This window comes from Delphinus delphis, chromosome 18 (genome assembly GCF_949987515.2).
Source record: "Delphinus delphis chromosome 18, mDelDel1.2, whole genome shotgun sequence".
In the NCBI taxonomy this organism is placed as follows: Eukaryota; Metazoa; Chordata; class Mammalia; order Artiodactyla; family Delphinidae; genus Delphinus; species Delphinus delphis.
The window spans coordinates 20,436,505-20,508,593 of NC_082700.1; the positions used below are offsets into that span (position 1 = coordinate 20,436,505).

At 38.0% G+C, this 72,089-nt stretch overlaps 1 protein-coding gene across 1 annotated transcript; it reads right to left on the reverse strand.

The window, feature by feature from the left end:
• Positions 1-11,617: 11,617 nt before the first annotated feature.
• Positions 11,618-52,869, reverse strand: LRRC63 (leucine rich repeat containing 63). The gene is made up of 9 exons (XM_059996206.1): positions 52,785-52,869; positions 45,673-46,350; positions 45,127-45,195; positions 41,834-41,994; positions 35,221-35,319; positions 30,313-30,449; positions 23,965-24,048; positions 22,180-22,419; positions 11,618-11,861 (listed from the first exon to the last, which is right to left on the reverse strand). The coding sequence occupies exons 1-9, from the start codon at positions 52,867-52,869 to the stop codon at positions 11,618-11,620; spliced, it is 1,797 nt and encodes a 598-aa protein (XP_059852189.1).
• Positions 52,870-72,089: the final 19,220 nt, after the last annotated feature.

A 72,089-nucleotide genomic window follows, 5' to 3' on the forward strand; every position in this document is an offset into this window, starting at 1 on the left:
GGTACCCTGTGTGCTTGAACAAACCTAAAAAAATATTTTAGGAAGAGAGCTTTGGTCCACCCACTGCTCATTCAGCTCTGGAAATAGATCTCTTAAGATGTCTCAAAGTTATGTAAACTGGAGCTTTTGATTTAATTCAGACATATTGTCATAAAAAGGGTTAAGGACTTCTTTTGTGATACGCAGGCCTCTCACTGTTGTGGCCTCTCCCGTTGCGGAGCACAGGCTCCGGACGCGCAGGCTCAGCGGCCATGGCTCACGGGGCCAGCTGCTCCGCAGCATGTGGGATCCTCCCAGACTGGGGCACGAACCCGTGTCCCCTGCATCGGCAGGTGGACCCTCAACCACTGCGCCACCAGGGAAGCCCAGGACTTCTTTGACGTAAGAAAACTACACATATAATTTTTATAGATTGCTTTTAGGGTAAACTTTGTTGTGTTTTTTTTTAAGATTTTTTTGATGTGAACCATTTTTAAAGTCTTTATTGCATTTGTTACAATATTGCTTCTGTTTTATGTTTTGGTTTTTTTCGCCATGAGGCATGTGAGATCTTAGCTTCCCAACAAGGGATCGAACCAACATCCCCTGCATTGGAAGGTGAAGTCCTAACCACTGGACTGCCAGGGAAGTCCCTAAACTTCGTTTTCTGAGGGAACATTCTAGTGAGCACTCAGTGCCTGGAATTGTGCGTTTCATGTGGGCTGATTGAACTTTATAAGCAGCAGGTGTGTAGGATTAGGGTCTGGGTCTATTTGAAGGTTTTCAAAGGTCTTTGATGACGAGCCTTCCTGGCCCCTAAGGAACAGGAATTCAGATTGCTTTGGCTGGTAATGATTGGGCTGTAGTTTGGATGAGCAAATCAAAGTCTGTTGTGAAAGGAAAGAGGAGAATTCGGCTGTTTGGGAAGACAATAAAGGGAGTGTGCAACAGGAACTCACAGAAAACAGAGAAAACGCTGCAAGTAGTGTTTATGGGATGGAGAGCCAGTTACCTGGGACTTTAGAGGGGATGCTCAGAATGCGGGGAGGAAGAGGGGGAATTGGGGAGGGGAGTAGACTGATAGACCTGTCCTGGGTCCTTCTCATGCAGTTGGAGCCGCCTTGAATGGTGTCTCCATCACTGACCCACAAGCGTTCACACATGTAGAGACCTCCGTCCCCTCTGCCGCTGAGCTGCATATAGGGTAAACCTGGGCTCCACCTGCCCTGTGTTTTGTCAGCTGAAAGAGAGACCCTCAGGCTGGGACAGTGCTTAATGGCATCCCCATTACCATTATAAGGTAATATTGTTCTCCTGTTTTTTAAAAACCTGTTTGTCTTTTACACAGGACATGCTATCTGCTTGTGTCCATTGTGAACTGTAAATAGTGGTAATTCCATTTGCTCTGTAAAAAGGAGGTCAAGGAGGTAGATCCGGTAGTCATGATAACAAACACCTTCTGTTATCATAATGGAATGAAGACGGCTGCAATCTAAATTCAGGGACGTTTGGGGGTTCTTTGAGAAATCACCAAAAGGAATACTGTACATCACTTTGGGTCTCTTTCTTGGTGTATTGCCAAGTGGACAGGGAAAATGAAATTGGAAAGTTCCAGTTAAGGCAGTTCTTTCTCTGACACATGATGTTACAAAACAGCGCCCTTTCCTGGACGCTGTTTCAAGGACTGTGTATTATCGTGCTTTCTGGGCCAAGAGCATCGTCCGTTAAGGTCAATTGGAAATCTGGTGGCTGAGCAGATATTTCCCAAATAGATAATGACTTTTTGTAATTGTCTCTGTATCTGTCCCAGGCCTTCTGGAGACTATTGATCTGTGAGCCGAGCCAAGTTTTGCATTACTGTAAATTACTGGGGTGATTCTTACTTTTTAGTGCTTCGCTCCTTAAGTGAAAAGTGTATGACCAAAGCAAGAGTGACTCAGGGGTCAAAAAATGCCATTAGTGTGCATCTCTTTTTAGTACAGAAAACACCTACCGTTTATAAGCTATGTGAAATTGAGCTAAGAAAAAGTAAAGGAAGAAAATCAAGATGACTGTCATTTGTACAGTTTCAAGTAAGCCCATGGTTCTCACTGAACTTTTTAAAATTAATGGTAGGTGGCTTAGCTGAGTTGCCAAGGAATATGCCACTTGTCCCCATAAAGTTTCAACTCTGGCTTCTGCAGAATTTTCTAACATCAAATTCCTGTATTTGAAAGCCAGTGCAAATTTAGTTGGTTCAGGTTTTCCCAGTGATCAAACATACTCAGCAAATTGCTGTGGAAATGCTGTTAAGGCGGGTCAGACAGCATTTCAAAACTGACACTTTGAGGAGGCTGGGCCTTATTCTTCTCATGCGCCAGGCGCCAGGAAACGTCCTTTCCAATTTTCAGAACAGCCGGGGTAGAAATTCTCTCAAAAGGGACAGCTGGTCCCGGGTCCTGCACTCGGGCATTGTCCTTGCGCCACGAGGGCCCGATGGCGAGGGGGCTGCAGCTGCCCTTTTTGAGCGAGTGGGACCCAGTGAGGGCGGAGGCCGTTGTCGGGAAGGGGGCGGCGCCGAGTAACTTGACCCTTTCTCAGCACAGCCGTTTATATCCACGTCCAAGGGCTGGTTCTTTCCCTGCCCCGGCATGGAATTTCTGCTAGATCCCAAAGTCCTCCTGCCCTCTGTGTCCTAAGCAGTATCCTTTCAGTACCAAAGCAACCAGTCCAGTGAGATAATCACACTCGGAACTCTTCAGCAAGTAAGAACATATTGGGTCAGGCCTGGAACCCATGGGGGGGAGGGGCTGTGATCCACTGCATCTGTCACCCCTCACTACCCTCCCCCACCTTGCTCTCTGATTGCTTAGCTACAGTGTCTGACCTTTCAGAGAGGTGCCCCGGGGGGGAGGGGGTTAGGAGACAAGGACACAGTCTCGTGTGCTGTCATGATCTGGCACTGCGCCACGTGGGCTTGGTGGATGCTCGAAGCCCTCTCTTTCTGGTAGTTTTGTGGGTTTCTTGGCGAGTCCGCCACGCCCAGGAATCCCCCATTGCGGCTCCCACCAGTCAGGCAATGCTTCCTTCAGTTGCCGCTTCCGTCTCCCTCAAGCCCTGTACCTCCAGCAGTAGATCCCCCTGCAGAATCGTTTGACTCCACACCCCAGTAGAGCTCCCAGAGAGAACCCTTTCACAACGACTCCAGGCCTGATGTTCCCTCTGGTCGCCTGACTCGAAGGGAAACTCCTGCATCCTTGCCCCTGAGTGTGGTCCTGCCGCTCGTGCCCAAGCTGTCCTGTCTCTTTCTTTATCTTTGCTTGGCCACCTCAGGCCTGTAGCCACAGTCTCTTCCCTTTAGAATTCTCTGTGCGTGTCCTTCCCCAGTGCCTTGTGTTCGTGAAGTTCCAGTGAACATACAACTCATCAAGCAGGCCCTAGAAACCTCTCCCAGGTGCCTTAAGGCAAGGGGGAAGCTACCTCCACGATTTCTTTTGGGTAGCTGGAGGATACCTGTGTGTCTGCTTGTCTGTGACGGTCACAAATCTAGTTTTGTCCACCTTATTTCCAAGCTCTATATAACGTTTTGACTTGAAATGTTATGTGTAACACCTCAATTTGGAAACTTATTTTAAGCATTCAGGCCCCCGCAAAACAAACACCAAGAGTCCCACTTTAGAATCCTGTTACAGTTGCTAACCAGTATCAAACAATAGCTTAGAACCCAAGAAGTGATATCAAATGCATTTATAAGGTGCTAACATGTAAACAAAGAAAAGCTCAGTCTGACAAGTTATACTGACAAGGATTCAGAGGCAGGTCAGGACCTAGCAGGTGTGAGTGTTAGGATTGATCAGTAATGCCTGCAGGGAGCTGGGGAATATGATGATGCGGGGCTAGGTGTCTGCCGGTCCCAGAAGATGTTGGGGGCTCAATAACAAAGCAGATCTTACATGCTGTTCCCAGGCTATCTTGGTTTGCTCTTTAGAAGATTTTTTTTTTCTTTGAAGAGGTGGACAGAGGTACAAAAAGGAAAGTAATTGGACCAGGAGTGGTTGCTTTCTTCCTTGCCAGTAGGCTAGATAGACCAGTGTCTGGTGAGGTGAAAGACACGGGCCCCCTGCCCCACCCCACAAGTGGGATCACAGCAAATCAGTTTGCTTAACCTTGTTCCCAGCCTAACATTATAAACCTAAGTGAAATCAGGTTTAAAAGAGCAGCTTCAAGGGAAGAACAAGTGAGCTCAAGACAGATGACTTCAGCAGGGGGCGTATTACTCTTTGCTGGTATGGTTAATTGGAGTCACACGACAAGCTATATTTGTTAGGGTTAGGTCTGGCTGGAGATAACAGCAAATGCAAAATATCAGTGGCTAAACCAAGCTAGAAATTAATTCCTCTCTCATATACAAGATATGCAGTACCAGGTCTGACTTTGTGGTTTATGGTGTCATCAGGTACCTGGGATCCTTCTTTCTATTCTCGAGGTCACCTCATGGCCCAAAGTGGCTCCAGTTGTCTGGTTTTCATCCCAGGCTGGAGGAAGGAGGAAAGGGCAGAAAGGGTCTTCTCTTGGATCAATCTGATCCCTTTAAACAGACTTCCTGGAGCCCTGTGGAAACTTTCATGTCTCATTGGCCATAATTTCCTCATCAAATCTAGCCTCAAGGGAGCCTGGGAAATTCAGTATCTTATACTGGGAGGCAATGTGCCTAGCTAAAAATCAAGATTCTGGTCCTAACGAGGAAAAGGAGAAAGGAAATGCTGTGGGTTTTCAGTCTTCTGTGCCACATAGGTAATACTAGAAAAGCAATGGCTTTAAAATCCCTCCATTCTTTTGGTATATGAAAGTGCTTTGCAAATTATAAAATATTTAGGCAATGTAATCTGGTTTCTAATGGGTTGTAAGAGTTTGAAGTGATGCAAAGACAGGGCACTATTTGGTGAGAGGTTAAATGAGCAAATTAGGAGTATTCAAATCGTAGTGTCTTTTTCTCTTGATAAATAACTTAAACATTGTGACCATATATCTGAATTTTTTTTTTTTAATGAGAATGTATAGTCTGGCATCTCATCTGAGTCTGGCAATAGATCAGAATATTGTGAAGTCATTTTACAATATGTTATTAGACTCACTTTCTGTTCTGTTGAAAATTTATTCAATTGAATAAAAACATAGAAGGTACCTGCTATGTGTAAGGCATTGTAGTAGAAAATACCTGAAAAACTAGCAAAAGGGAAAATGGCATACCCTATTTTTAGAAAGGAAAAAAAATGGCCAATCCATTAGAATGTGAATTTCATGAGGACAGGAACTTTTGTCACTTTCATTCACTGCTATAACTGAACGGTCTAGGACAGTGTCTGGCGTACAATAGGAACCCAATAAATATTTGTTAATTGAGTGAATGACTGAATGCATCCTAGAAAATATTGACCTGCCTCCTACTCTAAAATAACAAAACATAAATCAACTTGAAAGTATATATATGTGTATGTATTTCTTTATTTTTCTTTAGGCCACGTCATGCGGGACCCTAGTTCCCCAACCAGGGATCGAACCCATGCCCTCTGCATTGGGAGCACGGAGTCTTAACCACTGGACTGCCAGGGAAGTCCTTATATATGTATGGTTTTATAAATATGTTTCTGAGGAGTGGTATATTAAATCATACTTAGAGCTAATAATTTAAAGATGCCATATAAAGATTTTCAAAGAATGCTTTTATTAAGAGAATAATCACCCTTACTTTGTTTGTTTGACAAACCTAGATTTTTTTAATATGTGACACTTGCATAAAGTGGCCTCAACTCCACTTCAGTGCCCAGAAGAGAACAGAATATGACTTAAAACTAACATAGTTTCTAAATATCATATCAGCTCTATAAAACTAATTTTTTCCTATGACAAAGTTATAGTCTTGGTGAATTAATGAATGAAATAAAGATTTTTTTCATACTTCGTCCTCCTATGAAGTATAAAACAAGGGAATCATTCTAGAGACTTCCCTCTCTACATCATGTTCAACATCTACTAATTTTATATTTTTAAAATATTTTTATATATTTTATTTTATATTTATATATATTAATATTTATATTTTATTTATACTTATATTTTTATATTTTATATTCTAAATATTTCTTTTTTTTTTTACATCTTTATCGGAGTATAATTGCTTTACAATGGTGTGTTAGTTTCTGCTTTATAACAAAGTGAGTCAGCCATACATATACATATGTTCCCATATCTCTTCCCTCTTGCATCTCCCTCCCTCCCACCCTCCCTATCCCACCCCTCCAGGCAGTCACAAAGCACCCAGCTGATCTCCCTGTGCTATGCGGCTGCTTCCCACTAGCTATCTACCTTACGTTTGGTAGTGTATATATGTCCATGCCTCTCTCTCGCTTTGTCACAGCTTACCCTTCCCCCTCCCCATATCCTCAAGTCCGTTCTCTAGTAGGTCTGTGTCTTTATTCCTGTCTTACCCCTAGGTTCTTCATGACATTTTTTTTCTTAAATTCCATATATATGTGTTAGCATACGGTATTTGCCTTTCTCTTTCTGACTTACTTCACTCTGTATGACAAACTCTAGGTCTATTCACCTCATTACAAATTGCTCAATTTCGTTTTTTTTATGGCTGAGTAATATTCCATTGTATATATGTGCCACATCTTCTTTATCCATTCATCCAATGATGGACACTTAGGTTGTTTCCATCTCCGGGCTATTGTAAATAGAGCTGCAGTGAACATTTTGGTACATGACTCTTTTTGAATTATGGTTTTTCTCAGGGTATATGCCCAGTAGTGGAATTGCTGGGTCATATGGTAGTTCTATTTGTAGTTTTTTAAGAAACCTCCATACTGTTCTCCGTAGTGGCTGTACCAATTCACATTCCCACCAGCAGTGCAAGAGTGTTCCCTTTTCTCCACACCCTCTCTAGCATTTATTGTTTCTAGATTTTTTGATCATGGCCATTCTGACCGGTGTGAGATGATATCTCATTGTAGTTTTGATTTGCATTTCTCTAATGATGAATGATGTTGAGCATTCTTTCATGTGTTTGTTGGCAATCTGTACATCTTCTTTAGAGAAATGTCTGTTTAGGTCTTCTGCCCATTTTTGGATTGGGTGGTTTGTTTTTTTGATGTTGAGCTGCATGAGCTGCTTGTAAATTTTGGAGATTAATCCTTTGTCAGTTGCTTCATTTGCAAATATTTTCTCCCACTCTGAGGGTTGTCTTTTGGTCTTGTTTATGGTTTCCTTTGCTGTGCAAAAGCTTTGAAGTTTCATTAGGTCCCATTTGTTTATTTTTATTTCCATTTCTCTAGGAGGTGGGTCAAAAAGGATCTTGCTGTGATTTATGTCATAGAGTGTTCTGCCTATGTTTTCCTCTAAGAGTTTGATAGTTTCTGGCCTTACATTTAGGTCTTTAATCCATTTTGAGCTTATTTTTGTGTATGGTGTTAGGGAGTGTTCTAATCTCATACTTTTACATGTACCTGTCCAGTTTTCGCAGCACCACTTATTGAAGAGGCTGTCCTTTCTCCACTGTACATTCCTGCCTCCTTTATCAAAGATAAGGTGACCCTATGTGCATGGGTTTATCTCTGGGCTTTCTATCCTTTTCCATTGATCTGTATTTCTGTTTTTGTGCCAGTACCATACTGTCTTGATTACTGTAGCTTTGTAGTGTAGTCTGAAGTCAGGGAGCCTGGCAGGCAGATTCTTAACCACTGCGCCAGTAGGGAAGCCCCTATACTGATTGATTTTTGAAGGTTAAACCAGTCCTGCATTCCTGCAGGAATGCAGGAATTATTATTATATTACTATTATGCTCAGCAGAATAATATGCAATCATAAAAAATAATATAAGCTAATAATATGCTGATGTGAAACTATCTCTGTGACATAATATTAAATGGAAGGGTGCAGAAAGGAGCATGTATTATTTTAATATTTTATAAATAGTAGGAAATATATATATTTATTAGCTTACATGTACATAAAGTATCCTGGAAAAATATAAAAGGCTTGATATCATTGGTTGTCTCTGAGAAGGGAAATGAATGACAGGGCACTGGGGTTAAAGAATTCTTAAGATATACTCTTCTGTATCTTTTATATTTTGAGTTACGTGATTTTAATACCTGGTAAATATTTCTCTGACAATACTTGGTAGATATCTTTTCATGTCAGGCAAAACAAAGCTATCTAATTTTTTAAGTGGCTGAATGATACTACCTAGTTGGATTTGCCATATTTAACCAACTCTCCACTGATGAAAACTTAGAATGTTTCTAATTTTTCACTATTGTAAATATCATTGCAGTGACTGTCTTTGGATATATTTTTGCATACATGTACAAGTTTTCTTTTTTAAATTATTTTTTAATTTTTGGCTGTGCTGGGTCTTCGTTGCTGGGCACGGGCTTTCTCTAGTCACAGTGAGCAGGGCTTACTCTTCATTGTGGTGCACGGGCTTCTCATTGCGGTGGCTTCTGTTGCAGAGCATGGGCTCTAGAGTGCAGGCTCAATAGTTGTGGCACACGCACAGGCTTAGTTGCTCCGTGGCATGTGGGATCTTCCCGGACCAGATCTCGAACCCGTGTCTCCTGCATTGGCAGGTGGATTCTTAACCATTGCGTCACTAGGGAAGTCCTGTGCAAGTATTTTTGAGCAATAAATTCTTACAGTTATTAGGATAAAAAATACACATATTAAATTTTGATTGTTATAGCTATTTAAATATTTAGTTCATCTTTTTGTTGTTATTTGTAAAAAGTCTCTGATAGCTCTAGATTTTAGCTGCCCAAAACATTTTTCCTTTCCCCAATTTTCAGTTCCAGAACTCTTCTTCCTTGTAAAGAATCTATTTCATGTGTTTGGGGAGGGACTAATTTCCCTTTTCCCAGTTACAGAAATGGGCATGTGACTCAGCCAATCAGAGTATTCCATTCATGCATCTAGAATGATTTGTTCATATATGGACATGTGAGAACCATGTTGAACCAGTGAAAATCATCCCTAATGTGTTTTACAGTAACAGTGGAGATAGATAGTGCCCTTTTCTCTGAGGTTCCTGGCATTCCAATACACGAACCTGGAATCATCAGTGGTCATCCTTGCTACCTAGAAATGAGACAGACTGACAGAAAGGTGTTACTAAGAGGTAGATGATAGATAGATAGATAGATAGGAAAATAGATGATGCCTTGATGACACGGTTTGAACTGAATTTGCTTGCCTGAAGACTCATGCACAAATGACTACTAATACATTTCCTTTTGTTGCTTCCACTGGTTCTAGTGGGTTTCTGTCATTTACAGTCAAGATTCCTGGGTGAATAGTCTAGTTCTCTGTCGGTCGTATGTATTACAGATGTTTTCTCCAGTATGCTGCTTTGTCTTTTGACTTTATTTGTGGTGTTTTTGGCTGTACAGGAATTTTTAAAAATTTTACACAGTGAATCTGTTCATCTTTTCTCTTGGGTTTCATTTCCTACTTAAAAAGATCCTTCTCATTCTGAATTTTTATTAAGACCCATTTATCTCTTTATATTTTCAATTTTGACCTTTAGGAATCTGGAAATTAATTGTTGTGTGTGGTGTGAGGCAGATACAGATCCCGTTTTTTTAAGTAGAGTAATACATTATTTCGGTGTGTACATATACACATATACCTGTCAAAATGATTATCTCTTGTTCATTGTGTGGTGGCATTACAACAGAGATTTTGTTTTCCTCTTAGGTTTAGTTCCATTTTCAAGTATTTCTGTAATGTATGCCTTTTTAAAAAAAATTATTTATTTTAGGCTGCATTGGGTCTTCGTTGCTGCACGCAAGCTTTCTCTAGTTACAGCGAGCAATGGCTTCTCTTGTTGCAGAGCATGGGCTCTAGGGCGCGCGGGCTTCAGTAGTTGTGGTGCACAGGCTCAGTAGTTGTGGCGCGCAGGCCCTAGAGCGCAGGCTCAGTAGTTGTGGTGCACGGGCTTAGTTGCTCTGCGGCATGTGGGATCTTCCATGCCCCCTGCATTGGCAGGCGGATTCTTAACCACTGCGCCACCAGGGAAGCCCCTCTATAATGTACGTCTTACTTTCATATTTAAGAAACACACTGTAAGTTATTTTTTTAAAGATCTGTAAGAGATCACTTAGATTCGAGGTTTGTACTGAACATGAAGAAATAGCGAGATTGAGCGCTAAGTATGTTTCGTGTTTGTCCAAATGTCTAGGTATATTTGTTTCTCTGCAGTGTCTCTAAGATATTGTAATTTCCCATGAACCCTATTCTTTCCTGTTTATTCTTATTTCAGTATGATACCACCCAGTTACTCAAACCAAGAAACAACATTTTTTTAAATAAAAAATAAATATACTTTTCCTCCAAGAAATATTTCAGGAACAAGTGTAAGCATTAGTAGGCTATGTGCCACTAGGATTTAGTGAATTAGGATTTATTTTTTTAAATCTTGTTTCACAATTACGGGTATATTACATTTTTAATGAATTTATTATCATGCTATAAACATCCCCTTCTGGATTACATGTGTGATATGGTAGTTACTTCTCCTACATTAATAATTTTATTCTTTTGCTGGAGAATACCTTGTATACTTCTCAGGCAAGGTTTTCCTATTTCTGCTTAAAACTGAATTAATTCTCAAGGAGAAGAATACAGGCATCCCAATTTATTGAATTCATTAGTCAGAAAAATTATTTTGCCTGGCTTATTTTTTTATTTAAATGATATTACTACATGATATACACAAACTGACATAAAATGTATTTTCTGACATTCTCTAATGATACGATAGTTGTATAAATTTAAGTCGTTTCATTTCATCAGGTTTCATTAGCAATGACATTTTAGATTTAAGTTACCTGCACATAAAAGATATGCCATATATGAAACAATTCTATGCCTTTCTAAAATTGTTTGTTATCTCAAAATGCTCTTTTACCTTCCTCTTACTAAATACTAATTCTTAAAGCCTCAAGTTCTACTGTATCCATATGTTGCTTTGCAATGTAATTTTTGTACGTTTTACTTTATTTTCTTGCCAGGCTATCACTGAAAGCCTGCTGAGTGCTGGCACTAGCCTGTGGAATCAGGCTTTATGAGATGGCAGTCCGGGTAACTGAAAAATTGTACCAGTTTTCTTAGAGCCTGGGTAATGAATTCAAACAACTAAATATAGTACTGGAATTAATCTTTTATTCCCCAGAGCAATCCACAGTTGAGATGGTTGGCACTGGACAAATTTCCACAGAAATGCACAAATATTGAGAACTTGGGTACATGACTTTGAATCCATATGAGGCCCAAACCCCACTGAGGACTTTTATTACTATCTTATCCCTGAGAATGGATGCATAAAAAGGCCAATTGTAAGAGAAACACTTTTTGCAAAGGATTCTAACATTTTTCTTTTTATAGTAAACATACTCTGAAAGAAATTTTCTAGATCTTCTCTGAAATCCCCGAAGACCTTTTTACTAATCATTCTTAAGGAAATATTCTGCAAAGATTCCCTAACAATCGCAGACTTTCATTAGGAGCTAGGATTACAAAGAGGATTCACATGAGAAGACACTTATCTTCCACACAGAACCTGTGCTCTCAAAGACATGAATGATTATATACGTAAACTTTAATGGCTTTTAAAGTGGGACTCATAAATCACTGTATGATTCATCAACTCGGGATTTAGAGATATTCTTTCACCAGGAACATTATTGAAAACAAAATTGCTTTCCTTTACTTTTCTGTAGCAGGAAGAGGAACAGACATAAAATATAACAGGAAACTGTGTTACTCCAAAAATATTGCAGGATCGGATGATGCGAAAACCTTCACCGAACATTGGACCATGACACCATTCACATCGGGATGTGCTGCAATGAAGGAAACATCAGATCTACTAAAGGAAAGACATTTTGCTCGATGCTCTGTAAGACTCAAAGTAGTATAAAATATGGCCTTTCTCATTATCGATCTTACCATCTCCTTGAGGAGCTAAGACATACGCAAGTGTAAAACTAAATGCTAAAAAATAGATATATGTGTATAAAATAATCCTAGTTCTCTAAAACAAAAAAAGTATAGATTCATAGTAAGAAAACACCCTAAGGACAAATCCCAAATGGAAGACAGTAATTATCCTTGGACTTATTCTCCTATGTGATCACAGGGAATTTTAAATTTCTTCATAATGTTTTTCTGTATTTCCCAAATTTTCTATAATAAATACATATTATTTTTATAACTCAAAATAAATATATCATTTTAAAAATAAAGGGACTGTTGTAACCTAGCGTAGGATTAGTGTCCATGTATATTTTTAAATGCTCACAAATCAGTTAAAAAAAGACATCAGCCCATTAGTATATTAAGAGTAGCACATGAATGGACTATTCACAGAAGGTGAAACTTGAACATCCAGAGAACATTGAAAAGTAAAGCTTCTCAATTTCATTAGTAATCAGGGAATACAAAACAAAATAACAAAAGAATACCATTTCATAAATCATCAGATGGGCAAAATGTAAAAGTCTGATAGTGCAAAGTTTGGTGAGGATACATATAAATTGGTGGAGTATAAATTGGTGTAATCACTTTGGAGCAACTTGGCAATTTCTGCTTAGGTTGAAGATGTACATACTCATAGAAAGAGTAGAGTGATGGTTGCCAGGGGCTGGGGGAAGAGGGAAATGGAGACGTGTAGGTCAAAGGGTACAAACTTTCAGTTATAAGATGAATACATTCTAAGGATCTAATGTACAACATGGTGACTATAGTTAATGTGGTATTATATACTTGAAATTTGCTAAAAGTAAACCTTGAATGTTTTCACCTCATAAAACAAGAGTTAACTATATGAGGCAATGGATGTGTTAATTAATATTATCTTTGTAATCATTTCATGATGTGTATGTATATCAAATAATCCTATTGTACAATTTAAATATATACAATATTGTAAAAAAAAAAAAAAGACAAAAAACAAGCCTCCTCTGGCCAGGAATTGTAAGAGAGGAAAAATATCTTTTCCTCTACACATCTTAGGTTCATTGGCTGGGGCCCTGGAAATTAAATTTGTCAGTTTAAACTTGTCAAACAGATTAGCAAGAGAAAAAAAACAGTTTAATTATGTACACATACATGGGACTTTCTCAAAGAAATGAGACTCAAAGAAGCAGTCAAATGATTGAGGCTTATATACCATCTTAGGCTAAACAAAGGAAAAGGGGATTTGGGCTTCTGGGCTGAGAAGCCCAGTTATGGGAAGGCAAAGGGTGGAAATATATGGTAAATAAGGGTTGTCTTGTTATACATCTAAGAGTCTTTCAGGTGATAAGAGTTGTCTCCTGAAGTAGTTCTCTTCCTGGTGTGAAAACATTTTACAAATGGAAATTTCCAAAAGGGGAAATTTATGTTCTATTTTAAGGTAGTTACTGGGAGGTAAAGAGCTTTTCCTGCATCTGCTAGATCTCAGTTGCCTTAAGCTCAAAATAATACCTATGTGAAAGAAGCATATTTTGGGGTGGCATATTCTGGTAGCCTTAAGAAAGTGGAAAAATTCAGAAGGTCCAATATTTGCTATAGTCCCAGAAAGAGCACAGAAAAATAGAAGATAGAATTTTCGAAGTAATAGTGTAAGAAAATTTCTCAGAATTAAAATACATGAGTTTCCAGATTGAAAGGATACATCAAGTACTGAACACATTGAGTTAAAAAAAAAAACTCACAAAGGCACATCATCATGAAAATTTTAAACAACTAGCAAAAAAAGAGAAGATTCAAAAAGCTTCCCCTTCCAAAAAAAAGGTATAGGTTATATATAAAGCATAAGGAATAAGAAAGCTGTAGATCTCAAATAAAAAATAGAAAAGTAGAAGATGATGAAGCAATGTCTCCAAAATCCTGAAGAAAATGATTGAACCCAGAGTTTTATACCCAGCCAAATTATCAATCAAGTCTGAGTGCAGAATAAAGACATATTCAAATACGCATGGTCTTAAATTTTTATTTCCGTGCATTCTTTTGCAGGGAGACACTGGAGGGCTGGCTTCACCAAAATGTGGAGGTAAACAAAGAACAAGGTATTCAATGTGACTATAGTAAAGGAAATTCCAAGATAATAGTGAAGGGAAGTCTTGGAATAACAGTTGTGCACCAGATCTAGACAACAACATTTCTAGATTAGGGCAGGAAGACACAGGGCTCCAGGATGATGTATTAAAAAAAATTAATAGGACTGATAGCCATATCTGATACATTCATACTGATAAAGATTTAAATAATTCTATTAGAATTTTCATGGCAGAATTAATGATAAACACATAAAGCAAAGTAAATGAATAAAAGTCAATAACTCTTTCTAGGAAAAACAAAAAGTTGTACAGTAAAAGAAATATATTCATAGTACACTGTGTAGCCTAACTATGCATTACTTAGATTTTATAATTAAATAATAATTATTGATTTAACTTAAAATCATTATTTTACTCGAGAAGTATTAATCATTATGTCACCAGAACTATCCTAGGTACTGGAGATAACATTAATGAACAAAACTATCATGTATTCTTCTCTTCATGGAGTTTACATACTAGAGGACCAGCCTGATATTAAACAAAATAATTAGATAAAATATAAAATGAGGTGATGGTAAGTGCTACAGAGAAAAATTAAAGCAATGAAGGGGGAGGAATAAGGAGTGCCAGTAATGTGAGGCATAGGATGCTTGAACTTTTAAACATTCTGTAAATAACTATATTGTGAGGTTGGAGGAAGAAGACAGGTGTATATGAGGGCTGATAAGAGTCCTAATACCTATCTTGCTTAGTAGGAAATTTAGAGATGATCGCTAAAATTGAAAAAACAAGAAGAATGACTCAAGGATGCTATTTAAAAATATAGAGGCAGCTCCAAAATAAATCCTCATATATATGGTCAAATGATTTTCAGTAAGTGTGCCAAGACAATTCAGTGGGGAAAGGACAGTCTTTTCAACAAATGGTCCTGGGAAAACTGAATATCCCACATTAAAAAAATGAAGTTGGACCCTTACTCACACCATATCCAAAAATTTACTCAAACTGGATCAAAAACCTAACTGTAAGAGCTAAAACTATGAAACTCTTAGAAAAAAATATAGGGAGGGACTTCCAGGTGGGGCAGTGGTTAAGAATCTAACTGCCAATGCAGGGGACACGGGTTTTAGCCCTGGTCCGGGAGGATCCCACATGCCACAGAGCAGCTAAGCCTGTGCGCCACAACTACTGCCTGTGCTCTAGAGCCCGCCAGCCACAACTACTGAAGCCCGCGTGCCTAGAGCCCGTGCTCTGCAACAAGAGAAGCCACTGCAATGAGAAACCCACGCACCGCAACAAAGAGTAGCCCCCGCTCGCCGCAACTAGAGAAAGCCTGCGCACAGCAACAAAGAACCAAAGCAGCCAAAAATAAATAAATTAATTAAAAAAAATATATATATATGGGGAAAAGCTTCATGACATTAGATTTGGTAATAACTTCTTGTAAATGACACCAAAAGCACAGGAAACAAAAGAAAAAATAGATTAAGTTGTACTTCAGCAAAATTAAAAACTTTTGTTCATTAAAGGACACCATCAACAGTGGGAAAAGGCAACTGACTGAATGGGGGAAAATATTTGTAAATTGTATTTTAAAGGGGGTTAATATCCAAAATATATAAGCAACTACAACTTGACAAGAGAAAACACAAACAATCCAATTTAAAAATAGGCAAAGGACCTGAATAGACATTTCTTCAAAGAAGATACACAGATGGCCAAAAAGCACATGAAAGGATACTCAGCACCACTGATAATTAGAGAAATGCAGTGAGAACCACGGTGAGATCCCACCTCACACCCATTAGGATGGCCAATATAAAAAACAAAAACAGAAGCAAAACAGAACATAAGTGTTGGAGAGGATGTGAAGAAATTGGAACCCTGTGCACTGCTGGTGGGAATGTAGAAAGGTGCAGCCTCTATAAAAAGCAGTGTTGCTGTTCCTCAGAAAATTAAAAATTCAATTACAGCAATTTCACTTCTGGAAATAGAAAAATGGAAAGCAGGTATTTGTACAACCATGTTCAGAGCAGTATTCACAATAGCCAAAAGGTGGCAGCAATGCAAATGTCCTTCAACAGATGAATGGATAAACAAAATGTGGTGTATCCGTACAATGGAATATTATTCAACTTTTAAAAGGAAGGAAATTCTGACCCATGGTACAGCATGGATGAACCTTGAGGACATCATGTTAAGTGAAATAAGCTCATCACAAAAACAGACTAATATCGCATGATTCCACTTATATGGGGTGTTTCTGGAGTCGTCAAACTCATAGAGACAAAGTAGAAGGCTGTTTTCCACGGGCTAGGGGGAGGGGGAAGTGGGGAGTTGTTCTTTTATGGGTATAAAGACCGATTCCAGTTTTGCCAAGTTGAAAAGACTTCTGGAGATTGGATGCACAGAAATAAAAATGTGCTGATTGCTAAACAGTACACTTTAAAACGACCAAGACGGTAAATTCTGTGTCATGTGTATTTTACCACAATTGAAAATAAAATTTAAAAAATATGAGAGCAAACACCCAGGGGAGAACTGCAAAAAGAGTTTGGCAATAGGTGACTCTGGAGGTAAAGAGTGAAGGGGGATAGAGATGCGGGCAGGGGTGATTTTCATGGAAAGACCTGTAGTAAACATTTGATCTTTTAAACTAAATACTGTGTTGATAAAAGATAAAATTATTTTAAAGAGAAGAAAATTTGGTTGAGCAGGTCACCTAAACTCTTGAGGAATGTCATCTTCAGAATAAGGGAGTTTAGTGGCCTGAGTTATTTCCTTATTTCCTCTAACTAAATAGTTCTATTGCTGTCCCCAAGTAAGTGATATGTACTTGAGAAAATACGCTGGTACTAATAAAATCACATGGAAAATTAAATTGCAATATTTAATTTTATCAAAAAATTCAAAGACTTTTGCACAATAATGAAAAATGGAAGGCTATAAAGATGTTAAAAAAAACATACTGAGTTATCTCTAGTAAAGATGACTTCCAAGTATTAAGTATGATCAAGGCTTTATAGTTTAGTGGAACTGAATAATACTTTTGAAACTTTAGTCTATATCTCTAAGTAAACATTTCTATCATTCTCGTGCGCAAGGAAGTTAAGGTAAAATCCCATGGAACGTGAGTCTTTTAACCCAACTCTCAACAAAGGCAGATTCTCTGTCTGATTGAGGTGATAGAATGCAGGTAGAGACACAGGGAGGCAAAATGCAAAGAGAAGTTGTAGGAGTCAAAAAAGAAGCTCACAGCTGCTAATGGGTAGGGCCCAAATCACTGGGGTGGCGGCAGAAGCTGGGCTTGGAGTAGCCTAGGAGCAGACATTGTACAGAGCCCAGAGCTGAGCCACCATTCAGACCCAGCAAACATAGTACTCGGGACGGAGGTTGGAAATTAAGGATCAAAGCCAAGAGTAGACGTTAGAGGGTGAGGGTGGGGTTGGGTGACAAACGCCTCCTTTGTTGTTTCTATCTTTATTAATATGACAGTTGTCCTCGATGAGATTGAACCCCTCATCGTTTTTACTCCTCCCTCTTTTACTTGCCTCACATACTCAGGCAGCCGTTGAGTTCATTTTACCTTCATAATTTGTCTTGTGTCATTTCCTACCCATTTACTCCTATGCCCATTACTTTGGTTTAATCTCCCCTTACCAGTTAACAAGAGCACTTTAAGTGAGCTCCACCCAGCCTTCCACTACTCTAGTCCATCTTCGACACTACTGCCAGGTCTGCTGCTATCACCTGCAGTGGCTCGCATGGCCTAAAGAAGAGACCTCATCAGTGGTCTCCATAAGCTAGCTCCAACCTTCCTTTTTAAACTTACTTTTGCTACTCTTCATAGATGTTTTGTTCTGGCTGGACATTCACTTTTTCTCTTTGCCCACGTTCCTAATTTTACTCAACTTCGGTTCATTTCCCCATTTGGTTCCCTCTTCCTGGAATGTCTCTTCAATACAACACATATTTCCAAATATATAAATTTTACCTGTTCTTCTAAGACTCTTTTCAAACACCGTTTCATTCCTAAATCTTTTCCCTATTTTCCCAGCTGTAGTTGTAATCTTTCCTTCTCTAGCCCCTTTTGTTTGTAATTCATTTGTCACTTTTTATTTACATGAAAACCCATCCTTGTAAAATTTCCAAAAAAATATAGACGCATACAGGAAAAAAAGCACAGAATTTCCCCTTTATTCCTCCTTTAAATCATTCTAACTCCCCTTTGCAGAATAACTGAAGCTCATATTGGTGGTGTTCCCTCTAGCTCCCAGACACATGACTCTTCTCTACATAAATGGAATCTCTCTTGTGTATGTGTTTGTTTTATTTCATTCTTATTAACAGCACCATAATGTTCCAAAATACGGATACACCATTTTATCTTACCACTTTTTTATTGATGCTCACTTAGTCTGCAGTTATCCCTCTGCCTAACTGTGTATTCACATATACCTATTTCTATAAGACATATTACTAAAATTTAAATTTCTGTTTTAAGGAATATGTAAGATACTGTCAAATTAACCTTCCACAAAACTTCCACCAACTTGACAGTGCCACCAATGGTGCATGAGAATCTTGTTTCTGGGCATGCAAGGGCAACACTTAATATCAATCTTTTTAATTTTGATAAAACAGGTAAAAAACCCTATTGTTGCTATTTTACATTGCAGTTCCTTGGTTACTAGAGAGATTTAACACTCTTTATGTTTATCATCTATCTGTGTATTGTCTTCCGTGAATTGCATATTCCTATCATTTAACCACTTTCCTATGGGTTATATCTTTTCTTATTGATTTGTGGGAGATATATGTTTAAACAGTTATAAGCATTGCAATATCTTCTTTCAGTTAATAGCTTGCCTCTTAATATTATTGATGTTTATAATATTATGTAGAAACATCTTTTGTCAAATTTATGAAACTTTGCTTTACTGTCTATATTTTCGAGGTTTGTTTAAGGTATCTTTCTCTACCTTGAAGTCATACAGATAGTCTCCTATACTTGCTTGTTAAGGCTTTAAAATTTTGCTTTTCATATTTAAGTCATTAATCCAACTGGAAATGATTTTGTAAATGATGGTAACATATACATAGCAGAAACATAATTATATACTTCTCACTTATAGATGATCAGATGTTTCAGTGTCATTTATTGAAAAGTCTCTCCTTTCCCTGCTGATCCACAGTGCTATTTTTTGTCCAACGTCAAGTTTCACATGTACATGAGAACATAACTGAGCTATGTATTCTTCATTGGTTGGATTGTCTTTCCTTGCGTGTAATATCAACTGTATTTCTCTAATTTTATAAGTCTTTCTATCTGATAGGCAAGTCCCTAATGTTAGGCTCCTTTTTCAGGCTTGCTTTGGCTATTTTGGGGTGTCTGCTTTTCCGTACACATTTTATAATCAGCTTATCAAGTTTCTCAGAAAATTCTGTTCAGATTTTGACCAGAATTGCATTGAATCTATAGCTCTATTTGGGGAGAACTGATATATATATATCTATATCTCTCTCTATATATCTCTATCTATATATCTCTATATCTATCTATATCTATATATATTTATACATATATATATATATATATTTTTTTTTTTTTGGCTGTACGCGGGCCTCTTGCTGTTGTGGCCTCTCCCGTTGCGGAGCACAGGCTCCGGACGCGCAGGCTCAGCGGCCATGGCTCACGGGCCCAGCTGCTCCGTGGCATGTGGGATCTTCCCGGACCGGGGCACGAACCCGTGTCCCCTGCATCGGCAGGCAGACTCTCAACCACTGCGCCACCAGGGAAGCCCAGAACTGATAGATTTTTGGTATTAAATCTTATTATACCTGAGTGTGTGTATCTCTCCCATTTCATTCAGCCTTCTTTACCTTTTTGTAAAGTTGTAATCTTTTTCTCTATAAATATCTTGGACATACTTCACTTGATGTATTCCTAGGTACATTATGTTTTTTATTGCTATCATAAAAGGTATCTTTTTAAAAATCACATTTCTAACTGTTTGATGTCTGATTTTAGTTACATCTTCTTTTTAACACCACACCATAGACTTTGTTGTTACTATTACTTTATAGATCGTAGAGATCATACTTGTTTAATTTCTTTTCCCTCCATCCCTTCTTACATCTCAGAACATACTTCTGGAGTTATCTTCCTTCTTTCTGATGCACATTCGTTGCAAGTTTCATTTCACTAAAGTGAAAATCTGTGGGGAATAAATTCTCTGTTTTATTATCTGAAAATCCATTTTTCTCCCTTGTTCTTGAAAGTTAGTTTTGCTGGGCTGAATAACATTTCTTCAGTTATTGTTCCACTGTTGCTAGCAGTTTATTTGTTGTTCTTTGTAAGTGACTTTCTTTCCAGCTGATTTCTAAGTCTTTGGTGTTCTTCACTTTCACCACAAGGTGTTTTACTTGGCTTGTGTAGAGTGTTCAGTCTCTGTGAATTCACTCCTTTCATCACTTCTGAGAATTTACAGTCACTACCTCATTGAACAATGACTCCCAACATTCTCTGGGACTCTAAGGATATGTTAAATTTTCTCCTTTTACTGTCCATGTCTCTTTGCCTCCTGTCCACATATAGTTTCTCCAGATTTCTCTTCATATATGGATAATGTCTGTTAAACCCACGCACCAATTTCAACTATTACACTTTTAGTCTCTAGAATTTAATTGTGTTTAAAATTTCTTTCTCATATTTTCGTGGTCATATTTGATGGTCTTTTATTCCTTAACCATTTTAAAAATTATATCTTACTTCTTTACACTCTTAAAGTAGGTAATTCATATTCTGTCAACAATTCTAATATCTTAGATCCTTGGAGATTCGTATCTGTTAATTGTGCTAATTTTTACTCTTGGTGGTTTATTTCCTCATGTATTTGAAAGTCTTAATTTTGAGATAATATTCATTTGAAATTAATTTTTTGGAATCTTTAATGTCTAAATTGAGGATGTTTCTCTCAAAAACATTTGTTCTGCTGAAAGAGAAGTATTCACTGCTCTGGGGCCACCAGCCCCTTTGGCGGTACAGATTTCACTCGGGAATACCATGTTCAGCTTCCCTACTTTGTGGTGAATTCAAATCTCTTGGTCCCATATATGTTTACAGTCACTAGTTAGGTTTTAATTCTTTTTAAATGTTTTTGTCCTTGGTGATTTTCTTACTTTCTCATGTGCATTCAAACTCATGAACATTGACATAGTGCATTAAAATCGAAAACTTTGGCACCTGGTTCCTTTTTTTATTGATAGATTTTTAATTACTTTTTCAGTTTCTCCAATGGTTACTAGTCTGTTCAGCTTTTCTGTCTTTTATTCAATCAATATTGTTGACTAATATGCTCCTGGAAAACCATTTTACTTAGACATACAACAAATATTTGTTATATCAGGGAATTCCCCGGTGGTCCAGTGGTTAGGACTCAGCACTCTCACTGCTGTGGCCTGGGTTCAATTCCTGGTCAGGGAACAAAGATCCCGCAAGCCATGCAGCACAGCCAAAAAAAAAAGTTATATCAGTAATACAAGCACTGATCATCGGTAGTGCAGAAAAAATAGTTTTACACCATCTGAAAGGAAATAAGAGGTGAGCCTGAGTGGACTCATAGTGTGTGGGCTTTGAGAATCCTAGTCCTGAGAGAGGCAATAATGCCCACACTGGCTTTCAACCCCTGAGGAAGAGAAGTTGCCCTGGGTGTGTCTGCTCTATTCCTCGTCTCTGTGAAGTTAGAGGAGAATAAAGCATTTCCCTTCATAGTGTGCCTGGCACTAAAGAATCTTTTTCTGGAAGAATCCCCTTCTTTGTCCTTAGGGGTTCGTAGAAAAGACTTACACTACAACTGTATAGATATTGCCAGCTATAGCTCAGCAATCTGTACCTCACATTGGATTTAAGTAGTAACTTGAGAAGGTGGGCTGAATCCAGACTACAACATTATGCCTGAAGAGCCAGAAGGAGCAGTCTGAAAGATTGCATAGATGTTTTGGTGTGTGGTGGTGTGTGTGTGTGTGTACAGTAAAACTATCATCTGGCCCTGTAATAAAGATTTTAAACACTTAAAAGTGTGTCTTGGTAAAAAGAGCTTCAGAATTTGCTCACCATTTTAGTAACTTTTGAATTTCCACTGGGATCACATTATAATATTTATGCAGATTATTCTTTAAAAAGAACAAAGAAGTAAGTTGAGTAAGATGTTGTGGACTATTCATAGAATTCTCTTTCCAAAAACTAGGATGAGTGAAATTATTCTCAAATAGGACTTTTTTCAGGTTAAGCTTCAAAATTGCATGTGGAAAACTAGTCAGTTCATTTCCATCAACGATCAATGTTTCAAGTGATCTGCAAATAAAGGAAACCATATTTTAAAAGATAGAAGAAGACATCTGTCCCAATGTTCCCAAAAATTGGTATAAAACTTAGTAGTAATAAAATATGTGTTAAGTATTTCCTTAAAAATCAAGAGAATTAACTAAAAAGCAACCAAACCAATATATTATCATGGAATTAAGTGCATTTGTGTAAATAGTAGAGTTAAAGCACATATTTTGGGTCTTTGCAACAAGTCATCGCTATGGAAAAAGAAATAATCACAAACAGAAGAATGAATGTTATACTACATAAAATATAATATAGTATAGTACAGTGATACAAAGAAAGAATTTATTTTCATAGACAAATTAAACATTAACACGTACTTTTTTTCATTCAGGTAAAGGTCTCAACTATTGGTGGAAGGCAGCAGTGGGGAAACAGACCATCATGCTGGGGGAAGCTTTTATCTTGCTTTTATAAAAGATTAAAGAAAAATGTGTTTGTAAATTTTGGGGAAGGAAAGATAGCCTCTAATAGACTCAGAAGGTCCAATGGAGTTCCAAAATTAACAAGGGAGAAAAAAAGAGAACAGATAGAATCCTGAAAAAAAATCTCCCCCACCAAAAAAAAGAAATATGAAAAGGAGAAAGTGAATAAATAGTAAATACAAAGTAAAACGGAAGGTAAAAAATTATAACAGATGTGAACAGGCTGCATTCTATTAAAGTACAAAGATTGTTACACAGGAAATTAAATAATTGGTATAAATATTAGAAACAAAATGATCTCATTTTACTGAAGATAAGGTAATGCTCCTAGAAACCAAATAAAATCTAGTAAAACTCAATCAGAACTAAGATAGTTTTTTACATAGTTTGATTTTAAAGTGTAAAGAAGTAAATAGCTCTTTTCTCTTCTGTTGCATTCTTTATTTCTCTATTCTGACTGGTGATAGTCAACTAGAAATGGAAATTACAGAAAATATTACATTCATAGTAGCAACACAATTGTATGTTTTTGGGGGGAGGAGGGGCTTAGAATGATATTAAATGATCTTAAAGATCATAATCTAAAGAGACTAGTTGAGGCTGTTATTGAAAAACAATCTCCATACTACTTATTAAAATTATTCTAAAGTCATAATCAAAATAGTATGGTACTGACCTAGAAGGTCAGAGATCAACTTCAGAGACTTTTTAGAAATTAGTACGAGAATCAGATCTTAGTATTAAAGCACTGTGTATTACTAGCATTTTGTGTATATGTATTTCCTTACAAAAAAATCAACTGAAAAGAATTACAGGTGCACACATGGATAAATGGACAAAAGCAGCTTGTCATTCTGTTAAGGTGGTCATCAATACTAGCTTTAAAATAATTACTGAAAATGTTATGTCTTAAAAATGCTAAACACCAGTCATTCAGTTTACATTTTGGTAAACCTTATGCTTCACATATTATGTTTTATGGCTATTGAATAAATGAAAGGACTCAATTTTATCCATCACAATCATCACCTAATATATCCTTAAGGGGCATATGTCTTATGGGTACTTACTACTTCCAAAATACCTGAGTTTCTGGATTTCATTTGGAATAAAAGCAATACTATTGTAGGAAATATCAAGTTCCTCAAGATTAAACAAGCAAAATAACCTTAAATAGAAAGAGAAAATGATTATATGTTTACCATTACTGGGCATTAATAAAGAATTGAATTCGTCAGTAAACAGAAGCATAGAGAAACTGTATTTTTCTAAGATTTTTCAACTTATAGACTTTTTTTTTATTATAGATGGTATAATTACAATGAAATTTCCTAAAAATGATTCATCTATCCCTTAAGACTGGTTTGAAATGTTTAGAGTTGGTAAAGCCCCATCTAGAAAAAACCACCTGTATTAGTTCCCTAGGGCTGACATAACAAATAGCACAATCTCGGTGGCTTAAAGCAACAGAAATTTATTCTCTCACAATACAGGAGGCCAGAAGTCTGAAATAAAGGGGTTGGCAGAGTTGGTTCCTCTGGAGGCTCTGAGGGAGAAACTGTCCCTTGCCCCTCTTCTGGTGGTTGCCAGCCATCCTTGGTGTTCCTTGGTTCATGGCAGTATAACTCCAATCTCCACCTTTGTCTTCACATGGCCTTCTTATAAGGACACCATTTATTGGATTTAGAACCCACCCTAATCCCACCCTAATCCAGTATGACCTCATGTTAACTAGTTACATCTGCAAAGATCCTATTTCCAAATAAGATCACATTCTAAGGTTCTGCATGGACATGAATTTTTGAAGGGCACCATTCAACCCAGTGCAGTTGCATTAAGATTTTCCTGGTGAAATATCTTTGGTCTTTCTTTCCATTAAGCAAAGTACTTAAAAGTAAGAACCAAAGAACACAAAGGCTAACGCAGAGAGTCCTGTCTCCTGGGGGGTGGGAGTGGGAGTTGCTTCTTGGAGACTGGAATTGAAGTATGACATTTACCAAAATCCCTAGTAAATATTCCCCTCTTTGTGAATGCTCTTCTCAAATACCTTCCTGTTTTCCTTAAAGGATGAAAAATTACTTGCACGATTATTAACTAAGGCATCATGAGCACAATATTTCATTAACTTCATACTATTTTAGTGTGGATTATAATGGTCCTCATGATCTGTCCCCAGACTACTCGTCCAACTCACCTCTCACACTACCCGACATTCACCTCAGGCCCAGAATTTATTTGCTGAATTTCCCTGAATTAGCCCAGTTCTCACATATCTCCAGTTCCCCCAAATTTGATCAGTGTCTTTCATTTTTTAAGTCTTGGCTTAGATGTTACCTCTTCCAAGGAACTCTTCCTGCATCTTTCAGAATAGGTGAGCTGCCTCTTCTGTACTTCTCTGCTTACAACTATCATAGAATTTATCACACTGTGTAATAAGTGTCTCCTAAACTATGACATTCTGGAGGCCAAGGATTCTATTTTACATTTCTGTATATCCAGTGCTTTGGCCAGTGCCTAGCACATCAAAAGTGCTTATGAAATCACAATTGAATAAAAGGTATGGTGACCCCAGTTAATATAAAATCATTTGCTCTGAGAAAGTAATGAGATTGAATAGAAAAGCAAAAAAAAAAAAACTTTTCAGTTCAGTGTTCATCTCAGACTTTTTTTCCACCTCTGTAAAGAAAATATTAGTACCATCTGTTCCATTTTTTTAATTCAAAATTATGTTATTTCATTTTCTTGCCTTAGGCAGTTTCTAGAGTCATTTTGTATTCCCTTATTACTTCAGTACAAGCAAACTAGTCTGGTTCTAGGCTTTCACTGTTGATGATAAATTCCTGTTGATTGTGATGTTTAATTGGGCTTGTAGACAGCACTGAGAAAGCTAATTAAGAAATTTCATAGGCTCTAGAGTTGAAATTTATCTCATCTATATACGATTTTAGAGAGCACATTTGTTTAGACAGCCTTAGTTTGGTTTGATAGCAACAAATCTATCACAATTTTCAGGGTGTATAGAATGTTTTACATTTATTTCATTGTTTTATTTATCAGCACATCATTGAGCAATGAGATGCTTAAACTAGACGCTTGCTGTTGGCTTGGAAGATTGTGCTAGCATTAATATTTGCATGTCATAACATTAATCACCACCACAGCAACATAAATATTATTTATTGAGAGCCTACTATGTGTTTGTGGCAGTTTAGAATGGTCTTTCATTGGACCACAGCAATATTGTTAATATTATTTACAGATTTAAAAAATGGAAGCTACCTTGATTCCTTGCAGTAGTAAATGGGAGTGTTCAAAAGGAATAAAATACCTAGGAATAAACCTACCTGAGGAGGGAAAAGACCTGTATGCAGAAAACTATAAGACACTGATGAAAGAAATCAAAGATGATACAAACAGATGGAAAGATATACCATGTCCTTGGACTGGAAGAATCAACACTGTGAAAATGACTATACTACCCAAAGCAATTTACAGATTCAGTGCAATCCCTGTCAAATTGCCAATGGAATTTTTCACAGAACTAGAACAAAAAAATTTTACAGTTTGTATGGAAACACAAGAGACCACAACTAGCCAAAGCAAACTTGAGAAAGAAAAACAGCTGGAGGAATCAGGCTCCCTGACTTCAGACTATACTACAAAGCTACAGTAATCAAGACAGTATGGTACTGGCACAAAAACAGAAATATAGATCAATGGAACAGGATAGAAAGCCCAGAGATAAACCCACACACATACGGTCACCTTATCTTTGACAAAGGAGGCAAGAATATACAATGGGGAAAAGATAGCCTCTTCAATAAGAGGAGTTGGGAAAACTGGACAGCTACATGTAAAAGAATGAAATTAGAACACTTCTTAACACCATACACAAAAATAAACTCAAAATGGATTAAAGACCTAAATATAAGGCCAGACACTCTAAAACTCTTAGAGGAAAACATAGGCAGAACACTCTTTGACATAAATCACAGCAAGATCTTTTTTTTTTTTTTTTGTGGTACGCAGGCCTCTCGCCGCTGTGGCCTCTCCCACTGCGGAGCACAGGCTCCGGACACGCAGGCCCAGCAGCCATGGCTCACGGGCCCAGCCGCTCCGCAGCACATGGGATCTTCCCGGTCCGGGGCACGAACCCGTGTCCCCTGCATCGGCAGGCAGACCCTCAACTACTGCGCCACCAGGGAAGCCCACAGCAAGATCTTTTTTGACCCACCTCCTAGAGTAATGGAAATAAAATTTAAAATAAACAAATGGGACCTAGTGAAACTTAAAAGCTTTTGCACAGCAAAGGAAACCATAAACAAGATGAAAATACACCCTCAGAATGGGAGAAAATATTTGCAAATGAAGCAACTGACAAAGGATTAATCTCCAAAATATACAAATAGCACATGCAGCTCAATATCAAAAAAACAAACAACCCAATCCAAAAACGGGTGGAAGACCTAAATAGACATTTCTCCAAAGACATACAGATTGCCAACAAACACATGAAAAGATGCTCAACATCACTAATTATTAGAGAAATGCAAATCAAAACCACAATGAAGTATCACCTCACACCAGTCAGAATGGCCATCATCAAAAGAATCTACAAACAATAAATGCTGGAGAGGATGTGGAGAAAAGGGAACCCTCTTGCACTGTTGGTGGGAATGTAAATTGATACAGCCACTATGGAGAACAGTATGGAGGTTCCTTAAAAAACTAAAAATAGAACTACCATATGACCCAGCAATCCCACTACTGGGCATATACCCTGAGAAAACCATAATTCAAAAAGAGACATGTGCCACAATGTTCATTGCAGCACTATTTACACTAACCAGGACATGGAAGCAACCTAAGTGTCCATCGACAGAAGAATGGATAAAGAAGATGTGGCACACATATTAATGGAATATTACGCAGCCATAAAAGGAACGAAATTCAGTTATTTGTAGTGAGGTGGATGGACCTAGAGTCTGTCATACAGAGTGAAGTAAGTCAGAAAGAGAAAAATAAATACTGTATGCTAACACAGGTGTATGGAATCTAAAAAAAATGGTACTGATGAACCTAGTGGCAGGGCAGGGATAAAGACACAGTCTTAGAAAATGCGGGGGGGGTGGGGGGAAGGGGAAGCTGGGACAAAGTGAGAGAGTAGCATTGACATATATACACTACCAAATGTAGAATGGATGGCTAGTGGGAAGCTGCTGCATAGCACAGGGAGATCAGCTTCATGCTTTGTGATGACCTAGAGGAGTGGGATAGGGAGGATGGGAGGGAGGCTCAAGAGGGAAGGGCTGTGGGGATATATGTATACTTATAGCTGATTCACTTTGTTGTACAACAGAAACTAACACAACATTGTAAAGCAATTATACTCCAATAAAGATATTTTAAAAAAAAAGAACTGTAAAAAAAAAAAAAGGAAGCTATAAGAAGTTAAGTAGTTTATCCAAGTCAGTATGAAATCAAATTAGTACTCCCTGTTCTTCAGGTATATGGATACAAAGTAATTCAGTCCCTATCTTTAATCAATACCAATATGGGAAAATAAATTTGTGCATTTTTAGAATCAGCTCTTACTTCAGGGTTCACAAGTATGTTCTTAAATTCTTTATTCCAAACAGCTTCTCTTTCCCAAAGAACATGCTGGCTAATTAAATCAAACTGAACCAAAACAAGGCAAAACTTTGATTCTGTTAGTTAAAAGTAGTAATTTTCTATGTCATTTTCCTCCTGGTATCCACTGAGAAAAAGATAAGAGCATTTTTTTTTAAACTTTTGTTACAGTTATGGCTTCATAACTTCAGGGAGTGAGGTGTGTGTACATAGATGTATGTGTGTGTGTGTATACACAGAAACAATTATAGATATGTGTGTACACAGATTAGTATACATACATAAATTATCTATCTCTGTGCACTGAGAGTGTCTAGAAGCAATATCATCCCAATAGCAGTGGGAATATACAGCACCCAGATCTTGTTTTTTAAATACCATCCTCCAATAAAAAGGAAATAGGGTTTCTTAAGAGAAATGGCTGATTCTAGTATCCAGGCAGGGAATCAAGGCAGTACACTTTATGTTACTCTGGAAAGATAGATGAGTCAAACAAAAATAAAACTCATAATGCAATATCTTTACTTAGTATTTATTCTTTCTTTTTAAATACATTTTATGTGTAATGTGTGATGTGTATATAAGCGTTTTTACACAGAAATGATATAATTTTTATATACTTTTTAATTTTTCAAAATGAATAGTTTTACAGTGTTTTAATGTAGATCTTGGATTGTTAATTACAAACAATGCTGGATGAACAGTTTTATAAATGAATTTTGATGCACTTTCTTAATTACTATAAGAACCTTCTTTTGCAAAATGTTAAACTGTTTAAGAGTCCCTGTGCTCTTAACTTTTTGCCCTTAACCTACGTTCAATTTGTTAAAATCTAACTGGAAGAGATATCTTGTTTTGGCATTTGGTTAAGGTTTTGGTTCAAAACTTTCATTAAGACTTTAAATAATTACCAGTCCATATGTGGGGAAAAAATCCATCTCTTTTATGCCTGGATATAAACATTCCTATCAGAGTTTAAAGGATCTTAGACATCATACAGGTAATTTCTTAGTTCATAGCTTAGGAAATTGAGGCCTAGAATGGTTGTGTCTTTCTCCAGATCAAATAGATAATTCTCAACTTTGAAGTTAAAAGTCTAGAATTCTTTTTTTTCTCGATGTTTTTTTTAAAAATAAATTTATTTATTTATTTTTGGCTGCATTGGGTCTTGACTGCTGCATGCAGGCTTTCACTAGTTGTGTTAAGCAGGGGCTACTCTTTGTTGTGGTGTGTGGGCTTCTCATTGCAGTGGCTTCTCTTGTTGCGGAGCACGGGCTCTAGGCACACGTGCTTCAGTAGTTGTGGCTTGTGGGCTCTAGAGCACAGGCTCAATAGTTGTGGCACACGGGCGTAGTTGCTCCACTGCATGTGGGATCTTCCCAGACCAGGGCCCAGACCCATGTTCCCTGCATTGGCAGGCGGATTCTTAACTACTGCGCCACCAGGGAAGTCCCAAGGCTAGAATTCTTAATTCCAAGTTCAGAGTTCTTTCGATATCCAAAAAGGCTACCAAGGGATAGGTGTAAGTTTCTCACCTGAGCTTCTTTATATGATTTAATCCATACTTAGATAATGGATGTCTAGATATGTATTTACTAGCCCCAGATTAATTGCCATCTATGTAGCTGGTAGTTTTTTTTTTTTTAACACAATAATTAGAAGCAAATCAGCTAACTGGAACTGAATAAAAATTATCAAATGGCTAAAAAGTAGCTAGCTGCTTTCAGAAGGGAAATTGATCCTTTTCTAAATTATATGCTCTTTATTTTCTATGTTTAGAATCTCAGACTATCAACCTTACCCAGGTGGAAGCGTAGTAATCAAATTAAAGGCGATGTTGAAAGTTCTAAGGAACTTAAGTTGTTGAATTGTAGAAGGGATTTCTTTGATAGGATTATTTCTCAGATTCAGTATTTGTAAATTTTTAAGACAAAATATCTGAAGAATGGAAAAGAGAAATAAGCATGAGTAGAATACTAAAGTGTGCGAATCCTTATTTTTTACATTTTATAAACCCTTTGAACTAATGCAGTCAAATCAGTATGGTAACACTAATTGGCTGTGTCATATATCTCAATAAATACCTTTGGTAAGCCTTGAAAATAACTAACCAGCATTCACATGTATGATATGGTAAGATAGTGCAGCTACTGTACTCATATACCCTTGACTCAAGAATGTTCCTTTTCTAAATGGGAAAATCATCCTATTTGATCAAGCTCACGGTTTCATAAGAGACAACCAAGAATGAGGAATGTCAAGAATGAGGAATGTAGGAGATACCTGCAGAATCAAGAAAATAAGTGGAATTAACTGCAGCAATCATGGGGTGTCTGATATCATAGCCAGCTTGATTCACTCTGATATCACAGTAATTTGTAAATAACTGATTTTTCATATGAAATTTAAAAATAGAGTATGCCATTTAAATCCACAATCTTTGCTTGATTTATATATTTCTTCCTCTCTAGTGAATCTTAACAAGCTTTTACATTAGCTCTCTTTAACATTAAATTAAAACTTTTTATATCATGAAGATTTAAAATTGGTGGAGTAGAGCATGCTTATTCTTGCCATCAGAAAGTTTAAGTCCTCCAAGTTTGTTTTTTCTTTTCAAGATTGTTTCGGCTATTTGAAATCCCTTGCAATTCCATATGAACTTTAGGATCAGCCTGTCAAATTCTGAAAAAAAGGCAAGTTGTAATTTTCATAGAGAGTGCAATGAATCTGTAGATCAATTTGCAAGTATTGCCATCTTAACAATGTTAAGTTTTCAGATCCATGAACATGGAATGTCTTGTCATATAATTATGTCTTCTTTAATTTCTTTTAACAATGCTCTGTAGTTTTCACAGTATAAGTTTTGTGCTTTTGTTAAACTTCTAAGTATTTTCTTCTTTTTCGTGTAAGTAGATTTGCTTTATTAATTTTGTCAGAATTGTTTGTTGCTAGTATGTAGAAATACAATTGATTTTTGTATATTGATCTTGTACACTGCACCCTTGATTAACTCACTCATTAGTTCTAATAGTTTTTAGTGAATGCCTTAGGATTTCTATATATAAGACCGTATCAGCTACAACAAAAGATAGTTTAAACTCCTTCCTTTTTAGTGTGAATGCCTTTTACTTCTTTTTCTTGTCTAATTGTCTTGGCTAGAAACTCCAGTACAATACACAGTGACACGAGTAGACATCTTCATCTTGTTCCTGATCTTAGGAAGAAAATTTTCAGTTTTTCACCATTAAGTATGGTATTGGCTGTGGGTTTTTTGTAGACACCCTTTATCAAGTTGAGGATGCCCCCTTCTATTCATAGATGTTGAGTGTTCTTGTCATGAAAGGATGTTGGATTTTGTAAAATGATTTTTCTGTCTCTGTTGATATAATTGTATAGTTTTTTTTAACCCTTTACTATATTAATGTGGAATCACATTGATTGATTTTTGTATGTTTAACCAACCTTGCATTCCTGGAATAGATCTCACTTGGTTATGGTGGAAAATCCTCTTTATATGTTGCTGAATTTGGTTTACTAGCATTTTGTTGAGGATTATTGCATCTATATTCATGAGCTATTGTTCTATAGTTTGCTTTTCTTTCCATATCTTTGTCTAGTTTTGGTATCAGGGTATTACTGGTTTAATAGTTTGAATGAGAACGTTTTCTCCAATTTTTCATAAGAGTTTGTAAAGGATTGGTGTTAATTCTTTTTAAGACATCTGGCAGCATTCGCCAATGGAGCTATCTGATCCTGGACTTTGCTTTGAGGAAAGTTTTAAAATTACTACTGAAACTCTTTCTTTTTTTATAGAACCATTCAGGTTTTCTATTTATTCTTGAGTCCATTCTTGTGTCTTCCTAAATATGTGTCCACTTCATCTACATTATCTAGTTGGCTGGTATACAGTTATTTGTAGTATTTTCTTAAAATCTTTAAAAAATTTTTCTGTAAGGTTGGTATGATATCCCATCCTTCACTCCTAATATTAGTAACTTGAATCTTCGTTTTTTCTTGGTCAGTTTATGTCAGGTTAGTCAATTTTGTTGATCTTTTCAAAGTAACAGTTTTAGGTTTTGCTGACATTGTTTTTCTGTTCCGTGTTTCACTAGTTTTTATTATGTCCTTCCTTATTCTTTCTTTAGATTTATTTAGCTCTTTTTCTCTTGTGGCTTAAGATGGAATATTAGGTTTCGATTTTTTCCTTTTTAGTATAGTAATTGATAGCTATAAATTTCCCTCTGAGCACTGATGTAGATGCATCCCATAAATTTTGGATTGTTGTGTTTTGATTTTTATTTATTTCAAAATAATTTTTAATTTCCCTTTTGATTTCTTCATTGACTCATTGGTTATTTAAGAGTGTGTTGCTTAATTTCCATTTATTTCCAAATTTCTTTCAGCTACTGATTTCTAATTAAATTTCATTGTGGCCCAAAAATATACTTTCTGTGACTTTCAATTTTTTTTTAAATTTTTTGTAGACTAACCTATTGTCTCTTCTGCAAAATGTTCCACGTGAATTTGAGAATTATGTATTCTGCTACTTTTGGTTGGAGTGTCCCATAAATGTCTGTTAGGTCTTATTGGTTTGTAATGTTGTTCATGTCTTCCATTTCACTTTCATCTTCTGTCTAGTTGATCTGTGTGTTATTGAAAGTGGGGTATTGAAGTGTCCAACTATTATTTTTGAATTCTCTATTTCTTCCCTCAGTTCTTTCAGTTTTTGCTTCATGTATTCTGGGGCTCTGTTGTTAAGTACCTAAATGTTTATAGTTGTTACAGCATCCTGAAAGATTGACAAAATGTCCCTCTTTATCTCTAGTGACATTTTTTGTTTTAAAATTTATTTTGTCTGATATTAGTATAGTCACTCCAGCTTTCTTATGATTGCTATTTGCATGATATATCTTTTCCTGTACTTTTACTTTTAACCTCTTTGGATCTTTTACTCTTAAGTGTATCTCCTTTAGACAGACTATCACTGGGGCTGACAAACTGTATTTTTTTATTGGATTGTTTCATGTATTAACATTTAATGTTATTATTGACATGGTTGGATTTACATCACAATTTCACTTATAGTTTTCTAAATGTCATGTCATTTTTGTTCCTCCTTTACTGTCTTCTTTCGCATCAACTGGATATTTTCTAGTATAACATTTAAATTAATTTAATGATTTTTTTCCCACTGTATTCTCTTCAGTTATTTTCTTAGTGATTGCTTTAGGGGTTGTAATATACACCTTGACTTACCAGAATCTACTTCAGATTTACACTAACTTAATTCCAGTGAGATATGGAGATGTTGTTCCTAGATAGCTCTATTCCCTCTTCCTTTTTTGTACTATAATTTTTATACATATTACATCTATATATGTTACAAACGTAACAATACATTATTATAATTAATTACTACTGTACGTGATTTTGTGTCTTTTAAAGAAGCTACGAGAAGAAAGGAGACCAAGTATATATTTATATGGTTTGTTATATTTACCATTTCTGCTTCTACCTTTTCCTGTCCTAAACTATTTCAGTAGGCTCTGTCTCTGCCAGAGTCTACCATCTTGAATTTTCCATGAAACTTGTCCAATCACCACATGTATGCCAGCCTCTAGTCTTCTATTCATTTCACTTACACTATGCTAATAACTTGGCATCATTTGCCTACCCCTAGTACGGCCCTTCCAAGCCTGGATAGTGCCATTTTCATTGGAACATTTTATCTATAGCTGTACAACACTGATCTGCATTTTAATGGCAAGTTCTACTTATTTCTATCACTTTAAAAATGAGCGCTTTATATTTTACACCTGAAAATCTCCCATATGGTTATACATTCTGCTTGAGTGGTTAGAGCATTCTTTGGCAGATGCACAAGCCTCATATATGACTGTTTAGAAGAAAGGTTAAAATTAATGTGAAGAACTAAGATCCCTGTATTCCTTGGGAATTCTTGTCAATTTGTCTTAGTCAAATTAATAAAACTAGTGTGATATACTAGAAAAGAACAAATAACTCTTCTAGTGAAAATAAAAACACAATATCATAGAAATTATGGAAAATATATGTTTCCAATACTACATGTTTGAAATAGAAAGCAAGTCAATTTGCTAGAAATTAATTCACTAAAAGTTAATACTCTGGAAATCAATTCACAAAACAACAAAACACCCCGTGACCAATGAAACAATGACTAAAGACACTGAAAACATAATCTGTCCTAATTACTTATAATGACTTGTTTATATAATGACATTGAATCATCTCACCCCATATCTGATTATCCTTGGTATGTTTTATTAAGCAGAATATCCTATTTCAGCCTATTGTAATTAAAACTTGTTACAACATCATATTACCTTGTCACTAAACATTGCCTTTAAAGCTTCCAATTAGCATGGATAAAGTATATCTTAGGTTTTATTCAGAATCAGAAAAATAAATAATTTTATATACGTTGTACAATTATGAGAACATATTTGAGAGCCTGACCATAACACACAGTCTTTGGGGATTGTGTCATGGGACTTGCTAAGAAAAATGTACTATACTTTTGGTACTTCTAAAAATGAGCCTTTTAGGATACAATCCAAAATATATTTATTTGTAGTAACTCCAGGGTATCATAAGTGTCTATTTTTAAATTATAATTATTAATAATAATAAATTATGACAATATATACAATAATAAAAATGGACTCACTTCTGTGGGAAAGTAACCGATGTTATTATATGATAAATTAAGATATATCAATTGGAAAGCCAAAGATGTTAGGTCTGGACAATTCAGGAGAAAAAAGCCCTAAAAGAAAGTGACAAGAGATAAGAATTATTTACCATGCACAAAATATTTTATACTAGTGTTTAAAAAAATGAGCACATAATCTAAATGTGTGACCTAATAACAAGCCTATAATAATCTTCCATTCATTTATTTTAGTCTTTCATGATAATAATTTCTTAAATATGTAAAGAAAAAAATAGAAAAACTAAGTATTTACATCTGTAATAAATATAGTGTTACATGTGTGAAAGGCATTATTTCAGTTAATAACAAGCAAACATTTATTGACTGTCCACTACATGCTGAAATAAGTAATTAAATATATTTTATATTTAATTCTCTTTACCCCCTCTTTTTTTCATGTTTCTACTTCTATTTCTCTGTTATCTTTCTATTAATCTAACGTCTTCTTAAAATTTCTTGCTTAAATATGCCAATTTCTGATTGAGGAAAACATATGCTTTTGTTATGGACTAAATGTTCATGTTCCCCCAAAATTCATTTGTTGAAGCTCTAATCCCCAACATGATGGCATTTAGAAGTGAAGTCTTTGGGAAGTAATTTGGATTAGATGAGGTCTTAAGGATGGAGCCCTCACGATGGAATCAGTGTCCTTATAAGAACAGTGGACCAGAGATCTCTTTCTCTCCACATGTGAGGATACAGCAAAAAGTTAGCTGTGAAAAAGAGAGCGCTCACCAGGAACCAAATTGGCTGACACCTCAGTGTCAGACTTCCCAGCCACCAGAACTGTGAGAAGTAAATGTCCATTTTTAAAGCCACTCTATGGCATTTTGTCATAGCAGCCCAAATTGACCAAGACATGCTTAGTGCCCCCAGTATCTTTAATATTCCAGGAAAGTTGGTACATTTGTTTCTTAAGTATCATAGAATCAGTAGTGTTCAGCTGAATGAACCAAGGAACTCTAATGCTGAAGGATCAAACCTCAGCTTATAGTGAAGGGAGGCATTGCTACCAATGCATTGGGTTATGGCATGCACTGTATGAGAGAGATGAGGTTCATGGCTAAAGAATCTTAGAATTGACAGTACTGGTTTCAAGACTGACCTCTTATTAAAGTATCAATATTTGTAAATGTCTAGATGTTGGTAGAAATATACACCTATAGAAGAGTAGGTGTTCTTTCTTCCTGTCACTAAACATTCATCTCTTCTCGACATAACTAGTAGTACACTAAATTATGTAGCAGGAAAGTGTCTGTCACAGTCTGTAATCATTCCACTAAGTGTGCTCAGATAACTAGTGCCTTTACATTTTCTTCTGCCTGGAAAACTCTTCCCCCATCTATTCCCATGAAGTATCTTCTCACTTCATTCACAGGTTGCTTATAGGCAGCTGTCTGCTCGTAAGTCATCACATCCTATCACAAATAGCAACCTCTCAAACCAGTGCCCCATTGATGGCTTTCTGTCCCCTCCACTTGCTTTATTTTTCTTCATAACTCTTATCACCAGAGGACAGACTATATATAAATGTATGTATGTATGATCTCATCCCACTAAAGTATAAGCTCCATGAAATAGGTTTTTTTTTTTTCTGTTTTGCACACTGATACATAATGAGATACATAGTTTACCACTGGGTACATAGTGGGTTATTACTAAATATTGGCTGAATGAGTGACTATCCAGGACCTTCTTATTGCCTCATGGAATCCCAGGAACCTTCACTGTGGATATACTATGAGGTCTGACCAGCATAGGTATGCTGGATCTCTCTTTTACCATCCCATCATAAAACCTGTTTGCTGCAGTTACCATGATAAGGATGTGAAGAATTAAACAACACCAAGAAAGTGGAGGCTTTCTCAAGCTCTTGAATTGCTCTAGCAACATTTAAGCATTGATGCACTGAGTCTGTATTAAATTAATCAGTACATTTTTTTTTGTGTAAATTCTATTCATGTAAAATCTGTTTCCTTAATAAGTCCATGAGATAGATTAGAAGTTATTACTTTTAATTCTTTTATATCATCCCCACAGAGCTCAGGATTCTACTCTGGAGTCAAATATTCTTTTAAAATAATATTGATGACTGTGTAAGTAGATGTTTCTCTTGACTAGCTCCATTTAACTCTTTAGAAGATATACTCTTCCTCGATTTAAAGCAGGAATCAGTGAGCTACAGTCTGCCACCTGTTTCTATAAATAAAGTTTTATTGGAACACAGCCACACTCTAAGTTTGGGTGTTGTAATATGGCTGTTCTTATACTACACAACAGAGTTGATTAGTTGTGACACAGACCATGTAGACTTCAAAGTCTAAAATTTTACTTATCTGTCCCATTACAGAAAAACCTTGCCAACCTCTGATTTAAAGTAATTCACTTTGGGACTTCCCTGGTGGCACAGTGGCTAAGAATCCACCTGACAGTGCAGGGGACACAGGTTCAAGCCCTGGACCGGGAAGATCCCACATGCCGCAGAGCAACTAAGCCCATGCACCACAACTACTGAGCCTACGCTCTAGAGCCCACGAGCCACAACTACTGAGCCCATGCACCACAACTACTGAAGCCCGTGAGCCTAGAGCCCGTGTTCCGAAACAAGAGAAGCCACCACAATGAGAAGCCCATGCACTGCAATGAAGAGTAGGCCCTGCTCGCCACAACTAGAGAAAGCCTGTGTGCAGCAGTGAAGACCCAACGCAGCCAAAAATAAATAAATTTATTTAAAAAGAAATAAATAAATAAAGTAATTCACTTCAAAACCAGATAATCTGATTTTTTCACTTATACTAACGGGCAACAGCCTTGTTTCAAACCAGCCCTTCAACTAAAACCAAAAATGGAAACAAACACAACACAACAGAGACTTGGAGAATGACTAAAGTAGCTAGGTCTTAAGAAGCCAAAATTCCAGAAAGAAGGGAATCTCAGGGTGTTAAACACAGCACTCAACACTATTTTTCTCCAAAAGTCATTTGCCTAATCCAAAGCTGTGGTGGCGAACTATAGCCAGTCTCACAGGGCTAGGGAGACAAAAATTGGAATTCAGGGCTTCCCAAGGAGAAGGGACTTCAGACTTGATATGAGGTGGCTAAAAGGCTACAGCCTTAGGAAAGAAGTTTAACAGGAAATCTCTACCAAAATTAAAGTCCAGCATTAAACCAGCTGATTTTGATTAGATTAAGATGAACATCCCCTAGCCTCTTTGCCTGTCAGAAGCAACAATAAAAAAATTTTGGAAGAATATAACATTATCTATGGCCTCAGATTATTTCTACACAACATCTATCATGCAATCAAAAATAAAAAGACGTGCAAAAAGATACTTGGACAAAAATCAAGAGAAATGATAGACCATAGAAATAGGCCCATGGAAGGTCCATATTTTGGATACGTCAGATGTGTTAAACAAAAAAAAAAGTTAACTGTGATTAATAGCCTCGAAAAATCAAATTATAAGATAAAGAATTTAAAGTTCAAAGAAATTAGATTATAAAAGAAACCAACCAAAATTAAGGACTTGATAAAGGGTTTAACAGCAGATTTCACAAAGCTGAAAAGAGAATGAATGAACCAGAATTTAGGTAAGAAGAAAATGCTCAGAATAAAGCACAGAAAGTAAAAGGGATACAGGAAGAGAGTAAGGGATATATGGGACAAGATGAAAAGGCCTAAGATACATGTAGCTGGAGTCTGATAAGAAGACGACAAAAGGAATGAGACGGGAGCAATATCTGAAGAGATAGTAGGAGAGTTACACAGGCATCAAACAATGAGTTAGCAAGTGTTCTTCCTCCTCTGATTTCTGAAGGAGTTAGCCTAAACTGATATTATTTCCTTCTTCATTGTCTGATAGAATCACCAGTGAGGCTGTTTGTGCCTGGAGCTTTCTCTGTGTGAAGGCTCTTAATTAAAATTTCAATTAGGTTTTTACAGGTGCAAGACTTTTCTGATGTTCTAGTCCTTGTTGTGTCTGTTTCAGCAAGTTGTGTTTTTCAAAAAATTTTTCCATTTCATCACAGTTGTTGCATTTATTGGGAAAATGTTGTTCTTATTATTTCATTATTTTCTATTTTAATGTCTGTAGGAAATGTGGTGATTTCCCCTTTTTAAATTTTGAATTTGGTATTTAGTGTTTCTTTTTTTCTTAATCCTATCATGGATTTAGCAATTTTATTAATTAATTAACAAAGGATATTGATCTGTAGTTTTCTTGTGGTGTCTTTATCTTCCCTTGATATCTGGGTTATACTGATAGCATAAAATGTGTTATATGTTGTTGATATTTTTACTTGTTAAAAAATGTATTTGGTCATCTGAATGACCAAAATATATTTCTCATATATAGTTGGACTTTATCCATGGTTCCTCGCTACCAGCTCCCAAAACCCTTGGAATTTCCTGAACAATAAGAGCAATGGGAGCATCTTTTGTCATAATACTTATTCTCTTATCTTCAGCTCCTGAAATTGCTTCAGAACCATAAAGGCGAAATGGGTGTCTTGTTATTCATAACAAACACCTTTCCACAACAACTGGATTTATGTTGGTGAGGTGACTTTTGAAAGGGGCTGGGTGTCAGAAGAACCAACCATGTGATTAGAAGGTTGGAACTTTCAGTCCCCTCACCTCTGAAGAGGGAAAGGGATTGAAGACTGAGCTCAATCAGCAGTGGCCAATGATTTAATCAATTATACTATTAATGAAACCTCCATAAAAACCAGAAGGACAGGATTTGGAGAGCTTCCAGGTCTGTGAACACGTGGAGATTTGGGGAGAGTAGCACCTGGAGAGGGTGTAGGGTCTCCACACCCTTTCCTCATACCATGTCCTATGTTTTTCTTCATATAACTGTTGATTCACATCCCTTAATATCCTTTGTAATAAACCAGTAATCAAGTAAGTAAATAGCTTTCCTGAGTTCTGTGAGCCACTCTAGCGAATTAATCAGGAGGGGTCGTGGGAATTTCTGATTTATAGCCAGTCAATCAGAACTATAGGTAACAACTTGTGATTGGCATCCTGAGTTGGAGGGGGTCCTTGGAACCTCCAGTCTGTAGCTGGTTGGTCAGAATCACAGGTAACCACCTGGGCTTGTGATTGGCGTCTGAAGTGTAGAGCAGTCTTATGGGACTGAGCACTTTACGTGTGGAATCTGATGTTATCTCTGGGTAGATAGTGTCAGAATTGAGTTGAATTGTAGGACACCCAGCTGGTGTCCAAGAACTGTTGGGCGATGTGGGATTCCCGCCCCCTCCACCAGCACAACAGTGGAATTGGGTGGTGTTCCTTCCTCTTTTATTTTCTGGAAGATTTAGAGAAGTATATATGTTCCTTTTTCTTTAAACGATTAGCAGAATTCACCCATAAAGCTATCTGGACCTGCACTGTTCTTTGTTGGGAGGTTTTGATAATTTATTCAATCTCTTTACTTTTTATAGGTCTGCTCAAATTTCTATTTGTTGTTGAGTCAGTTTTGGTAATTTATGTTTTACTAGAAAATGTTTCATTTCATCTAGGATATTTAATTTGCAGGCATGCAGTTGTTCATAGTATTCTCTTATAATCCTTTCTGCTTCTGTGAAGCCAGTAGAAATGTTTCCATTTTCATTTCTGATTTTATTTATTTGGACCTTCTCTCTATTTTTTCTTAGTCTAGCCAAAGGTCAACTTTGTCATTCTTTTCAAAGAACTAACTTTTGGTTTCATTGATTCTCTCTATTGCTTTTCTATCCTCTGTTTCATTTATCTCTGTTCTAATCTTTATTTCCTTCTTTCTGCTAATTTTGGGTGTAGTTTGCTCTTTTGTTCAAGTTCCTTAAAGTGCAAAGTTAGGTTACTTATTTGAGATCTTTCTTTTCCACATACCCCTTCCCCACACACATCCAGTACCTCGCCCGACATCAACATCTCACACACCAGTATATTTGTCACAATCAGTGGACTCACATTAGCACATCATTATCAACATAAATCTGTAAATTATGTTAGAGTTCAGACCTTTTGTTGTATATTCAATGGGTCTTGACAGATGTATAATGAAATGTGTATCCATTATGACAGTATCATACAGAATAATTTCACTGCCCTAAAAATCCCCTGTGTTCCTCCTATTCATCCTTCCCTCCCTCCCTCCAAAATCCCTTACAACCACGGATATATTTACTGTCACCATAGTTTTGCCTTTTCTGGAATTTTTGTTGTTGTTATTCCACGTTTACTACATTACTGCCTCCTTGGTGTTTAATTAATTTTTTGTAATCTGTCATGTTGATTCCTTTCTCATTCCCTTTTGTGTACATTTTTAAGATAGTTTCTTAGGAGTGGTTACCATGAAGATTACGATCAGCATCCTAAATTTAAAACATCTAGTTTGGATTGATACCAAGTTAACTTCAACAGCACACAAAAGTTTTGTTACTATACAACTCCATTACTCCCTCAACCACCACCACTTTATGTTGTTCCTTCAATACCATGGAGAATAACCTAAGTTAGGAAACCTAAAACAAAAATGACCGATAATACAACAGGAAGTTGCCATTGAGAAGACGTAGTATACCTTAAGATTAAGTGCATTTCTTCCATGAATTTGACAGGTTACTATGGCCATCTTGGTCATGGATGTTACTGTTCCATAGCGTGTTGCCACAACAGCCTTAAAACCTTCACAATGTACGATATGTGACACTGAGGTTTCGATTTTTCTAGATTTAATGCTACCTAAATAAACAAAACAAGACAGGAAACGTAAATGTGTCATCACTTAGAGTGAAAGTTAAAAGGTATTCATGTTATGATAACAGTAAGTCATCATAAATAGGTTACCTGGATGCCTCCTTTGGAAGAGATTCCCCATAACTTTCACCCACCCAACCTCATGTTGGAGATTCCCTATAACCTCCATCCACCCAACCTCAGTTGGTTCTGTTGGCCAAACATTTTAATATTAGATAGCAGACTAATATTAGATAGCAAACTTTTCTTCCCAAAAGAAAACCATAAGCTCATAGATTTCTACCTCAATAATTTAGATTCCATCAGTCTGAGTCTTGTGCTATATGTAAAAACATCTTATTTTATGATGAATTACATAAACAACTTCTTTCTTCACAAAATGAATAAAGGACATCATATAAGCATATATCAAATAGAGATCATATCCCAAGGAGAAATCTTGCTTTTTGCTTTAATATCGCATTGATGCGTGATTCAAATACCCTGTGTAACTAAGCTCTTCCCTCAGTTTAAAGACCTCACACAAGAAAGGGGTGGGGGGAAGCAGACAACTCAGGAGTAGCCAAACAGCGACCACCTACATTTACTTTATCACAACCCTTGTGGGTTTCCCCTTTTGTCAAAAATGGCATGTTCAAGCACACACCCAGGTGTGGCAGGAAAATATTTTGAAATATATTTTACACTTCCAGCCATTCTTGCTGTATTACTTGCTGCAACATATTTTATCATCTGAATAATTCTTATACCATTGCTTCAATGAGAAGAAACGAGGCATCCTAGACCAAAGAAAACAATGTTCAGTTGTTAATTTCTAAAATAGGCCTTTGTGCCCATTTCAGGTCAATCGATGTGAAAGTTAACCACAGAATGAAGAAAGATGTATGATGTGATATGGAGATTCCTTGTCTTTTGGGAGGGAATGGAGCAAGAGGAATGGAGAATGAGTTAAGAATTAAGTCTGTGGCCTGCTTCCTGCCCACCCACACTTATGGGCTAAGCTCAAGCAGTTGATTTTTGAGTGAAAAGGAGGGAGATGGAGGTGCAGAGGTGGTTAGAAATTCCCTGAAAGATCTCTGAAGGATCTCAGGATGCTTAAACTTCCCTGGGAACTTTTCAAAGAGGGAAACACCAGAGTGGAATAAACTCCCTAAGTCAGAAATGGTAACATGACTGGTTTAGGCCTATGATGTGGAGGAGACCCAGTGGTTAATTTATGTCACAGACAGGGATAGGGAACTGCTGGAAGGGTAGTGTGCTCAGAAAGTCTTATGGCTGCTGTAGTTAATGATACTACAGTGTATATTTGAAAGTTTCTGAGAGAGTGAAGCCTAAAATTTCTTGTAGCAAGAAAAAGTTGTCAGGTGATGGGTATTGACTGAATTTATTGTGGTAATCATTTCACCATACTGTATATTCATGTATCAAATCATTATATTGTATACCTTAACTTTATACAGAGTTGCATGTGAATTGTATCTCAATACAACTGGGGAAAAAAGAGAAAGTTTTATGTCTGGAGTGTTCTTCTGTGTATAATCTCCTACTAAACACATCTGTGAATCGTTAATTTGTTATATTACTTTTTCTGTTCTAAAATTTTATATGACTCTAATTTTTAAAAGCAGAAATTCCAGTTCTCTGATAAAATTCTTCAACTTTTTATTTTCTTCAACATAGTAATCATAGTTATTTTAACATCCTTGTTTGAAAACCCCAATACCTGATCCTATGGTTCTCTTTCTTTTGCCTCTTTCTACTGGTTCCCAGACCTTTTATCCTGTTTTTAGGATGCCTTGTGATTTTTAAGTTTAATGCTGGACATTGTGAATGAAAATTTTAAAGGGTCTGGATAATATTATCTGTCTCTAATAAGTGTTAGGTTTTCTTTGACTAGGCAGGAAGTACCACTTTGATTTATCAAGGATTGGTTTTGAGTTTCGTAGGGGATAACCTATTTTAGTTTTGTCCTTTCTCCTAGAGCATCATTCTTATTCCCAAGGCATAGGTCTTCTGGGTCTGCAACTGAAAGCCCAGTGTGTTTACCAAGGCCCCTTCATTTCAGCAGAGCTTGACCTCCAATAATTGCCTTCTGTGCAACTGTCAAAATCTAGGCGCACTTCCTTAGCATCTCAGCTGATGGTTTCTGCTGTGTTTCTTAGCGTATTGTCCTGTACATGCCCAGCTTAGAAATCAGCCAACACTCTTAAGGGAGTTTGTATGCAGGTATTTGAATTCCGTTCTCTCCTCTCTGATATATTACCCCTCTATCCCAGCTATCTTGTCAACTCTGACGTCTGACTGCTATCTCTTCAATCCAGTAAAACTATCACCTTCTTTCTACCTGTGCCCTGTTCGCCAACACCACAAATCCCCTCAAGAAAAAGCCAAGGTAAATGTACAGCTAATTCAGCTTATTTCAAAGATGGTAACCACTCAAGTCATGCTTGCAAGGGTTACTCTCCAGTAACCTCAGTGGTTATTTTATGTATTTGTGGGCAGCTTTAATAACTGATTTTGGTGGGAGGGATTGTCCAATACAAGCTACTCAATCTTGGCTAGAACCAAGTCATTAGGTTATTTAAAAATCTGAATCTGATCATTCTAATAGCTGGAACTCCTGTGGGTATGTTTCTACTGCTTACTGTTGCTGCTAGTTTTCATTCATTTTGTTTTTCTTTGTGTACCTGACAATTGTGAATTGTTTACTATACACTGTATTTGTGAAATCGTTTATAGAAATAGTGTGAGACGTAGGATGATGTAATCTTTCTCTAAAGATGATTTCTCATTTGTTTCTGCTAGGTAACTAAGGTCAAAGCACTTAAAACAGTGCTGGCACATGGCAAGCAGTTAACTGTCATGATTGCATGTCTATCTTCTCCATCCAGATTAAGAATACTCCATCTTATATGTTCCCAACATCAGTACAAAGTTGGGTTTATAGTCAACACTCTAAAAATAGTTGCTGAGTAAATAGCTTAAGGAATGGAAAATGAGGTGGGACATATGTGTGAATCACACACATATACACAAACACACAAAATCACAAATACTTTTATGGAGAGATAATCATATATACAATTTTTAAAAGAATGATATAAACCTAGCATTTACCTTCACATACGTTCAGCATGTTTTGCTTTGGGGCACTTTCTACACGTTCATGTTCTGTTACATGATTTTCTAGGAAAAAAATTTAAAATAGGATAATGTTTAAATTCGTGTGAAAATTCATGTTGAGGGTATTATGACTTCATTATAATTGTTCATCTTTTAATGAATTGAGGTTATCCATGGAAAAGTGCCCATGAAGGCATCCATGAGCACTGGCATTCTGCTTCTAGAGTTCATCTAGACCACCTTACAGACGACTGTTCATTCACACTCCTCCTTTATGTGAGCTTTTCTGATCCTTTGAACTGCTTTATCTGGTTCCCATCACCACCATCTGGGTGGAGTTCCCAGTTTGCCCTTGGCAGACCTGCAAGGTCAGGATTTCTGCTACTGCATTCTGCCCCATATATTAAATGTACAGGTGAAAAGGGATCCCACCATCCCATTCTGCAGACCCAAGGGGGAACCACCATATGCTTGGATGCCTTCTCTCCCTTTTGCTCTACTTGACCCCATTATTACAGACCATGTTCAGACTGGATTTACCTATCACAGACTGTCTTAGAGGTTTCCTTGGTAAAACTGGCGTCGGTGTGAAAATGGAACCTGGAAAATCTTTAATATTTAGTGTCACCGTACGACATTGTAAACGGTCAGACTGCTGACTTTCAGCTTTAACAGGTATAGTCCTCGGTACAGGGATTGGCACTGTTGCACTTAAACGTAACAGGGGCTGCTTAAAAGTATAGGTACTGCTCATTTGTAAAAACTGGTCAGAATGAACTTCCTTGAGTTTGGGAGTGGGCACTGAAGAAGGGGCACTTGGTAGTTTGGAGAACTCTGAGGAGAGAATCAGAATCTCTTTTAAAATGTTAGCATAGATATTTGTTATTTTTAATGGCTCTTCTGATTTTCTGGAACTTTCCATCTTGCTTGTTTCTTTCCCAAAAATTCGACTTGAAGCTGAACAACACTTGGGAAAAAATATGGAACCAGTAGCAGTCTCTGGAATGTGCCAATAGACATGCTTAGAAGATTTTGTGGTTGTTGAAATAGTAGTCACTCTTTTTTGTACATGATGATCAAGAAAGAGATTTTGAATATTAACAGGGGGTTGTGACTGATCTCTTGGAACATCAGGAAAACTAATTTTATCTCTTTCAAATGAAGCGGTTTTATCTGGAATGAACCGTACACGTGGTAGCTTAGTTTCACCAGTCTTTCCTAAACCAGAAAAAAAAAATAAGGCAGAATTAGATTATGTTTATCAAGGTGTCAGGGGCAGAACTATTAACGTCTCAGCATTCATAGCTTTTCTTTATCCACTCACCCTCTCTCACCTTATAAAAACGTTTCTGTATACACTCACTCAGCTATCAGGACTTCTGCTTACCTTACTGGGATAAAGTTTGCATGAACAATTGGAGAATCAGGACGGCTAAATTATACTAGATTTAGAAAGAGTAGGGGGCTACTCCTGGAAGAACAGAATGGATGAAGAAGAGTAGGACATAAAGGGAGATTTTTGAGCAGTTGCCACAGAAAACTCTGGCAATATGGAGAGGTAAAAATGACTCAGTGAAGTTTCGCTATTTATCATTATCACTTCCTCATTTGAAACTTCTTTGAGCAAAGATTTACATTTCTTTTCAAAGCCAGATATCAGACCAAGATGGCTTTGGAACATGATAACATGCTGATACTGGCTACAGGGTACCACGAGTTCACTCAGGTTACAACCAGAAGTATTCTTATCTCTCTTAGGTCCAGAAAATGCACTGTGCCTGCATTCTTAGGGACCTCACTATATGAAATCGTGCTTTCTCTTTCTTCTGTGACAGAATGTTAAATAACATTTTTGTCCATCATCTCAGTTGAGTACAATAAATGATGAGGACCTCAGCATTCTGATGAGAAGATAAGAGATTCATTAAGGCAAGATTTGCAAAGAGATGGCCAAAACAAGCCCAAGTCTCACCTGTTGTCTGTATATGAGAGATGGCTAGAGGTTGATCTACATTCGCAGAGAGGATTTCTTCTGAATTGAGCTATTGGCGAGCTATGTGTTTCTCCGATCTTCCCCTCCTTGTGGTGGGTAGAGGAGGATTTACCCCGACCTCAAACCAAGTGAGGGGGATTCTCAGAGAACCATCTACAGAGCACAGGAGTGTATGCCACAAGGAGAAGATAACATCTCATCATTCCCTGCCATGGTTCCCCCAACCCCCTTATACCTACAGAGTAACAGAAATGTATTGGCCCTCCCATTGCTGTGTCGCAACTTGTGTAAGGCAAGAGAATCCTTGAATCTACTTGACCTCTACCTTCTGGCATTTCAGGGGGGTACAGAGACTGATGACGGATTCTCACCTTCACTCTTAACTCCTTAACTCTTTCCCACTCCTAGCCACACCTATGAAGATACCAGAAACTATGAGTTGGGGAAGAGAAGTAAAAGAACGAGATGGACGCATTTATCATGCCCCTGTTTCCCTTGGCTTGTCTAAAAATTAGCAGACCTAGTCTGAGCTGGGAGAAAGGGCAAGGTTTAATTACATGCTAGATGAAAGTATTGATTTAGATTGGACTTAATATCTAAAAATGAGACAAGGCTAATAGATGAAAGTGACTAGAAAAGCCTCGGTAGAGAGATGTGTGCCGTGTGAGTTTAAAGAGCAGTAGTAGGAGAAGGATAATGTTTGCTTCCTGCTTATATGGAACTTATCAAAGCTAGCTCGTTCCATAAAATGGTTACACCACCGTGTTCAACTTTCCTTTCTCTCTCTCTCATATTAAAACAAAACATAACATGAGCAAAATCTAGGTGATGTTAGGTGTGGCAGTGACTTTTATTCTTAATGTATTTTTTTATTGGAGTATAGTTGCTTTACAATGTTGTGTTAGTTTCTGCTGTGCAGCAAAGTGAGTCAGTTATACATACACATCTATCCACTCCGTTTTTTTTAGATTATTTTCCCATATAGGTCATTACAGAGTATCGAATAGAGTTCCCTGTGCTATTCAGAATGACTTTTTAGATATGACACCAAAACAACAATTCATGAAAGAAAACATGGTTAAGTTAGACTTCATTAAAATTAAAAACTTCTACTCTGTGAAAGACATTCTTAAAAGAATAAAAAGACAAGCCATGCACTGAGAGAAAATATTTGCAAAACACTCATCTGATAAAGGAATTGCATCCAAAATAAAGAGGTCTTCAACTCAACAATAAGAAAACAAGCCAATGAACATAGCTACTCCAGCTTTTTTTTCTTTTTTTTTTTACATCTTTATTGGAGTATAATTGTTTTACAATGTTGTGTTAGTTTCTGCTGTATAACAAAGTGAATCAGCTATACATATACGTATATCGCCATATCCCCTCCCTCTTGTGTCTCCCTCCCACCCTCCCTATCCCACCCATCTAGGTCACAAAGCACCGAGCTGATCTCCCTGTGCTATGCAGCTGCTTCCCACTAGCTATCTATTTTACAGATTGCCAACAAACACATGAGAGGATGCTCATCGTCACTAATCATTAGAGAAATGCAAGTCAAAACCACAATGAGGTATCACCTCACACCAATCAGAATGGCCACCATCAAAAAATCTACAAACAATAAATGCTGGAGAGAGTGTGGAGAAAAGGGAACCCTCTTGCATTGTTGGTGGGAATGTAAATTGATACGGACACTATGGAGAACAGTATGGAGGTTCCTTAAAAAACTAAAAATAGAACTACCATGTGACCCAGCAATCCCACTACTGGGCATATACCCTGAGAAAGCCATAATTCAAAAAGAATCATGTACCACAACGTTCACTGTAGCACTATGTACAATAGCCAGGACATGGAAGCAACCTAAGTGTCCATCAACAGATGAATGGATAAAGAAGATGTGGCACATATGTACAATGGACCATTACTCAGCCATAAAAAGAAATGAAATTGAGTTATTTGTAGTGAGGTGGATGGACCTTGAGTCTGTCATATAGAGTGAAGAAGTCAGAAAAAGATATTACTGTATATTAACACATATATATGGAATCTAAAAACAAAAATGGTTCTGATGAACCTAAGGGCGGGACAGGAATAAAGACGCAGACATAGAGAATGGACTTGAGGACACTGTGGCAGGGGTGGAGGGCGGGGGATGGGAAGCAGGGACGAAGTGAGAGAGTAGCATTGACACATATACACTTCCAGCTTTCTTTTGATTACTGTTAGTATGATGTATCTTTCTCTATCCCTTTACATTTCATCTATCTGTGTTTTTATATTTAAAGGAAGTTTCTTGCAGACAGTATATAATTAGCTCTTGTCTTTTATCTACTCTGACAGTTTCTATCATTTAAGTGGTACACTTAGACCATACTGACATCATTGGCTTAACATCTACCACATTTGTAAAGTTTTCTATTCATTGCAGTTGTTTTACTTCTTTGTCTTTTTGAAATCTTCCATTCTTATTCTGTCTTTTCTGGTTTTAGGTGAGAATTTTATGAGTCAGTTTCTCTCCTTCAATTTCATTCCTTTCTTAGCATATCAATTATACTTATAAAATTTTTTAAAAAGTGGTTGCCCTAGAGTTTGCAATATACATTTACAGCGAATCTAAGTCTACTTCCAATAAACACTACACTGCCTAATGGGTATGGCAAGTATCTTTTAACAGAATAGTCCCAATTCTTCTCTCCATTCCTTATAACACCGCCGTCATTCGTTCCATTTATCCTTGTGCTACAATCACCCAGTACATCGTTGCTATTCTTGCTTAGAATAGAGACTTAACCTATTAGATCAAGTGAGATCACTTATCCTTCTCTGACACTCTTTTTTTTTTTAGGTAGACCTGAGTTTCTTTTGTTGCTCACACGGTGTGGAATACTTTCTCTTACCAACCAATTTAAATCATTTTCCTTTGCCAAAGTCTACCTTAAACCTTATACAATCCATCCTTCTTGATTAACACAACCCATACTTACTGTTCTCATTACTTAATTAAACAAACATTTAACACCTCCCATGTGCTAGCTGTACACATAGTGCTGAGGGAACAATCACACAGCACAAACCTTACTACCATCAAAGATCTCATGATTTAATACAGAAACTAGGCAGGCAAACAGTTACACTAGAGAATAAGAGCTCAGTAAGGGGGTAGATAGGGGATACTCTGGAACCATAAAGGTAAGCACTCTGACTGGGTGCAGAGAGAAGAGGTGCTTAGGGAAATCTGCCCAATGAAGATATCTGTCTTCTCAATTTAGACTTCCCTATTTTTTAAATTTTTATTTATTTATTTATTTATTTTTGCGGTACGCGGGCCTCTCACTGTTGTGGCCTCTCCCGTTGCGGGGCACAAGCTCCGGAAGCGCAGGCTCAGCGGCCATGGCTCACGGGCCCAGCCGCTCCGTGGCATGTGGGATCTTCCCGGACCGGGGCACGAACCCGTGTCCCCTGCATCGGCAGGCGGACTCTCAACCACTGCGCCACCAGGGAAGCCCATAGACTTCCCTATTTTTTGATACATTTCCCCAACCCCATGATTTCTTTTCTTTTTCTTCTAGTACGTTAAAATTCCACTTTTCCAATAGACTCTTCTGCCATCAAAAACTACATGGGTCTCCTCTATAATTAAACATATTTCATTTCACTTTCACTAATTCCTCAAGTCTTAGTTCACACCCCATTCCTGCCCCGGGGTTTCTCACATTTATGAAGTACTACTGTCTGTACCATTAATTGGGCATAAATTCTATGCTCTTTGTATTATTATTTAAGGTACTTACTGTATGTGAATCTCATCTTTAGAGTTTAACTAAAGTTCTTGAAAGGTCCTGAAAGGCAGGGACCAGATCAATCGTGTCATTCATTCCCTACAGCGTTTAGCATTGTATGCAAACTGCAGGTATTTATTTCAGGTTTTTATTTCAGTGTTTGAATATTCATTTTTATAAATTGTATTTCAGTCATTTTAAGTATTCATTCATTTATTCGAGTATTTTGAACATCTACTATATGCAAAGCACTCTGCCCAGAACCTTTGGAGACACAGGATTACTAATAGTTAAGGTCGTTGAATCTCCATGTTGTCAAAAGCAGGAAAGCCCCCCCCACAAAAAAATTATCCAGCCCCAAATAGCAAGAGTGAGAAACTCTGTACTAGAGGATAAACTTCAACCAAAAGATAAACGGAAAAACTACAACCAAAGAACTAGTAGTGAGCAGTATATCTACATAACTGTGGGTATTATTATTACAGAACAGATTGTAAATGCAGAAATGTAGACCATTATAGAAATGTAGAAATGATATAACAAAAGTTGGTAGGGAAAGTGAGAGAGGAAATTGGATGTAACATAGGTATGTTGATTGACACATCTTTAATAGCCATGGATCAAAAGGTAATGATTTAGCATTGTAAATCAAGTTAGACTAGGCACGTTTTAACAGTATAAATGCCGACACTAAAATAATATAATCAACTAAAATCAGGGGGTAGAGGAGACTGAAAAGGGGAAAGAAGAGGAAATATGCTAATTTTACCATTGCTTATAAGTAAGGAGTTAATAAATACCATATACAGAAATAGAGGATTAAGGGTATTATATAAAGTTATAATCATAAAAGTGGCTCATCTTTACTTCACAGCACTTATCACGGATAATTTTACATTTAGTTGTATGATCATTGGATCCCACCAGAGGGTAACTAAGAAAGAGGAGTGGCAGACTTGGTTTTGCTCACTATTATATCTCCAGTTCTTAGCACTGTGCTTATAAGTACACTCTGTTCTCATGATTTGTGGCAGTTCTGTTCTGTAGTCTCAGTGAGCACTGAGTTATCCAACACTGAGCCATTACTTCTTGGGAAGATACGGGGTTAGGTTCCTCCAAGCCTCTGGTCTCAACATTATCAGCAGCCAATCAATACATAACCTTGTTTTATATGTGCTTCTATTTCAAGACACTTTATTTAATATAGATCGTTCATTCATTAACATTGAACTCTCAGCCAACAACGCTGTAACTCAGGCCTGAAGGTAGCTTCTCTAAGGCATATATTTTCTCCATAAGGCACATCACAGCCTTCTTGTACTATACTTAGGGGCTATGTTAGACTGTTAAATCATCAACAGAAAGTACAGAATTCAGAAAGCATGGCACTAACTAGACCAGGAAAAGGGCAGTTATTTGTAATATGAGAGCTAAAACAAGAAGGCACAGCCATATCTTTCTTTGACCTGAGCTGGGAACATGTGTGTTTTCAATGCCCTGCATGTGTCCGAGAATTATCATATATACCCGCCTCCTGCACAGTTTCACTATTATAAAATGACTGAGAAAGAGCTCTATATACTGCTCCAAAGTGTTCTTCATGGTATATTTTGGAGCTAAAAAGACAAAATATAGTACAGTGTACTGATTCAGGAGTTACAAATAGATTCTAGCAGTTAGGTAAATTCACTCCTACAGAATCCACAAATGATGAGGATAAACTGTACTTGTAGAAATGAATTGGATGTTACCATCTTACAACAAACATTTGTAAGTTGCTGGTTATTAGTGAATGTCCTTATTGCGATTCTGAGCTGTGCAGGTTGAGAGACTTCTGTAAAAAATAAAGTTAAACATCTGAGTAATGCACATACCTGCACGGGCTTTCTTCTGACATAAAGACAGCTTAGGGAGATTTGGAGGTAAGGGTCTTCTAAGAAGTTGCGGATGGTTTTGCATTTTACTAATAAGCACTGTTTTTCACAGCTATTGAGAATTGAAAAGTTTTTGAATGTGTTTGAATTGTTGCTGAAAAATAATTCATTCGAATGCAGATTACAGCCTAATGAAACTTGTTCTACACTAATACTATACCGGGTCCAAGCAGAATTCCTATAAAAGGAAAAGAGGGGAAGAAAATAATTTCTTAAAACTTCTAGAAAGAATCTAAATAAAATTTAGGTTTATAATTAATACAAAATTTAAAAATACATATACTATTACCAATCAGGATCATTCTAAAATTTCACATGTTAGCAAAAAGTTCAGTCAGTGTTATTTCAGCTAGTAAATACTGATTTTCCAGAACAGTAGAACTGACACCCATTTTTTTCCTACCTCCAAAATATTATCAATTTATAAATTTGGAAAGAGTTTTTGGTCAAAAAGGTGAGGAAGTCCTTCCATGGCCTCTGAAGACCCACAATACCTAACTCTTCACAAATAAGTTGTTTCCTTTCTGTAATAATGACTTATTTTAAATTTCAACCACTACACTTGGGCCATAACTATTTAACCCCCCAAAAAAAATGGTCTTCAATATAATGAGATTCTCCAGGATCGCGGTCCCAATTAGTACTGTTTGAGAAATGACGCCAGAAGATAGAACCAAATATGTGTGCTTAGTCGCGACAATATGAAAGTGCCTGGGACATCACTATTCCGTTGACAGTCTAGGCGGGTACGCTCTGGAGCTGCACAAATGGGCCGCTTTATCCCCCCAGGATGACTTGCACACAAGCACTCAAGGTATGCTTCCTGGTAGTACGTCCCACTTGATGCCTGTAATTTTCCGTTCTTATTATTGGAAGAGATGCTTGGAAACGTTGGACTTGCACGCTCTCCTTTAGGGCAATCAGCTGCTTCTCAAAACAATCAGCTTTTCCTTTTTTTATCTCCTCTTCCTGGGAATTCAGGCAGGTTTAGGGCAAGTGAGGTCGCAGGTCTTCCCGCGGTATACGCTGTCCGGAAAGAAAGCACTCAGGCCACCCTCACCCAACCGCCAGGTGCGACCCGAGGCCAAGGAGACAGGCCCTAGCAACCGGAAGCCGATAAAAGCGTCCCGGCCGCCGGAATGCGCAGGCGCAGAGGGGAGGGCGGGGCCGGGCGGGGCCGGGCGGGGAGCGCACCCGCCTGCGGAGCACTGCGCAGCGGGTCCCGCCCCACCGGGCGGCGCGCGCCGAGGCCATTCGCTTTGCCCAGCCGCTGTGCCGGGCTGCAGGAGAAGCCCGCTCCACGTGCACCTGCTGTACGGAACCCCGTGGTGACAATCGTTATTACTGTTTTTATTCTTAATGACAATGACCACTATTATGTATTTACTTTCCTCGCTTGCAAGGTGCTTAACTCGGGTGTCTAGGGTCCAGGCTGGCATTCTTTCATGCTGCACTTCTGCGCAGCCGGGTCCCGGGGCTGATTTTACAGGGCCCCCGAATAGCGAACATTCTGTTTTGTTTCTCTTCCTTTAATGCAACCTGTTTTGTCTTTCTGATCCTTTAAAGTGCCTGGATGAATAGGAAATGTGTAGGCATAGGGGCATTAAGGATCCAAGAAAGCTTTAAAAGAAACCCGTTTCTCACTGTCCTAGTTATTTGTTCTGACTATCGTGTTGTGACTTGTGTCCTGTGTCATGTTGTTGATGAACCTGTACGTGCAGTGATCGATACATCGTGTGTGTTTGCATGTATGCGCATGTGTTTCTCTGGAGATTTGATGGAAAAAGTGCGAGAGAGAAAACTCATTAGGTAGGTGTGTAAATCCCAGCTCAGAAAGTGAAGTAGATGGAGCTACCTTCCAGTCTTGTGTTTTGTTTTGTTTTGCTTTATTTTGTAAGTACAAGTGTAGGAACTTTAGTACAGTTGTTGGAAGATGAGACTTGTGTGTAAATCTTTGTAACTTTGGGGTCTTTCAAGATTTACTCCCTAACCAAGTCTTCCTTTTTCTCCTTAGGAGCAAGCATATATTTTTAAACAGTCAGTGAAAAAAGTGGAAAAGTAAAAAAGTATTTCATCAGACTCTGGGAAATATTCTGCACCTTGTTTTCCTTTGTATGTAGTTTCTTTTCCTTGTAAGATAACTATGTCCCAATTAAGCTGCTACTCAACACTATGAATTTATTCCACTCTTAATCGACTGCATAGATTAATTAGCTTCTCAGAAAGCTAAGAAAGTTGACAATAGGCAGATCCGTTTGCTAGGTTTTGTCTCAAGTAATATTTGTTGTGCATATTTTGTAAGTGTGAAAAATGTTTATATTTTTAACCATGAAAAATATTTATGTTCCAATAGATAAATTGAGTCAGGTTCCTATCCTCTTAAAATTTGCTTGAACCGTGAGAACTACTGGGATTCAGTTTTACTGACCAATGCTTGGCCTTTAAAATTTGTACTTAGTATTGCATAGTCAAAATCAAAGCGATGCACTTATCAATAGTTTTTTTTTAAATGCTTTGTCACACATGGAATCAGGCATCAGGCTTCATTCCCTGCAGATTTCTTCTAGCAAATAGCAGGCAGAAACTAAGGCTGTTTAATATGTAACCTCCTTAGGTGTGAATGTTTTGTCTTCCACTACTTACTACTTCTGTTACTTAGCACCAAACATTTAGGTAAATGAGATCGTGATTATGAAAATTCAGTTCATGGCTTGGTGTGTTTCATATGCATATATCAGTTTTTCTAACACAGATTACGTGCTTCATCTATGGAAATGATGTACAAGTGCAGGCCGGATTTAGAAAGTACACATCACATTCAATTTGAATTCTTTTACTATTTTTATTTAATTTATTAATTTTTAAATTTTGGGGGGAAACATTGCTACCTCAATCTCCTTTTCTTTTTTAAAAATAATCATGTCTCTTTAAATAATACAACTCCCTCTGATTTTAAGGGTCTCCTTCACCTGATGTACAGTACAGTCATCCTTTTTGTTTGTCGCATTAGCTGTGTGATGAAGCTTGTCAAACTGAACCGCAGCACTTTTAGCAGACTGTATTAAGGAGGCCACAGTAATGGTGAGCGCCAAGGTTGTATACATTCTGCGTTTTTTTTTTTGTTTTTTTTTAATGTTGCTAAAATGAGATAAAAGCCTTACGCACAAGCAACCCTGCGCACCCTGCAGGTAATGCTATTGATTTTCCTAGCGAATGGGGAGTACTTGGGGAATCTCAGATTTGCTATTGGTGAAAGGACACAGCTCTGTTGGAATGGTGTAGAAACTTGCTGGAAATCTTCTATATATAGAAAAACTATTTTCTATATACCGCTCTGTTTGTTTGTTTTCCTTTTAAACCGGATGGAGGTTTACAAAATAGTTTGGTCAGTGTAGATTTAATGTAGCATTCTACTTTCTGGAAATAACTGCAGTGATCTGTATTTTTGTGCTCATATTAGTTTTTTAGAAGTTCTTTTAAAAAAAACAGTTATTTTTGAGAGCACATTGAATAAACTGTTGAGTCCCCAGGGTAAACCAAGGCACAAAAAGCTTTTGAGAAAGAGGTATTTTCTTGATCTGAGTTTACCTGTTTTCTTATATATATACTGAGAAATGTCTTTACTCTTCACCAGTCACAGTGGCTTAAATGTATACTTTTGTTTCATGTGTTTTCATGCTGCTGCATAGAGAACAATTTTATATTTTCTTAAATGTTAATAAAGATATTTTGAAGAAGCTGCTTTTCTTTTTACCTCTCCTATCTCATTGCAAAGGCAAAAACTTCGTTTCTGTTCTTAATTATTTAGGGGCGGGTTATTTAGTTTTTCCTTTTTGTCTTTCATGATGATAGTCCTGGGATTTTTTTCAGAAAAATCATTATTAATAAGGAAAGGTCATGCAACCTGCATCATAGAATTAAGAAAAATTCCCAGACATAGTGAAAGAACAATGTCTATCTGTTATAAAAGCATATTCATGAATTCAGCCATTCATTCCAGAATGATTTATTGGAACCTGTGTGTAAGGCTCTTTGCTAGGTGCTAAACTTTAAACTTTATTAAAACAACATGTAATGATTCATTTGAGGCTTTATAATTTTAGACATTAAAATGAAAATTTAAATCTTTTCAGTCTTTATAATTATGACTACTTGAGGTTTTTAAATTTTTTTAACATTTTTTTATTATGTTGCTTGGATAGAATACTGTTATGTATTCACAGTACCCCGAACACTTAGGAACAGTTCTGTATTTCCTTAGTTTCAGTGATTGTTTTAGACTGTCTGCGCCCAGCTGATACTAGATATCTGTGTGTATTGTATGATTGTGACCTTCACCAAAAAAGGGTAGATAATACTTGTTTCCTTAATGTTAGGTTGATTAAGCAACATTGCCTTTCATGCTGTGAGTGATGAAATGTCAATGGTGGTTACTTACCACGTGGAAGGCACTGGTCTAAGTGTGGATTTTATGTTTTATCTTACTCCACAGTTCTCACGTTAACTGAAAATTCTATTACCTGCATCATATGTCAATCCAAGGCAGCATAGCTCAGCTCGGCTGGGTTCAAATCCCTGGCCGCTACTTGATAGCTCTGTGCCCTTGGACCAGCTACTCAACCTATTAAAGCTCCTGTGGTTTCTTCACCTGTAAAACTGGGGTAAAATGGTACCTGACTCAGGATGTTGTGAGGATTTAGAGAGAGAATCTAGGTCAAGGACTTAGGTTCTGCTGGGTACAGGTGAGTCCTCATTAGATGCTAACTGTTAAAAACAAATAGCTCAGATTTCCTATCTGCGTTGTCCCTGCTTTATGTGATTATAGTTGATGTTAACCAAAGTATTTGGAGGGTTGAAGGGTGAATCCTGGGCATTTATCCATAAAGTATCACACTTGGTTTGCTAACGTCTCTGATATGTTGGTGAAAGAGGTCTGCACCTCTCAACTTGTGAACAAATGCAGCGCGTGCTCCAGGGCAGGTCCCCACATTCTGTCACTGGTCCTTATACCCCTCTGGGCCGCAGAGGAGCCATGGGACAGCTCATGCCTGAAAATGTCCAAGTGCAGTGATGTGAGTAAAGAGACCTTGACCTGTGTCATTTACGTGAGTTGAGTCCGTGAGCTGCTGTCAGCATTGACTGAGCTGGACCGAATCCATGATGAATTTCAACCTGTGACCCAAGGATGAAAGCCGCTTTGTTCTCGGTGTCCTCCAGGCCAGCTGGTGAGCCAAACAAAAGTGGAAAAGGCCAAAAGGCTGCAGTGTGTCCCTGCTCAGAATTGCTAGAGGGAAAGATGTTCTGAAAGTATATAATTTTTCTCAGGTTTTTTCTAAAGTGCTCACTGGACTTTGGGAGAATAATCTACTGAGTCCTTGGGACCAGCTAGGATTTAGCCCTAAACTTACAAGGAGCATGTGCCAGGAGGTGGAGGCGCTGCGTGCCTTCCGTTCAGTCCTCAAAAAAGACCTCTAGGGCTTCCCTGGTGGCGCCGTGGTTGAGAGTCCGCCTGCCGATGCAGGGGACACGGGTTCGTGCCCCGGTCCGGGAGGATCCCACGTGCCGCGGAGCGGCTGGGCCCATGAGCCATGGCTGCTGAGCCTGCGCGTCCGGAGCCTGTGCTCTGCAACGGGAGAGGCTGCAACAGTGAGAGGCCCGCGTACCGCAAAAAAAAAAAAAAAAAAGAGACCTCTAGCATGTAGAACCATAGGTAAGCAGAAATGCTTTGTAATGACTTACTTTTCATTCTAAGGCAAATAGCAGTTCATGCTCTTAAACAGTAAATATGATGGATTTGCTTTTCAAACTTACTCTGCTTTATGCTGACAGTCCTAAGTGTAATGAGGCCTGGGGATGGCAGGTGGGGAAGAGCACAGGTTGCTGCACATGTCATGGTGCTTTATATTCTCCATGTTGGTGAAGAACTCACATTTCTTACACCACAACTGGACTAACAGAAGCATCACTTTAGTTTCAGTGTCACACAGTGAGTTTAGTATGCTCTTGACAGTTCTTCAAGAGTTACAACAATCCCAACCCCCCCCCCACCCTTATGTTTTGATGTTGGAGAGTTTATCAGGATTGAACTTAGTAAATCCCAGGACACGGTTTCTTTTCTCACCCTGTTCCTTCATTTCCTCTGCCAGTTATTCCAGGTGAGGTAATACCCTCCAATGGAAGAGATACGGTGTCTAGCTCTGTTCAGGAGCCATGGGGAAGACAGATCATGGGGCTTTGCTCTTCCCTCCACCGCAGTTCCAAGCAGAGCAACTACCGTTTTATCTGTTTGACATATTAATATGGCTCTGCTTAAGACTTGCTTTAAAGAAGAGGTTCGGTAACTACAAGAGATTTGCATGCAAACCACCAAATAGCATGAGAGTAAGTCTGTGCTCCTGCTTTCCATCAGATGGAACCTCATCCTGAATCATGGAGACCTCGCATGCCATTGCTGGTGGGGTACCTTCCACGAACCCCACACTACCCACCCATCCGAATCAGACCCATAAGGAGATACCTCTAGTAACCCCTTCTTTCAGTAGGAGCTAAGGAAACCAGACCATCCCCTTCTTCCCCAACACCCACTTCCCAAACCCAGACTCCTGGCATGGAAAAGGATTTGCATCCAGAGGAGTTGTACCTTCTCATATCACTTTGCCCAGGTGATCCCTTTTGGGAGGAGAAAAGCATCTCATCCTCACACTCACTCTCTGCTTCTCCTCAGTACATGGTTGTGAGGCACTTGATGTCCCCAGTGAATGGAAAAGGGGCTTATGGGATCAACGAGGAGCTAAGCTGATAGACCACAGTGACTGAAAGTGGAACCACAAGTATAACAAATCCGGCTTGTCACCATTTGCTTAGTAGGAATTAGTTAGTTAGGAACCAGAATGGCCGGTTTTGCTAATCTTGTAGTGTAAGACGAGCTGTAATGAATTAGAGCAGCTGTGATTTTTAGACCCACACTTGAGGACTAGACTTGATTCAGTGGGTTTTTTTGTTTGTTTTTTTAAATATTCTCAAGGTTCTTATTTATGTATTTATTTTTGGCTGCATTGGGTCTTCGTTGCTGCGCGCGGACTTTCTCTAGTTGCGGCGAGTGGGGTCTACTCTTCGTTGCGGTGCGCGGGCTTCTTATTGTGGTGGCTTCTCTTGTTATGGAGCAGGGGCTCTAGGCGCGTGGGCTCAGTAGTTGTGGCACTCGGACTCTAGAGCACAGGCTCAGTAGTTGTGGTGCACGGGCTTAGTTGCTCCGCAGCATGTGGGATCTTCCCGGACCAGGGCTCGAACCCGTGTCCCCTGCATTGGCAGGTGGATTCTTAACCACTGTGCCACCAGGCAAGTCCCCCTATTTTTCTTCTAGAAATCCTGATTTAAGCACCTATCAGCTGTGTGTAAGAGTGTTTATTTCCCTTCATTCTAACTGATCCTGGGAATTAGTCAATTTTTTAAGCTTTGCTATTCTAATAGGTGGGAAATAACATCTTATTTTAATTAGCATTTGATTATCAATGAGCTTAAACATCTTTTCCTCTGTTTATTACTGAATGTTTTCTATTATAAATGACTTATTCTAGTCTCTTGCCTATTTTTACATTTTAGTATTTATTATTCCCTGTGGTGATTTTGAAGGGAGTCTTTGTATAGTATAGATACCTAATGTACCCAGTTTGTCTAACCTCACTATTTAAGATGAGACATAAAGTGGTTACGTTTGGGCCCTAAAACCAAACAGGCATGGTTTGAGTACTGTCTCCACCATTTACTAGTTGTAAGACTTTGGTCAAGTTTCTCAACCCTCTAACTATTAATGTCCACATCTGTAAAACTGGGACAGTAATGGCGCCTACCCTACATAGAACTGTTGTGAAAATTAAATGAGAATGTCCTCAAAGTGCTTTAATACAGTGCTTGGAGTACTGAAAATGCTCAATAAATGTCAACTATCATTTTTTCCCAGTGATAATTCCAGAATCGAATAGTATAAAGAAAAGGCTACACTCCTGACCATTATTATTATAATTACATATAACAGTGACTTTCTTTGTTGCTAAATTAAACTGAAATGGAACTTGTGCCCTTCCCCAAAATTATATATATATATATATATATATATATATTCATAACGTTATTTCATGCTTGAGCACGTGTGGTTTGTTTCATTGGTTAGAAATCACTGATAGGACTTTCAGTCTATGTGGCTATTAGTGCTGACGTGGACAGCCTTCTACCCACCTCAAATACATAGAAATGTAAGATAAAATATGTATGAGATGAACAGAAAGGGAGATCCCAGGTGTTGATACAAAAAAATTTAATGGCAGTGAAGTAAGGTCGAGGTGAAGCCATGGTACTCCACAGGGGTATCCAACGTGGAGTTTTAGGGGCCAGGCACTGGGATTGTACCACTGACACAGGAAGTAAAGATGAGCTCTCTAGTCTCCAGTGGGCAGAGAACTGAATCAAAACACCTTGAATAAAGTTGAGAACCTCAAAACTGCAACCCATCCTCTGGAGCTAGAAAATCTACACCTTAGCCAGTGAAGTGTCAAGGAAGTTGACCGTAATTCTGGGCAAGAAATATACGAATATTGGACAAAGTAGGCTCTCATGGACTTATTTTTTAAGGATGCAAGGAAATGATTCATCAAGATGACATGCCAACATGAGACTGTCTGCACCTAACCACGTAACTTCTAAATACATGAAACAAAAATGGACAAAATTACAAGGAGATGTTATTGATACATTCATTTCTAAAATGGGGATTTTTTTAAAAACACGTCTCTCAGTAACTAAGAGATCAAGAAAACAAAAGAGTACTAAGGATATAGAAAATTTGAATAACCCAATTGATAAGTTTGATCTGATAGACGTATATAGATAACTGTATCCACTAACCAGAGAACACACAGACTCTTCAGTACACAAGAAATATTGACCAAGATTGATGCTTACTTGGCCATAAAGAAAATCTCAGCAAATTCTAAAAGAATATTTTGCAAGTGTCTTTGTCTGTTCTGGCTGCTATAACAAAATTACCATAGACTGGTGCCTAATAAACATTTATTTCTCACAGTTCTGGGAGCTGGGAAGTCTAAGTTCAAGGCACCAGCAGATTCGATGTCTGGTGAGGCCCGTTTCCTGTTCCATAGATGGCTGTCTTCTGCTGTGTCCTTACATGATGGAAGGGGCAAGGGAGCTCTCTGGCATCTCTTTTAAAAGGGCACTAATCCCATTCATGGGAGTTCCACCCAAAGGCCTCACCTCCAGATACCATCACCCTGGGGATTAGGTTTTAACATATGAGTTTTGAAGGGACACCGACAGTCTATGGCAAAAGGTATCCTAGTTTGACTAGAGAGAAGATGGGTAGGTAAGGCTGCAAATGTAAGTCTGGGAGAGACTTAAATGTCAGAATTTTGACAGGCAGAGAGCTCCTGAAAGATTTGGAGCTGGGAATCCACGGGGATCTGCATTAAGAGATGTATCTAGAATTGAGGCCAACTTCCTCCTTTAATTTTCATGAGCTAATGAAAAAGAACCAGCTCCAAGTAATTCATGAGTTCATGCAAAGTGAAGGCCAAATGATGTCACTGAAGCCTGCAGTTGTTCAAAGAAAGCAAAGTGGGAGAACTGAGCAGAACACAGTAGACAACCTGGACGGTGAACACAGAAGAACTCGCACGATGGGGGATAAGCGCCATGTTCACAAGGCAATTTAATTCCAGAAAATCACGAGTATCCTCATTAAAATAACTTAATTTGGTTTTGTTGTTATTGTTGTTTTGAATTTAACCTGATTTTGGATTTATACTTAGGCTCTGATGGCATTAGCAGTTTATGCCAAGTTTTATGTTTGCTCACGTAATAGAAATAAAGACAACTTTGGACGTTTGGGATAATTTTTCCAGATATTTATTCATGTTTGAGAAATTCTGGTCTAGCTGATGCCCCTCATTTTACAGTTATGTAAAACAAAGCACAGAATGGTGACTAATAATAATAGTAACTATAATAAAAGTTATTAAATATGACTTACTTTTGGTTCATATCTTGTATATTGGTCATTATGCTAAGTGCTCTCCATGCATCACTTCCTGTATACCTTGTAACTATGCTAGGCTGTGAGTGCTGTTTACTTTTCCCGTTGTGATGAAAAAACAGGCTTACAGGGATTAAGAAGCTTTGTCCAAAGGCACAAAGACAATAAACCTAGGAACCAAGTTAGGAACCCAGACCTTTGTAACTCCAGAGCATGTGCTCTTAATCACCTGGCTATACCGGCTTCATCTGGCCACACAAGTTGAAACAGCCAAATTTTGATCCAGGATCTCTTGACTTGTGGTCAGGTATGTTTTCCACCTCACCCCAGGCCTCCATTTCTTTGAGAGTATATAGGTGAAGCCACAGAGTCGTTCAAGATCCTATTGCAAGAAAAATGTTTAATTAGGCATATCTACTGTGTCAGAAGTTTAGAATATTTAATCATATTTTTAATGTCATTTGGGAAAATCTTTGACTTTTCATGGAGCCTCTGGAATGTTTTAATCAGATATTTGACACATCTTTTGTTTTCTCTATCACCTGTAGCACAAACCAAGTATTCAGGTTTTGGACCAGATATTGGTCTAGTAAGTATTTGTTGGATGGATGAGTGAAAATCTAGAGCCTCTTTTCTACTTATGAACAGGTTAGATTTCAGAAGTCTGTTTTCAAGTACACTTGTATGTAAGTCTATAATGACAAAAGTGGATTGAAGTAGTATTTCCCAAAAGTCCCCAGAAGTATTTCCAGTAAAGCTGGGTGTCAATCAACCAGACCTGGAAAACTTTAAAATCAGGTCTGTTTATCTCCTTTGATAATCAATCTATCAAACATCTCTTCTATAATTGATTGTCTTGGTCTACTTTGAAAATCTTTTGAGGCAGTTAACCCTTCTCTTTGATGATATCTACAACTGTTTTAGTTATACCTTGGTTGAGGTCCTCACTTGATAAACCACAATATTAAATCAACCCTCCACTTACTCAGTACCTGCACCAGTGGAGATGAATGGGGTGGGGAAAAAAACCATACGGAATGCTTGTATTTTAAAATCCATGATCACTGTATTATTAATTATAAAGGAAATAGTACCTTTACAGAGGAGGACCCTGGCAGAGATCACGTGCCACACGATGTGATGCACTAAAAACAACACATCACTTTTGTGATATTCTTGCCAAAACTACGTACCTGATTTAAATTGTGAGGAAACAGACAAGCCCAAACTGAGGGACATTCTATGACTAGCCTTTTCTAAGGTGTCAAGGTAATGAAAGACAGACTGAAGAACTGTCCCAGATTACAGGAGACTAAGAAGACAACACAACAAAATAGAATATGGGATCGTGGATTGGATCCTACTCCAGAAAAAGAACATTCATAGGACAGTTTGCTAAATTTGAAAAAGGTCTAGTTTACTGAAGAGTGGTGGATCAGTGATAACTTTCTGATATGGACAGTTATACTGTGATTATATAAGATGTTAACATTTGGGGAAGTTGAGTGAAGTGCACATGGGAATTCTTTGAACTATTTTTGCGTCTTTTTGTAGTTCTGAAATGATTTCAAGATGAAAAGTTAAGAAATTAAAAGGAAAATATTTTTAAAATGTAATCACTAGCCTGGGATGTTGCTCAGCCATCATACCCTCTGCCCCTAAAGCATTCACTCTTCCAACCTCCTCAACAGTTATTTCACACACTCTGCTTTCTCTTTAACCCTTCCATAGCTTCCCCCAAATCCTTCACTGTGAATATAGAGGCAATCAGAAGAATTTCCACAGCCCGACCTCCCAGCACCTGTGACCATTTACTCAGCTCTCTCTCCTATCGTTGTAGATGAGCTGTCTCTGCTCCTAGCCAAGGCTGAGCCCTCTACTGTTCACTAGAGCTTATCTTCTCTTATCTATACGAGCAAATTGTCCCAGCTAATCTTCCCCCTGTCTCTTGCATTATTTTTATCTTTCTCTCTGCTGGATAATTCCTGGAATCATAGAAACATACTGTTATTTCTCCTGTCTTAAAAAAAAATCTCTTGAGCCCACTTCCCCCTTGAACAAGCTTCCACAACATTTCTCTTCTTCCCTTTATAATAAATCTTTTGAAATTTGTTTATAGTTGCTATCTCCAATTTCTTCCCTCCCATTCTTTTAGGGAAGCTCTCCAATGGGACTTTTGCCCCACTCCTCCACCAGACTGCTCTTACATGACTACTAGCGGCCTCCATGTTTCTGTATCCAGTGGCCAGTAGTTGTCCATCCTTAAATGACCACCAGTGGCTTTTCAGAGGTTGAGCCTTCTCCCCAACTTGAGATCTATCTTTCGTAGGCCTCCAAATCATTACCATCACCTGATTTATCTCCTACCTCACTGAGAGTTCCTTCTTAGTGTGCTTTGCTGGTCCCTCTTCATTTCCCTAACCTTTTATGTTAGAGTGCCCCCAAAGCTCAGAGCTTGGTCCATTTCTCTTCTTTATCTGTATTCACCCTCTAGGTGATCTCATCCAATCTCCCACCTTTAAATACCAAATATATGCTGATGACTTCAAATTTAAACCTACAGTGTGGACCTCCAGACACTATATCCAACTGACTACGCCGCATCTCCTGATTGGATCCCCAGTAGGCTTAATGGGTCTAAAACTGAACTCTTGCTGTTCTCCACCCCCAAGCCTGCTTTCATCTAGTCTTCTCCATGTCAATCAATGCCAGCTTCATCCTTCCAGTGGCTCAGGCCAAAGGCCTTGGAGTCATCCTTGCCTCTTCATTTTCTCATATGCTGCAAAGAATGTCAGCAAATCCTCCCAGTGCTACAATAAAAATATACACAGAATCTGATGCCTTCTTGCTGTCTCCACTGCCAAGACCTTAGTCCAAGCCATCATTGTCTCTCACCTAGATTATTGAAACAGCCTCCCAACTGGTCTCACTGCCCCTGGCTTTGCTGTCTTTTGGTTCAATCATGACAGCAGTCAGAGGATCCTTTTAGAACATATGTCAAATCTTGTAACTCCTTTGATTAGACCACCTTCCCTGCAATGACTTCCAGTACCACTGATGGTGAAAGCCAGCCCTCTGTGTGATCAGGCCGCCCTGACCTCATCTGCTACTGCTCTGCCCCTAGTTCTTGGATTTATCATGTTGCTCTTGAAAGTGACACATGCACCTTTCCCTTGGGACCTTTACACTTGTTCCTTCTGCCTGGACTTTTCTTACCCCAGATATCTCAAGGCTTGCTCCGCTTCCACTCACTCACTGTCAGCCCTCACCTCCCTCGTGTGTCTATGCAAATGTTTCTTTCTCAGTAAGGCCTTTCCTGTTCCCCTTATTTAGAATTTCAAATCCTCTTCACCCTTCTCCCTGCAAAAGGATGCACACATACTACACAAAACAAACTTCTATTCCCCTTTCCTGATTTAATTTTTCCCCCTAAGACTTATCAGTATGTAATATAGAATTTACTTATTTATATTGTATATTGTCTGTCTCTCTTAACTGGAATGTCAACTCCAGAAGGTCAGGAACTTTTGTCAAATTCATGCACTATTGTATCTCCAGTGCCTCTGATGGTACCTGGCACATAGTAAGTGCTCAATAAATATTCGTTGAATGAATGAATGGATGCATGAATCTGTACTGGAACCTCAACACAAGCCTTAGTGAAACAGGCTTTGAACCAATAGACTTATCCACGCCTTGCAACAACTTTGAGCAGTAATTTGCCACAGTATGTTATGACTCAGATTCTTAGCTTTCTTCCTCTAAATTAACATTAGACATCCAACATTTATCACACCAAAGATTTTTCCCTAGTTTCTTGCAGATGATAATGTTGATGATGATGATGATGATGGTAATGATTACATAGGTAAAGCCTGTTTCAACATTTTGCATGATTTGTTATCAACCTTTCAGTATCATCTTTACTGTCACATCTTCATCCAATATGCACTAGTAATGGTCATTATGTTCTTATTATTCTTAAGTTTTAAATTTTTCTCTTTTTTCATTTCAATTATAATTGCATGCTTCTTCCTTTAGGTTATTTCAGCATTCTTAAGTCTTTTGCACTGATTGCATATGCTAAGGTTAATCATGTTTGTAAACCTGTGATGAGTTCCATGTTTCTGTGCAAACACAGCAAACTTGCCATAGACCAGAGGTTGTAAATTCATGACCTCTGGATGAATCAGTTACAGAGTAACCAATATGACATTTAATATTTTTAAATTCATTGCCAATATTTTTAAAAATCAGATGATTTCCCAAGAAAATCAGATTTTTGGTTTCTCTTGAACAATCAAATTTGCCTTCCTTCTGCTACTACCTTTAGACAAGACATACATTTTCCAGTGTGTGTCAGTTCCTGCCACCTACACTTCGCTCATTTAGCTCAGTTTAGTTACCTGCCTGGTCCCTGGAGGTATTTGAGATGGACTCAAACCATAGGCAGGGAAATGGCTTAGAGATTAAAACAACCCTGTGTGCTCACTGTTGCCACCTGCTACAGTAGGCAGAGTTGTATACTTACTCTGAAGCTTTGCTTCCTCTCTCTGAACACTTACAAAATGAAAATTTATAAATTCAGTAGCTTCAGTGAAACTACCACTGGAAGTAGTTTTGGAGAAGTTCATTCATTCTGGCTCATTCATTTCTTTTTTTATTCTTAATTTTAAAATATATATATTTTTGTTTATCTTTCATTTACCCTTCATTTCTTTTTTATTTGTTTGTTTTGTTTTGTTTTGTTTTTTTATGGTATGCGGACCTCTCACTGTTGTGGCCTCTCCCATTGCAGAGCACAGGCTCCGGACGCACAGGCTCAGCAGCCATGGCTCACGGGCCCAGCCGCTCTGCGGCATGTGGGATCTTCCCGGACCGCGGCACGAACCCATGTCCCCTGCATTGGCAGGCGGACTCTCAACCACTGCGCCACCAGGGAAACCCTACCCTTCATTTCTTTTGACTTACATGGGAAGGAGCAATGAGATGAGAAAGGAGATGAGATGAGAAAGGAGATGAGATGGCAAAGGATTCTTCTCTCTCCCATGTTCTCATTCCTCTGACTGGAGTCATAAAGGACTAGGAGGCCTCTGTAAGGCCCAGACCTCACTGTGTTGACAACTGACACAGCCCTCTGGAGTGGTAACAGGAACCACAAGTTCCTGTTAAACTACTCAGGTTAAAATGTGTAACCACTGGGGCATATATTTGTCACATTTTCTGGCTACTCTATAATTCATTTAAAAGAAGACTTCTACTTGTTGGTTAACAAACGCTCAGCCTTCATCTGTAAAAGGTATGTGGCCAGGGACTTCCCTGGTGGCGCAGTGGTTAAGAATCCACCTGCCAGTGCAGGGGACACAGGTTCGAGCCCTGGTCTGGGAACATCCCACATGCCGTGGAGCAACTGAGCCCGTGCACCACAACTACCGAAGCCCACGTGCCTAGAGCCTGTGCTCCGCAACAAGAGAAGCCACCTCAATGAGAAGCCCGCGCACCACAACCAAGAGTAGCCCCCGCTCACCCTAACTAGAGAAAGCCCACGCGCAGCAACGAAGATCCAACGCAGCCAAAAATAAATAAATAAATTTTAAAAAATAAAGAAGAAGAAGTACGTGGCCAGAGGACAATGGGAAATGTCACTGAAGTTCAATCCTGATTGCTTTGGATTAGAAGCAAAGAGGCAGGATAGGAATTGTGCACTAGACTATGAACTACACAAGAACAGAGAGTGTGTCCGTCTTATCCATCACTGTCCTCTCAGTGTCTAGCTAAGCACCTTGCAGAAAGTAGGATGAATGAGGAAAATAGTGAATGAATTTGGATGTTGGGATCACTGAAGGCAGAAGCTGGGCACTTTCAGGGTCTTGCTGATGGAAACAGGTGTTACACGTTGGTGTAAATGGAAATGGATTCTAAATATTCCCATTTGGTTGAAGGGACTTCATTTTCAGCCATGATTTCCTTTCCCTGAATATGATTCTTCTCAAAATGGACAGAATTGAAAGTGTATGTGCCTTCTCTTTTGTTGATACTTAACCTTTACTGGGCACAGAAAAACAGGAATAAAATATAGTCCTTTATTAGCTCATCTAATTTAAAATAATATGAATGCTAAAATAATATTATCTAAATATATTCCAGTACATGCCCAAAATTGATCAAATTGGCCCTTCTTCTTTCTCCCTCTCTTAATGTTAGATGTCAGTCCTCGAACTTCTGCTCACATGCTTCTAAGCGCTTCCCCCTCCTAGAGAGTTGACTCCATCCCATGGTTTTAGTTATCTCCATGGCGATGAGGCTCGGATCTGTATCTTCTGCCTTGATCTAGCCTCACCCTCCAGTTACACAGCTTGCATTTTGCACAGCTGAGCTCTCCTGAGCCTTTTCCGTGTGGCCCTAACCTCATTGTGGTCACGTGGAGTTCATCCTTTTCCTCCCTAAGTGCCACATTTCCATCCAGGAGATCACTCTTCCCGCAGCTGACTGACCTCAAAGTCATCCTTGACTCATCTTCTCATTTATTTTCTATAGACAGTTAGCCTCAGAAACATCTCTTAGGTGCCCACTGCCACCGTCTAGACCCGGGAGTTACTGCCTCATACCTTGTCAGTAGCCATGGCTTCCTAACCCTTCTGCCTGTTTCCAGTCATTTCCCATCCATCCCATTTCTCTGCCACCAGACTAATCTAAAGTCATCTATTTCACTGTTTTACTTTCTATTGTGTATGTTTCCGAAGATGCTCTTTACCTGGGTCTGCTTTGTGTCTTCCTTGGCACTTCACTGTACACAGTAAATACTTGCTTAATGAGTGAGTGAGTGAAATCTGGAAACTGTGTCATATGAATTCACTGAAACTCTGCTGACTATCCTTTGGCCTAATACGCAGAGAACTAGCGGCTGATTCATCTCTCTATTTAAAGAATGGAGAACTTGACCAGAAATATTTTCATATTGCAGCTGCAGATAAACGGAAAAGACAAAATCTTTTCATCTGGGCCTCAGTTTCTTTACTTTAGAATAGAGTAAATGCCACTTATATCATGGGTTTGTTGGAGGTATTCAATGTGATGCATTACGGCCCCCAGCTCAGGGCAGTAGTAGATGTAAAATCAATTCCAATTGAATCTTACTAAAAAACAAGATTGATTGATGGAATGAATTTGAATCAATATAATGAAATATTTAGGTATTTTATATAAATCACAATTTAAAAATTCAGATTCAACTAAAATTTGGCACTAACTAGGACCACAGTGTTGGGTGTGTTAGCATATATCATCTCATTTAATTTTCAAAGTAACCCTATGATATAGGTGGTATTTTCTCTAATGTACATGTAAGTTCAGCTAAGGAAAGGGAAAATGCCTCACTCAAGATCTGTTAGCGTATGCTGGAATCAGGATTTGTCTCTAAAATTTTTAATTTCAGGTCTTTTGCTTTTCCTGTGTACCATCCTCAAAGAGTTTTCTTATTAGTTTTTAAATTTTTATTATTTTTAGGTTTGCGTTGTTAAAAGGCTCATGACTTTCCCTTTTAATACTAGATGCACACTCTTTTTCTTTTATTGGTTTCTATATGCTTATTTAAAAATCATTGTCCTTGTATTTGTATTCTTGGTGGTTGGGAGTGTCTCAAACATGGTCTCAGCTGCAGCAGCAGCGTATCTATTTACAAAAGTTGAGAAAATACTGTATTTCCAGTGTAAGTTGAATGTAAGTAGCGTACATTTGAAGTTGAATGTAAGTAGCGTACGTTTCAGCCTGCGTCTGTTTTAATGACTCTGTTAGTGCAAATGGGTTATTAAATGTCAGTGAATATCTAGGGAGTTGTTATAAACCAAAGATGTGCAGATGCTCTACTTCTGAAATGGTCATGGACCACATACTGTGCTGGATTCAACTTTTTAATACTTAGAAATATTGCAGAGATAACATTTTTATGTACTTGACATTTTGTGAAAATAAAATTTGCAGCTATGAACAGCCCTCTTCCTTTTATAATCTATCTGGCAATAATAGCTATAATTAGCTTTCATTGCACCATTATCAGAAAGGGAAAGTAAAATTAGCATTAAACATGTGTGAAAGTCAGTCTTTATATGGCAGCCGCATATATAAATTCTCTGGGAGAACTATCATGCTTAGTGAATTTTAGAGGTCTATTTAAAACATCTAATTGCCTTTGCTCTTTGGTTTAACCTTTAAATGCCATATTGTTCATAGAATCAATTTGCCTTCTCAACTAACCAAATATTTATTGAATTTGTACTGTGAGCAATGAATTGTGTTAGGTGGTAGGAGAGGGTGCAATTCCTGTCCTCCAGAAGCTGACATTTTAGTTGGGAGATGACCACACTGTACATATGCTGGTCCCTCTATCTGAAATGCCCTTTATCGCTCTCTTTCCCATCCTTTGCCTGACGAGCTTCTAAGCATTTTGGAGGTTCAGCTACACATCTTCTAAGACGCCTTCCTGCCTGCTTCCCCACTCCCCTGTCATTGGTACATTAAGCATCTCTCTATCACAGTGTTTGTCACAGGGGATGATAATTGTGAGTGCGTTGGGTAACCTCCCAGATTGTGAACTCCTCGAGTTTATGAGACTGAATCTTTTGGGTTTGTTTTCTGAGGGCTTGGAACATAGTATGTTCCTAATAAGAGCTTGATGAATGAACAAAGATGCTGCAAACACATAGATAGCTAGTCATAGAGATTAACTGACAAAGAAAGGTAACATGCAGTCAATGTAAAGAATAGCTTATAAACAAACACTGTAGGTTTTAGGAGGAGAAGAAAGACTAGATTGATGGTCAAGGAAGGATTCTTGACTGGGGGCTCCTCCGTGGGCGTGTGGCATTTGCCACATGGGGCCCTGTGCTCAGAAGGGCTCTGCACTTGGCTGTCAGGGTCTGAAAATTCTTAATCATTTTTCAACAAAGAATCCCATTTTTTCATTTTGCCAGCAACCACCAGAAGCTGGGAGAAGGGCATGGAACAGATTGTCCCTCACAGCCCTCAGAAGGAACCAACCCTGCTGCCATCTTGATTTCGGACTTCTAGCCTCCAGAACTATGAGACCATACGTTTCTGTTATTTTAAACTACCCAATCTCTGGCACTCTGTTACAGCAGCCCTAGCGCACTAATACAGACCCTAAAAGAGCTCCCCATTGCTTGCTGGGTAAAGCCCAAAGT

Bases quoted from the DNA above. Each gene is read 5' to 3' on its own strand.
- LRRC63 (XM_059996206.1), bottom strand. From the start codon at position 52,869: ATGCAAAACCATCCGCAACTTCTTAGAAGACCCTTACCTCCAAATCTC. The intron at 35,320-41,833 runs GTATACTACGTC...ACTTTCTTTTAG, and splicing joins GAAATGCACTTAATCTTAAG to GGCTTTTTTCTCCTGAATTG. The intron at 11,862-22,179 runs GTGAGCAAATTC...CCTTCATTGCAG, and splicing joins ATTCAAAAGTTACTAAAATG to CACATCCCGATGTGAATGGT.